The following is a 56,357-nucleotide window of genomic DNA, read 5'->3' as shown; positions in this document are numbered from 1 at the left end:
AACTTTATCTAATCTTTGCTGTTCTGAAATTTAACAGTTTGTGTTCATGTAACTTCTTTTTCCATGCTACCTGATACTTAGGTTTGTATTCTTTATATCTTTCCTGAGCACTGTGATATTCTTGTTTTGTGTGATTGGGGGGATGGCTCAGTTGGTAAAGTGTTTGTCATGGAAGCATGAGGACCTGAGTTCAGATCTGGAGCACCCATGGAGAAAGCCAGGCATTGCAATGTGCCCGTAATCCCCGGGCTGGGAGGGAGAGGTGGGGAGATCTCTGGGGCTTGCCGGCCAGCCAGTCTAGCTGAATCCAAGAGCTCCGGATTGAGTGAGTGACTGTCTCAGAGAGTAAGGTGGTACAAAAAAGTTTTAAAATAATAAAACTAATAAAGGGAAGAGTTGGGGGTTAATAGGATACAAAACATTATTTGAAATTCCCAAAGAATTAATAAACAAAAATCTACTCTGTCAACTGTTCATATATGTACAGTCCATAAACTACAGGAAAATGAGGGTTTTTTTTATTGACCAGAAAACCAGCCTCTTATTTCTCTATAGTTCATAGAGTTTTTGGGGTGTGTGTGTGTATATACCATTTATGTACTTATATATGTATACATGCCATTTATATGTATAGACTATACTATACACACATACACACCTTACACATAGTGTGTATGCATCTGTGTGCACGCACATGTGCATTCGTCTTTGAGACAGGGTCTGATGTATCCCAGGCTGCATTTGGAACTTACTATATAGCCAAGGATGACCTTGAATGTCCAGCTGGATTACAGGTGTATGTCACCATGCCCAGTTTTATGCGGTGCTGGGGATTGAACCCAGGATTCCTTGCATGCTAGACAAGCTATCAACTGAGCTACATCCCCAGCCCCATGCATGTATCTTGCTATATTTTAAGTACTAGTGTGGGAAGAATGGAACGTCTACTTTATTTCTTTTGATCCTTTCTCTCCAGAGTGAGTGTTGTTAAATCTGTCAAGATGCACAGCTGTATTATCTGTTGTTTAGTGCTGTGTATACTTTGCCTGTGTCTTAACAGGTAGATATAATGACATAAAGACCAATTTAAGCTTATCCCTTCCACTATAAAGGGTGACATCAAGTGGTAATCACCAAGGTTCTGTTGCTTACAAAGGTTATTTGTAGTTTAGCTCATGCTGTTAAAACCACATCATTCATCCATCTATGCCATAAATATTTACTGTGTGCTTTGTGCCTGGACTATATGGGTAAAATTGTGACTACACTTTGGTCTTAGCCCTAGAGAATCTCAGTCTGGAGAGGGGGCAACTTTGTTAGTGTGTATGTACATTGTGCTGCAGAGAAGGAAGAACTGAAAAAAACTATTGGTCATGAAATCTTGAGTAGAAATTGCAAACTGGTCATGCCTTGAAATACTGTACATTTCTTTTTATATATTTTTGGTTTCTATTTTAAAGGCATTTTAGATACTTTTATTTTAACTGAGGATTGAATCCAGGGCCTTGTATGTGCTAGATAAGCATTTACCACCAAGCTACACCTCTAGCCCTAATTTCTGCATCTCCCCAGTGAGTGTTCTGTCTGCCCTTGGAAGCCTCTTGCCTACATTTTCATGACTGAATTAAGAATTTCGTCAAATAACAGTACATGCAGAGAAAGGAAATCCGAGTTAAATGAGCAAATGCATTGAGCATGAAGACAGGGATTTACTGAGATTCTCTTCACTACACTTTGTTTTCTTGTAGTGTTCATAGTTGGGATCATGTAACTCAAGGTCTCATAGAACTTGGTTTCATCTTAATGGATTCATATGGGCCCAAGAAGGTTCTTGATGGAAAAGCTGTTGAAATTGGCTCCAGTCTTTCTAAAATGACAAACCAGCATGCATGTAAGCTGGGGGCTAATATCTTGCTGGAAACCTTTAAGGTAAGTGAACTGGCTACTTTTATGTAATCTTGACACAACCTAGAGTCATCAGCGAGAAGGGAGCCCCAGCTGAGAAAATATTTTCATTAGATCTGGCTATAGACAAGCCTGTAATGCATTTTCTTCTTAGTAGTGGGGAAGGGCACAGTCCATTGTGGGTGGTGTCATCCCTGGGCCAGTGGTCCTGGGTTTTTTTGTTTTGGTTGTTTTGGGTTTTTTGAGACAGGGTTTCTTTGTGTAGCTTTGTGCCTTTCCTGGAACTCACTCTATATCCCAGGCTGGCCTTGAACTCACAGAGATCCACCCACCTCTGTCTCCCGAGTGCTGGGATTAAAGGCTTGTGCTGCTGCTGCCACCGACGCTGCCACCACCACCACCACCACCCAGCCTGGATTCTTTTTTTAAAAGATTATTTATTATGTATATAGTATTCTGCCTGCATGTATGCCTGCAGGCCAGAAGAGGGCACCAGATCTCATTCCAGATGGTTGTGAGCCACCACGTGGTTGCTGGGAACTGAACTCAGGACCTCTGGAAAGAACAGCCAATGCTCTTAACTAGTGAGTCATCTCTCCAGCTCCCTGGTCCTGGGTCTTTAAGAAATCAGGCTGAGCAAGCCATAAAGCACAAGCCAGTAAGCAGCACTCCTCCGTGGCCTCTACATCAGCTCCTGCCTCCGGATTTCTGCCCTGTTTGAGTTTCTGTTTTGACTTCCCTGTGATGATGAACTGTGATGTGGAAGCAGAAGCAGAATAAACCCTTTCCTCCCTAACTTGCTTTGGTCATGGTGTTTCATCACAGCAGTGGTAACCCTAACTCAGACAGTCAGAGTCTCACTTGACTACCATTTTCGAATTATATCTAAATAATATAAATAGAGCAAGATGCTGCCTGGGAGTGTGGCAGATGAGGAAGTTTGACAATTGTTAGAGTGTATGTGACAACTTGGGATGGTATTGAAACATTACAGATCCAGGTTGATGAATACACTCTCGTTTTTCTTTTTATTTGTGTTGAGAGAGGGAAAGGTAGATGCATGTGAGTGTGTGTGATTACACTTGACCTTGTGTGCACATGCATGTAGAAGACCAGAGCGTAACATTGGGTATCTTCTTCTGTAGTTCTTCACTTTATTGCCTTGAGACAGGATTTTTCACTAAAACCTTAAGTTTGAATGGAAGGTAGATTTCTCTCCCTCCAGCAAATAGGACGTTAACTTTTTGTCTATGACAAGGACCTGGGAGAAACAAATTTAAAAGAGTTATTTTGACTCTTAACTTCGATGTTGCAGTCTGTGCTTGATTGGCTCAATGCCTTCGGGCCTAGATGGGTCAGCATATCATCCTTCGCAGCAGGAACAGGCCGGAGGAGGCTTCTCACCTGATAGTGGCCGGGAAGTGGAGAGACAGACACACAGATGCAGAGTGCATGAGAGTCAAAGAGACAAACAGAAGGAGAGACAGAGGCTAGGTCTAGCCTGTGGTAGCCTCTAGCTGGCTTGTTCCTCCTTTATCTCTTCTTGCATCTGGCTCATAGCCTACTGAATACTTCTGTCTGCATTTAGGATGGTCTGTCTGTCCTCAGGTGCTGTCCCACATGCTAGCAGTAGATGTGTTCCATACTAGTCTAACAGTCAGGTTGACAACCACGCCTTTAATCCCAGGACTTAGGAGGTAGAGGCAGGCAGATCTCTCTGAGTTCTTGGGGAGTTCAAGGACAGCCAGGGCTACACAGAGAAACCCTGTCTCAAAATAAAACCAAATCAAGGTGACAATCAAGAAGAACCACCATGGTCCTGGAGATGCTCAGCATGTGACCATTTGCTGCTCTTGCAGAAGACTGGTTTCTGTTCCCAGCATCCCATGGGGGCTGCAACCCACTGTAATTCCAGTTCTGGGGTGTCTAGTGCCCTCTTCAGGCCTCCTTGGTAGCTGGGCATGCACATGGTGTACATTTATACATGCAGACAAAACACTCGTACACATCAAAATAAATAAATCTTAAAAAGAAATATGGTTCACAACATCCTAGTTTTTGTTTTAAAACTATATTTTAAAAAAACAAGATGTTTCATTTGATTTCAGAGGTGTTGATTATCAAAATATCTATCTGTAGAGCATATAATTGCTATTAAATTACTATCGAGTCTAAAAAATTAGAGTAATCACATTCAAGTAAGAGTTTTGATAAAGTGCAAGTTACATTTCCTAAGTTTTTTTGATACACCTCTTCTGCTTCTTGGAGCAGAGAAGCCATTGATTAAGATTTTATTGTTATTGTTTCTAAAACTTTCCATGGGCGTTTAAATTTTACGTTTTGGAATAAAAGTTACTGATTCTATCAGAAATGTGGCTGTTGACTGTACTAGACACCAAAGTAGGAGTAGTCCTTGATGCCTGGCCTTGGCATTCGTGAGAATTGTACTTTTAGGTTAATACAATAAGCATTCTCCTTGCCTAACAAATCATCTGGGTGAAGAATGAGGAGAGCGCCATGATTCTGTTTTCCAGATGATTCGTACTGTATCCTGATTTGTCTGTAAAATTGAGTTTCACATATACCCAAATTATTCTTGTTCTGCCTAACGTGTATTGATGCATCTAGCAAGCTGAAAGTCACTCAGGCACGCTTTATTGATTCTGTTCTTTCAGATCCATGAGATGATCAGACAGGAAATTCTGGAGCAAGTCCTCAATAGAGTCATTACTCGGACATCCTCTCCCATCAATCATTTCTTAGGTACTGAACTTCAAAAAGATCGAGTTCTTAAGAATATTACCTTTTAAATGTCGTGATTCAGTCCTAGGGAGAAAAACAAAAAACAAAAACCACCTACAGTGTGTGAGAAATGGCTCGGTGGTTAAATCACTCACCATGTCAGACTGGAGTTGAGCTCAGGTCCTCAGAACCTACATAAATGCCAGATGGGCAGGGTGGCCTATTTGTAATTACAGCCTCAAAAAATGGAGACGGAATCCCAGAGTAAACTGGCTGGCAAAAGTAGCCGTATTGATGGGCTGTGGGTTTGACTAGGAGACCTAGCCTTGATGAATCAGGTGGAAGGGGACCAGTGATTCCCAGTTTCAGCCTTCAGTCTCCACATGCATGCACAACACACACACACACACACACACACACAGAGGCACGCACACAGAGGCACGCACACATGTGCAGCATATACATTCATAGCACACACACCACATACACCATACGCACACAGACAGGAGAAATGGGGGGGGGAAGCAAAACTTAATAATGATATAATAGAGTTTAATGTATTGTCTTTGACTGTGATGCCAGTAAGATAGATGAGTCCACTCGTCTGTGGTGTCAGTAAGTAAGGGAACATTTAACCAATGAGTTGGACGTCCATTGTGCATCAGCATTAACACCTGTTAACACTTCTCAGCTTCTCCCATGAGGCCTGTTGTGCCATTGGGACAGATGCTGGCCTTGAAGGCCTGGGGCTCTGGGCTTGACTTTCCCACACTGTGCTGTCCTTCTCCATGCATTGACCTCTGCCTGGCTGTTTTTATTAGGTGTCTCCTAGTGTCTACATCCATTCCTTTTTCTTACCCACCAATTTCACTAAATGCTCTGTTGTCTGACCTGTTACAGCTTTTCTGAGACTCCAAGAAGGTCCTCAGAACTATAATTGTTTGTTTCTTATCATGCCTAAGACCAGTCCCCCCACTTTTTTTTTTTTTTTTTGGTAACTTTTCTTTAACCTTTAAATTTTGGAGTTCAGTGAAGTTCAGTAATTAATATTTTATTATATCTTACAACTTTATGATGTCTAATTAACATAATCTGCGCATTTAAAAGTGTGACAGTTTAATGACTTTTAATATGTGTATATGGTGTGAAGCTATTACTGTAGTAGTTTAGGCACTGGGAAAATGAAATTGAACAGCGTAACTAGATAGCGTAGTACACCTGATAGGTATTAGAATGCGTAAGTTTAAAAAGAATGGCCATGGCCAGGTGTCGTGGTACACGCCTTTAATCCCAGCACTCAGGAGGCTGAGGCGGGAGGATCTCTCTGAGTTCAAGCACCAGGCTAACTAAAGCTATATAGTTAGACCCTGTCTCCAAAATGAAATCAGAAGAATGACTTCATCGAGTGCTGGCGACAGTGTGAATAACTAGGTACTTTTGGAGGAAGGTAGGTTTATTAAAAAACAATAGTATGTAAAATAGGAAATGTAAAAAAAAAAATCAACGAATTATACTTCATCAAATTATAAAATTTCCTTTCTGTATAACATTACTACCAAATGTGAAGTCAAACCTCAGATTGGATGGAAATGTGTAGGAAGCATACCTTTGGACCTGACCGTGGGCTCTGCATCTGTTAGTGGCTCCTTTCTCATTCCCAAGTCATCGTTTACGGCGTCTCTCTTCCTGATCAAATGAAATTCCAAGCAGCTTTCTGTTTTTAATGTATTGTTTTGTGTCCTCACTTTGCTTTTTTTTTTTTTTTTTGGTTTTTCAAGACAGGGTTTCTCTGCATAGCTTTGTGCCTTTCCTGGAGCTCACTTGGTAGCCCAGGCTGGCCTTGAATTCACAGAGATCCGCCTGGCTCTGCCTCCCGAGTGCTGGGATTAAAGGCGTGCACCACCACCGCCCGGCCTCACTTTGATTTTTGCTTTTGTTTTCTTTCCCATACTTGTTTAGCATGTCGTCTGTTCCTCCTTTGGTTGGATGCTCAGCTTATTAATTTCACACTTTTCTCTCTTTTCTGTTGAAAAATATTAAGCTATAAGTTTTCCCCTAAATGTCATGTTAGATGTACCACATTTCTAGAATTTCCATTTATTCTGAATCTTTTTAAATTTCCCTGTGATTTGTTCTTTAGAAGTGGGTCTTTTAGTGTCCCCGTATCTGAAGATGTTCTTCTTTTTTCTTTAAAGTATCATCTTGTCACTGGTTTCTAACTTGTGACCAGAGAACATACTTTGTATGAGATTAATTCTTACAAGTTTTTGAGTCACAATTTCCCAGTTGGTTTCTGAGGTGACTTTTTCTCCCTGTAGCAATCCCTGCCCATCCCTGCATATTGCCACTAAATTCTTAAAATACCAGTAACTATCACTCTGAAATCAGTATGCTCTTTTCTAAATTATCGCCTCTCACCCGACATGATAATGATGCACATCTGTAATCCCAGTACTCTGGAAGCTAAGGCAGCCTGGCCTCAGGTTTTTATCCTGACCTCTCAAGCGCCTGGCACTTCCGTCCTAACCTACCTTTCCCACACTGACTTGACTATCTGGATCCTTTGCCTCATGCACTGACCTCCCATCCCCCCTGTGTCCTTCTAAGACTTTTGTGCAGTTGGCCATTCTGGGGTTTGTGTTCCTTCAGAACCTTGAAGAGTTCTTTCTCTTGATCTTCTAAAATACCAGTGACATCTTCTTGTGCACTTCCTGTTTAAATTGTCTACTGTTTTTTAGGTAATACATGTTTGGAATTACAAGGTACTTGATATTCTATTTTTCTCTTTTGAGATATTTTTGCTTGTGTTCTGACTAAATTACTAAAATTCTTAAAAGAAGAATATGCCTTATATATTCCTGATAGGACCGTGTGTTTGCCAGTAGATAGATAGATAGATAGATAGATAGATAGATAGATAGATAGATAGACAGATAGACAGATAGACAGACAGATATAGATATTTATTGACTTACTTTTGCTTAGAGACATGAGTACAGTTGACACTTGTGCAATCAGTGTAAATAGGTTGCGTCCTTTCTTCTAGACATTTTAATTTTGCTATTTTTATATTATCACAAAAAAATGATAAAATATCTTGGTGACACTGGGAAAATTTACACACAGTCAATAGAAATTTATATTTTAACCAAGAGACAAAACACTCAACATTTTTTTCCTTGTATAGATTTTAGATGCTTCCTCATCTTTATTTTATAGCAATGTGAAACAACTAATTGAGATTCTGTTTTCAGACTTGCTTTCAGATATCATCATGTTCGCACCTTTAATTCTTCAGAGCTGCTCTAAAGTCACGGAGACGTTTGACTATTTGTCCTTCCTGCCTCTTCAGACGGTGCAGGGGCTGCTCAGGGCAGTGCAGGTAAGTCAGCTGACACGTGGCTGCCTTCCCAGGCCCGAGCTTAACCGTCTAGTCGGGAGAGTCGGGCACACCCTTTCCCTGAGTCCCACACAGTTTCGCTTTGAACTGCTAAATGCACAGAGAAGGGCTGCTTCCCAAGCCCATCCCCTATGGGGGTCTGTTTTCCTGCAGCTCATTTTCAGTAGTACTGTATGGAAAGAACCTTAGGAACTAGTGAGCACAGTGGGTGCATGAAGGCATTCAGACTACTCTTGTTTGTTTGATCGATTGATATTTGAAGCAGGATCTCGCTCTATAGCCCAAGCTAGCCTGGACCCCTCTGGGTAGTCAAGGCTGGCCTCAAATTGGTGCAGTCCACCTGCCCTCGTCTCCTGAGATGCTGGCATTAGAGGCCTGTATCACCATGCCTGACAGTAACAACTTCAAAGAAGTTACTATTTTAGAGTGCACCGTTGTCTTCAGTATAACCAGCATGGACCATATACACAAACAGATCCAAAGCACCAAAATCCTAATGGCAGTCACCGAAAGGGGCTAAGCTAATGTGGGGTGATCTGCTCTGTTCTTCAGCCGCTTCTCAAAGTCAGCATGTCCATGAGAGACTCCCTGATCCTTGTCTTGCGGAAAGCTATGTTCGCCAGGTATGTCGCATTCCTTGAGACCACAGGGGCTGCGCCGCCTTCTAATGTAAGTGATCTGCTGTCTCCTGCCCGCCCCTGCTCACAGCAGTCATGTGGATCACTAACCCACACAGCACTCACAGCAGGGGGAGCATCGTGCCAGGGGCTCTCTGTGCTTTTCATTTGGTCTTCAGGCAACCTCAGGAAGTGCAGATTATTACAGTTCTCATTTTACATGAGGACAGTTAGGCTTAGGGATGACAAGTCACTAAAGGCTAGACAGCATGTGGTCTTGGGAATAGTCTACCGTTGGTGATCTCCAGTACCCTGCTCTCCCACCCCTACAGTAACCTGCATGGAAAGGCTTGGAAACTTGAGCTAACCACCATGCCAAGGGGAAGGGAGTCAAGAAGAATATACTCACGTATCTCACTTCAGTAGGCAGCAGAATTATGGCCCAGTCACTAGTGGACCTTGTAGCTAGAGTTTTCCTGCCTTGCCCACAGTCAGGACAAATCTTTGCCACCCGCCAGTCCCACAGCCGCTCAGACCCAACCAAGTAAACACAGAGACTTATTTTGTTTACAAACTGTATGGCCGTGGCAGGCTTCTTGCTAACTGTTCTTACAGCTTAAATTAATCCATTTCCATAAATCTATACCTTGCCACGTGGCTGGTGGCTTACCGGCGTCTTCACATGCTGCTGGTCATGGTGGCGGCTGGCAATGTCTCTCTGCCTCAGCCCTCCACTTCCCAGAATTCTCCTCTCTCCTTGTCCCACCTACTTCCTGCCTGGCCACTGGCCAACCAGTGTTTTATTTATTGACCAATCAGAGCAATTTGACATACAGACCGTCCCACAGCAGGACCTGGTGATTATTGAGGGGCCTGTGTCCTCCTTGGAGCTCATCCAGTGCCTCCTGACTTCTCTTCCTTTATTGTTGAGTGTATAAATGTAATATAGTGATGTGTGGAAGGCATTTGATACTTTGAGAATAGGATGCCCAGTTATCAAATGGGATATAATGCACTCATACATGTCCAGAGGAATAACTAGCAAGTAGCTATTATCTCTGTTCTAGAACTGACAACTTTGTATTACTCCTCTCCCAAAAGCATGCCTGCTAGACAGGGTTATATGCTCTAATGTCTGTAGCATGCATTGATCACTGAGCTGCAGCCGGAAGCTGTCATGTATCTGGATGGAAGGTTCACATGGCATCAGGTACTGTGCTCCTGTGTAAACAGGAAGCTTGAAGAAGAATACACTCATTCAGACATAGTTAAACCCAGTCATTTCCATTGCTGTTCAGTATGGAGGTTCAAGTTCAGCTCGGTTTATAGCCTCAGGATTCTTCTGATTGCCATGGAGTCTTGCAAACAGGATAAAAAGTTATCCAGATAGTCATGAGGTTAAATAGATAATGAGAGCAATCCGCTGCATTCCTATGCTGATAGTTGCTCTGAACACCTGCTACCTTATTTTGAGCTTGTAAATTCAGTTAGGCTTGGCTTGTGCTTGATTGTCCATACGTAGTCTTCATATTCCTTCTGTGTCGTTTTTTTTTTTTTTCCATTGAATCTCCTGTGCTGCTGACTTCTCTGTGCGTTCCTGAGCTAGCCAGCTGGATGCCCGGAAGTCCGCAGTTGCTGGGTTTCTGCTGCTCTTGAAGAACTTTAGGGTCTTAGGCAGCTTGTCGTCTTCCCAGTGCAGCCAGTCTATCGGTGTCACTCAGGTAAGGCTCGCTCAGATTGACGTCTGTCAGACATGGCTTCAAGACCAGTAACATGGACGCAGGGTCTCAGTAGCTCAGGCTGCCCCTGAGCCTGCAGTGATCCTCATGCCTCTGGCTCCTGAGTGCTGGGATTGTACGTGTGAGGACTGTCTTCATCCCATACTTACTAACAGCGGGTTTGCTCTATGTCAGACTGCTGTATGAGGTGGTAAAGAATAGCCTTCATGTAGCTGCTGAACTAGACACTCGAATGAAATGTGTATGTCTGTGTACACACACACACACACACACACACACACACACACACGTTTCATGCTTATTTAAAGATTTAGAGGGAAATCAAACAAAAAATAATTCAATCATTTTATTGCTATGAATAGACACTATGAGCACAGCAACTCTTACAAAGGAAAGCATTTAATTGGGACTGGCTTATGGTTCAGAGGTTTAGTCCATTATCATCATGGTGGGACATGGAGGCGTGCAGGGGACATGGTGCTGGGGAGGTGATGATAACAATCTTCTTGTCTGGGGCAGTCAGCTGATTCAGCAGCAGCCCCAAGACTCCTTCCTGAGTGGACAAGCACGGTCAACTGGCCCTGAGAGGCCTCTGTTGCAAAGTTAGCCATGGTCCACACAGTTTTCTAGACTCCGAATTCTGCAGTCTTTAGTAGGGCTACCAACAGAGGCATTTGCATATGTTGGGCTAAGTAAGATATCAACACTTCATCTGCTCATTTTGCTTTTTTAAAATTTTACTTTTAAAGATTTTATTTATATGTCAGAGTGTTTTTTCTGCCTGTTTGTATGTGCACAACCAAACAAGACTATCTCTAAAGTTCCCTGGTGTTTGTGGATGTAAGGAGGTAAGCTTTTTTTTTAATGGAAGTCATAAGGTTTTTAATGAAATCACGAATATCGAGGCTGCCGGGTTGTCATGGTGTAACCAGCCACCTTCCTGAGTGGCTGACATTGTTCAACTAAACCCTAAGGAGCAGAAGGGTTAATCTTGCTAGAATGGTTTAAACCTAGCTCATTTCAAACCAGAATGAGTAGGATGGGATGTGTGGTGATGATGACCACATGTGCATGTGTCCCGTGTTTTTAGGACAGGGAGAGCTAGACCTAGTATGCTTCCCTGGCCAAGAGCACATCCGCCATCTTGGAAACCACTTAGAAGGCTGGACACAAGCTGCCCCTCTCCCTTCCAGGTGCACGTGGATGTTCACAGCCGCTACAATTCTGTTGCCAATGAAACGTTTTGCCTTGAGATCATAGACAGTTTGAGAAGATGCTTAGGACAGCAGGCTGATGTTCGACTCATGCTTTATGAGGTAAGTCAGGAAAGTAGAAGAAATGTGTCGCCCCTATCCAGAGAATAATCCTTCTAATGTCAGTCTTTTTCTGGTTCAAGAAGAACAGTAGATGTGTGCCCTTATGCAGTTAGAGTCAGTGGATAGTAATAGTAAGTTATAAAATTATAAATAATTGATATACCGTTCTATTTTAATCTGAAATATTTAGATATGCTGCTAATTTACCAGTCTGAATTTAACACCAAATTTGTCATTTGTAAGTTCTCTGTCATACACAACATACCCTTACTTTATTGCCTCAGATTTCAAATTTTTATGTTCATAAACTAAGCCTAAAAACTTCCCAGAGCTGGGTATGGTGGCACAGGCCTCCACCCTTGGTACTGGCCAGGCAGAGTATCTTAGTTACTTTTCCATTGCACGCTAATACCATGGCTAAGACCACAAGTGTTTAGTTGGGTCTTACAGCTCCCAAGGAACTCCTCACCTTCTGGTGGGGAGCTGGGCAGCAGGCAGGCATGGCACTGGAGCAGCAGACTCCTCACATCAAAATCTATAGGCAAGCTGGGCGGTGGTGGCGCATGCCTTTAATCCCAGCACTGGAGGAGAGGCAGGCGGAGCTCTGATTTTAAGGCCAGCCTGGTCTACAAAGTGAGTTCCAGGACAGCCAGACCTGTTTAACAGAGAAACCCTGTGTCGAAAAAACAAAACAAAACAAATCCACAGGCAAGAGGCGGAACACTTTGAGAAGGTGGGAGGCTTTTGAAACCTCAAAGCCCACCTCTAGACACCTAATCCTTCCCAACAGCCCTACCAACTGGGGGCCAAGTACTCAAACATAAGCCTTTGTGGGTCATTCTCAGACCACCACACAGAGGCAGGCAGAGCTACATTTAAAAAAGAAAAAAACCGTTTAAGCCTACTGGATAGACGTAGTGTAGACACTGCTTAGAGGGTCCGGGTTCTGCTTTCCCCTTTACGATGGTCTTACCTCGGCTTCATCAGAGATTAATTTTAAAATTGCCTGTCTTAAATCTCTAATATACTTAGCTTAGTTTAGTAAGAAGACCTACCTTCCTTCCTTCCTTCCTTCCTTCCTTCCTTCCTTCCTTCCTTCCTTCCTTCCTTCCTTCCTTCCTTCCTTCCTTCCTTCCTTCCTTCCTTATTTTCCTTTTAGGTGCAGACCTGATGCAGTCACATAACATAAAATGACAGAATAGTTAGCAAAAAGCAGAAAACAAAATCATAGTCCAGCCACTAGGAACAAGACCCAGTGACTGTGAAAGGTACACTGCTCTTTCTAGTATTTGAGGTATTCAGGATGTCATGTACTTCAGCATGGATGTTGCGTGGAAGGAATGGAGAATATTAGAAACTTTCAACAGGGAGGGTGGGGGGTTGGAGTGGACAGGTTGGTGGCGGCTGGGGGGAGTGAAGGGACAGGAAGCCAGTCGGGATGTAACGTATGATGGAAGAATAAATACAATTAAATTAAAAAAACAAATGAGGACGAGGGTAAAGCAAGTTATTTCAGAGAACAGTTTTTTTTCCCCCTCCTCCAATAGGATCTCATGTAGCCCAAGCTGGCCTTGAATTCTCTGTGCAGCTGGTGACCTTTCATTCTTGATGTTTCTCGTCTCTACCTCCCCGAGTGCTGGGATTGCGAGGAAGTTCTGTCACACCTGTATTCCTTTGTCACCTTAACAGTATTTGTTGAGTTGGTAGATCCTGGAATTTTCAGGTTTATTGTAGAAAATAGGAAGAATGTTTTTAAAATTGTTTTAGGTAGGTAGGTGGCTGGGAGAGTAAAGTGCTTGTGGCTGAGAAGTGAAAATAGGATTCTGGGGCTGACCGGCCAGCCAGCTGCGAAGTCCAGGTTCCCCGAACGACTCTGCCTCCATAACCAACACAAATCGTGATTATGGAAGACACCCAATTCTAACCTTTAGCCTCCATGTGTACATAGGCACACACACATTTGTTTAGGAGTATATTACCAGTTCTACTGTTCTTATACACATGAGTACCTTTCTCTGTCCTGCCATATTACTTCCTGGGATTAAAGGCGTGTGTGCTTCCCAAGCAAAGACATGGGATCTCAAGTGCTGGGATTAAAGGTGTGTGCCACCACTACCTGACCTCTATGTCTAATCTAGTGGCTGGCTCTGTCCTCTGATCCTCAGGCAAATTTCTTGGGGTACACAATATATCACCACATATAACAGTTCTAGCTGTCCTGAATCTCACTCTGTAGAACAGACTGGCCTGGAACTCACAGAGATCCTCCTGCCTCTGCCTCCTGAGTGCTGGGATTAAAGGCGTGTGCCACCACTGCCCAGCTTAGAATGCTGTTTTTAGCGTGAGTGTGTAAGTAAGAAGATTGTATGGGCTGGAGTGTAGGCACAGCAGTTGAAGAACACTTAGCTCTTCGGAGGACCTGAGGTTCCCGGCCCTATTTTTAGGTGACTCATAACTGCCTATTATTTCAGCTCCAGGGAGTCCAGTACCCTCTTCTGGCCTCCAGAGGCGCGCGCGTGCGTGTGTGTGTGTGTGTGTGTGTGTGTGTGTGTGTGTGCGCGCGCGCGCGCGCGCGCGCGCGCGGCACATCTGCCACCCCCACCCCACACAAACAATCAATTTTAAGAATAATCTTGTCTCTGTGTTGCTCCTAGGGTTTCTATGATGTTCTTCGACGGAACTCTCAGCTGGCTAATTCAATCATGCAGACTCTCTTCTCACAGGTAAAATACGTTTTTATGGCTCACATAGGGGAATCAGATGAGGTTATTAAGATGTGACAATACTTTTTAGACTTTTGTAAATACAAAACTGTTGTACCTAGAGTCCCCCCAAAGACCTCCAAGAGACTGAATCCACTGGGTCGAGGTGGCGCATGCCTTTAATCCCAGCACTTGGGAGGCAGAGCCAGGCGGATCTCTGTGAGTTCGAGGCCAGCCTGGGCTACCAAGTGAGTTCCAGGAAAGGTTCAAAGCTACACAGAGAAATCCTGTCTTGAAAAACAAACCAAAAAAAAGAAAGAAAGAAAGAGACTGAATCCTATGAAAAAGCAAAGAGTCTTTTTACTATTATGAGTTAACTCAGAACTCTCTGTCCGTCTGTCTGTCCGTCCGTCCGTCTGGCGTGGCAGCAGAGCAGGAGAGACCCCCGAGAAGCAATGGGGCAGAGTTTTTAAAGAGGTCTTGGGGTCTATAGACTACATAGGAACAGACTCAGGATTGGTTTATTTGAGTGGCAAACATGTTAGTAACTTTTAATTGGCTAGGGCTAGTTGGGGGTTACAGTTGTCCATTTTTGGGCAGGCCTGGACAAGTCCCAGGCTTTGTCCTTGAGCTGCCATGGAGGCTGGCTGGCCTAGCACATACTGACTGTGGGGGCTGCTCAGTGGCCCAGGCTCTGTCCTTGACCCATGCACGTAGCTCTAAGTTGGTGAGGGGTCCCAGACAGTAAACAACTGGCTGAACCCTGAGCAGTCAGAGTACGTGCAGAAAGGGAGCTACTGCAAGGACTATGTCTTTTTTCATGACCCTCTCAGAAACTGCTTGCGAAAGTCTCAGGAAACTGAAATTGAGGCCTGATCTCTGAGAGAAGACTGAGCAGCCTGTTATGGCATCTGCTTGGTCCTTTCAAAAACAGCTCACAACTGGAATGCTACTAAGTTGTGGGCATGCTCTGTTTGAATGTCACTCACCTGCTGCTCTGTTGCCGTCTCCTAAATCTTCCTTGGATTCTCAGTCTTCTTCAATCAAAAGGACTCTTTTTTGGAACCGTTCAATTTTATTTTATATATTTTGAGACATGGGTGTAGTCCACACTGCACTCAAATGCATTTTGTAGTTGAAGCTGTCTTGAATTTCTGATTTTTAACTCTACTTTCCAAGTGCTGGGGTTTCATATATACACCACCACTTCAGGCTTGGATTTTTTTAGTTTCAAAAAATTGTATGGTTGGTTCTTTCGAAGTAGAGTCTCACTATATATCCCTGGCTATCCCAGAACTTACTATGTGGACCAGGCTGGCCTTGAACTTTCAGACATCCTTCTGCCTCTGCCTCCCAAGTGCTGGCATTAAAAGTGTTTGCTATCACATCTGTCTTAGTGTTCTATTGCTTTGAAGAGCCACTGGCAGCTCTTATAAAGGAAACCATTTAATTGGGGCTGGTTTATAGTTCAGACGTTTAGTCCATTATCGTCATGGCTGGAAGCATGGTGGCACACAGGCAGACATGGTGCTGGAGAAGGAGCTGAGAGTCCTACATCTGGATCCACAGGCAGCAGGGAGAGAACTAGCTTGAGTTTCTGAGACTTCAAAGCCCATCCCCTAGTGACACACTTCCTCCAACAAGGCCACACCTCCTAATAGTGCCACTCCCTATGGGCCTCTGATGGACATGGGGCCATTTTTATTAAACCACAACACCCAGCTCAAAAAAAAATTTAAATTAATGAAATATTTCAAAGGACCATCAAGAAGAGATGAGGTCAGATGGAGACATCGTATATAAATGAATAAATTCTCAAGATTCATTCATTAAGCATTATCACAATCTTTTTTTTTTTTTTTTTTTTTATTTAACCAGCTATATAACATTTATTCTCTGGGAATATTCACTGGGAGAGCTTGGGTAGACCCATAGCCCATCCTTTTCCCGCAATTAGATATGAGCTGATACAGGTCCATGCCCCATTGCTTCATGGTAATTCTGGGGGAAATTTTTTTTTTTTTTTTTTTTTTTTTTTGAAATTAAGGTCTTAGATATGTGTAAGTTTGGAAGGCCTTTGCTATCTGAAAACTTCTCACTGGGTCTTGGCATGCTCCTCTGTAAAATGTGTGCCCTGGTAGCTAAATTATATCTTTTGAGCATCATCACACTGTTAACAAGAATTAAAAATGTGTTTGAGGCATAGAGCAATGCTTTCCAACATGGGTTAATACACAGACTAGTAAAATTCTGCAGACTCCAGGAGTGAAAAGACAGGAGCAAATAACAGCCAGGATTTGTTTTAAAGCTCTTTTGTGTGCAAGTAGTGTTTGAAGTTCTTTTTGAGTGTTGTAATAGTTAACCCTTATATAGCTTCAATTTTACCAGTACACTTAGTTTTCAAGTGAGGGAGTAAAAAAGTAAAGTAAAAACATTCCCTCGATCAGTGCTGTGCCTCCAGCACTTGGAAAGGATGCAGGCAGGCCAAACAGTTTAAATTTGTTACGTCATTCTTCGGACAGTTGGGACACGTGTCTCAGAAGGCTAGGGTGCCATCAGCTGGAACCGTTAAATACTCAGGAAGTGTTCGTGAGTCATGATTTTTTCTCTTTCACGGTACACAGTTAAAGCTGTCCTATGAGCCGGAACCTGACCTGCTACCGCCTCTGAAACTAGGAGCTTGCATTCTGACCCAGGGAAGTCAGATCTTTCTACAAGAACCGCTGGTAAGACCTGCCGCCCCTGCGGCCACTCTCTCACCGTCGGTGGGAAGGCTGGTTTGCACTGGGACCCATTCGCCCTGGACCTTTTCTAGTTTTTTCCATGTCCATTGTTTGTGACCCGTTTTAAGATTTATTTATTGTATTTTATGAATATGAGCATTTGCCTGCCTGGGTGTATGTGCGCCATGTGTGTGCCTGGTGCCTGGAGACCAGAAGAGGGCATTGGATCCCCTGGAACTGGATTGGAGCCAGTTGTGAACCACAGTGTGACTGTTGAACCTCAAACCCAGATCCTCGACAAGAGCCCCAAATGCCAGTGCTGGGCCATCTCCCTATTTTGGTCTCTTGGTCAAAGTCTCCCTTCACTAATCGTGACTTCACTAATCGTGACAACCACCTCTTCCTAAGAGTGTCGTCTCTGTCCCTTACAGACCTTTGGTTACGCACCGGTGGAAGCAGAGATGTGCGCAGGAGTCTGGAGGGGTCTGGCTTCACTTGAGTTGCAGTGTGCACTCTGGTGAACTCTGGAGACTAGCTGTTCTTAGCTAGCTTCAGAAAGGTGGGAAGGGATGGCAAGAAGGGAGACACCCCACGAGTGACTTCGAATACAGGGCAAGGAGAATGGGAAGAGGTTGAGTTGTCCCATCTGGTCGTCACTAATGGAACTTCAGGGCCGTGAGATGATGCTGTGTTGGTGTCCCAAAGATCACCTCAGCATTCCCTGTCTCTAGAATAGCTTTCAGGACTTGGGGACATTTAACTTCATAATCGGCTCTCATGGTGTTGATACCAAACCAGAGAAGCGCATGTGGATTCATTCTGAGGTGTCGGCTCCTTGTGGGCCCATTTTGGGAAAGGCTTAGGAAACACCTCTGTTAGTTCAGCCCCACTTTTCCAGCTTTGTTAATTCAGATGGACCTGCTGTGTGGTGCCAGTGAATAACATGAGCTTTGTATAACATGAGCTTCGTAACAGCATTGTAGGTTCTTGTGGTTTGTTTTCTTCTCCAGGATCATCTGCTGTCTTGCATTCAGCATTGCTTGGCCTGGTATAAGAGCAAAGTGATTCCCCTGCAGCAGGGAGAGGAAAGAGAAGAGGAAGAGGAGGGATTGTACCATGAGCTGGATGATATGTTGGAGTCTATTACTATCAGAATGATTAAGAGTGAGCTAGAAGACTTTGAGCTGGTAATTACTGAGTCCTCAGGCGCGTGGACCAGTGGAGGCTTTCGTAGCGTGTTAATTTGTGTTTGTCTTTTAGGATAAATCAGCAGATTTTTCTCAGAGCTCTAGTGTCGGCATCAAGAATAATATCTGTGCATGTCTCATAATGGGAGTGTGTGAAGTTCTAATAGAATATAATTTCTCCATAAGTAATTTCAGGTAAGGATTGCTATGACCCTTGATACAGTTTTATCATTTGTTCATTTACTCAATCATTACATTAGACATGAAAAGAGCAAAGACTATAATATTATGTCTTTCCCTTTCTTTGGTTTTTTTTTGAGACAGGGTCTCATTACATAGCCGTGGCTGGCTTAGAACTCACTCTATAGACCAGGCTGGCCTCGAACTCACAGAGATCAGCCTACCTCTGCCTCCCAAGTGCTGGGGTTAAAGGCGTGTGTCATCATGCCTTATGTTCTTTCCACCAGGCCTGTGAATTCTGTCTTCCTGCACGTTTTCATTTATTCGCAGTTCCCAGATCCTGAATTCAAGTACTACTGACTCTAATACAAGAATTTTATTAGTGGTAGTACTGGGCTTCCATGGTTGTCTCTGACTGGAACGAATCAGAGGGAAGAGAAAAGGCTCACAGAGATTGCTGTGACTTGGGGTACCAGTGCTAATGCGGGCCCATTCCCTCACAAAGCTATATCTAAGATCGAACATTTGAGGAAGCCTGGTAATCGTATCCTCCAGGAAACCTGACCACAGGTGCTGACGCTGCTGTCTCTCCTCTCGATTTCCTTTTACACAGCAAGAGTAAGTTTGAGGAGATTCTGAGCCTGTTTACGTGTTACAAGAGATTCTCCGACATCCTTAACGAAAAGGCTGGTAAAGGCAAAACTAAAATGACCAGTAAGACACATGACAGCCTTTTGTCCATGAAATTCGTGTCTGATCTTCTCAGTGCTCTCTTCAGGTAAGATTCTCAGGCCAAGAGAACATGGGCCCAGTTTCCCGGGCTGCCCAGTTTGGAGTCATAGTTGGCGCCATGTCATATACAGTAGGAAGTAAGTTAGGAGATTTTAATTTGCTTAACATGAAAACTGCATCACCCAAGGGAGGCATTCTAAAGAGGGAGGGTGTACCTCAAAACTGTTCAAGCACATGAGAAGGATGGGTTCTAGCGGTGTTGTAAGAAGATCTCAAGACCTCTGTACACAACAGCAGATAAAAGGGGGAGAAAGGAGAAACTGAACTGAATAACAGCAGGACAATCCAAAGTCTGAAAGACTGAGACCGATGCTTTGATTTCATTAAAGTGGGAGGGATCAGGGGGGAGCGGCCATGGCAGTGACTTATGGTGTCCATCAGATCATGCTGAGTGCTGCTGTTCTGAAGTCTCCAGAAAGCCTAATCCCAGACCACAGCAACAGGAGGGGAATCTCTTTTTCCCCTTGTATCTAGTACTGGGGACTAAACACAAGCCTTGCGTGTGTTAGGCACACACCACCTGGCTATACCCCAACCCTTTTCTCTTTTTCTTCTGGAAAGGATCATGTTCCGTTGCCCAGTCTGGCCTGGAATTTGCAATCCTCCTGTCTCACCCTCCCAGTTGCTGAGATTACAGGTCCCACCGCCAGGCTCAGCTCCTGCCTTCCTTCCTTCCTTCCTTTTCTCTCTCTAGAGATAGCGTTCAGAGCCATGAAGAGAGCCTGTCTGTCCTGCGGTCCAGCAGCGAGTTTATGCACTATGCGGTGAATGTAGCTCTGCAGAAGGTGCAGCAGCTAATAAGAAGAGGGCACGTGAGTGGTCCTGACGGCCAAAACCCAGACAAGGTCTTTCAGAACCTCTGTGACATAACTCGGTAAGCCACTTCGAACCCTCAAACTGTGTGCTATCTTGTGTGTTGTGAATTCTGCAAGATAGGAAATTAGGGACAGAACAATTGGGCATGTGTTAGGAGTGAAAGTGTAGTAGCTCGTAGTGAGTCTTTTTTCCCTTTTGTTTTGGGTGGATTCTTGGTCTCATATAAAATCTTCCTGCATTCCCAGCATAGAAAAGGGTATTATTACATAGTGATTGAATTGTGCGTAAAGTGAGCATGGCCATCCTAATGTACATGCACCTGCCAACAGATGAAAAGTACTTAAAAGCAAATAAATAAATAGCCTAGAGGGATGACTCAGCAGTTCAGAGTGTGTACTGTGTGCTGTTCTTGACCCTGGCTCAGTCTCTCACACCTATACCAGGTGGTTCACAGTCCCCTCTATCTTAGATCTAGAAGGACCCAGCAGACTCCTGCGCCCACATGTGTATATCCACACACACAATAAACATACACATAATTTAAAATGAAGTAAAATCTTTTTTAAAAAGAAATAAAACTAGCTGGGTAGTGGTGGTGCACACCTTTAATCCCAGCACTCGGGAAGCAAAGGCAGGTGGATCTCAGTGAGTTTGAGGCCAGCCTGGGCTACAAAGTAAATTTCAGGACAGCCAGGACTGTTACACCAAGAAACCCTATCTCAAAAAACAACAACAGCAAAAAAAAAAAAAAAGAAAAAAAAAAGAAAAAGAAAGAAAAGAAAAGAAAGAAAGAAAGAAAAAAGCAGGAAAGAGATGAAGACCTGAACAGCATTATCACCCATCTTTACTGAATTGACATCTGTAGAAGGCTCAGTAATGTTAGGGTCTGAGAGAAGCCCCCGAGAAAGACCATCAGTCATGTATGCAATCAGCAAGAGCATTTATCCCAACATGCACTCCAACATGTTGGGGTGGCAAATAGTGACCCTGAAGGGAGGTCACAAGCTCCTTTTAAGCGGAGTTAGGGGAATTCCAGGGAGGAGGCATTAATCCGGTGCTGGTTGGTGGAGGAAAGATTAGCCTGGGGGCAGATTGGTGGGAGGCTCTAGTGGTTAGGGACCTTCCAGCTACAGGGTAGGAAAAGCTCTCTTTAGCCAGCAGAAGGCTGGGGGGCGCCTGCTGATTGGTTGCCCCTGAGTTTTGGTCCTTCCCGAGGACTGCGTGCTCAGCTCCAGCCAGTTCCAGTAAACCGAAAGTAAGGCCTGGTCCCTGGCAGGGCTTTTAGAAACCTGATGGCTGTGGTCTGACTCCCCAGTCCTCTCAAGTAACAGCTTCTAAAACATTCTTTTCCTGTACATGTAGTGCTTTGATCAGGGTATACCACGGGGGCTGGGGGATGGCTCAGGAGTTAGGAACTGAAGACTGCTACTGTCTGACACTGTATCTGGGGAGGTGTTGTAGGGGTTACGGCTGTGAGGGGACATCCCCTGTACACGTGTGAGAGCTCTGAAGGAAAAGTCTTCCTGGCAGTCGGGAGCCAAGGAGTACCACAAAGTCACATCGCACAACAAACCTCCCAAGAAATGATTGGGAAAGACACAAGAAGGCAGCTGCCTCTGCTTGGGTGGGGGCAGCAGGGAACTGAGGCAGGCTAATACGGGGGTTTCTTGGAGTTTTCCTGGGTGGGGATTGGTGAGATTCAAACCAAGCCCGGGATTGGAGAGGTTTCCTGCTGGTTAGTTTTTTTGCTAACTTGACACACACTAGAGTCATCTGGAGTGAGGGATTGCCTCCATCAGGTCATCTAGGCAGGTCTGCGAGGGCATTTTCTGGGTTAATGACTGATGTGTGTGAGCCCCAGTGCACTGTGGGTGGGGCCACCCCCGGGCAGGTGTCCTGGGTCCTGTAAGACAGCAGGCTGAGCAAAGCCATGGGGAGCAAGCCAGTGAGCAGCACCCCTTCAGAGATAACACTTGCATAGGGAACTTGTACAACGTGGAATTGTGGGAAAAGCAACGAGACTGGTAGTTACTTGTAAATCAAGGAGCGTTGACTATCAAGGAGGTACAGAAACACTTTAATGGCGAGTCAGTTTCACATGTGTGAGCTTCTCAGACTTCACAGAACCTTTGTGTACATGGGACAAGGTTTAGCATGTAGAGGTTGACGTTAATGGTCCATGCTGACACACCACTTACTTTCCCGCACTTTAGGGTCTTGCTGTGGAGGTACATGTCCATCCCTATCTCAGTGGAAGAGTCGGGAAAGAAAGAGAAAGGGAAGAGCCTCTCACTGCTGTGCTTGGAGGGTTTGCAGAAGACCTTCAGCGCCGTGCAGCAGTTCTATCAACACAAGATCCAGCAGTTTCTCAGGGCTCTGGGTAGGCACTGTAGTGTCAGAAATGGCTGGCTTTGGTTTCTCCAAAGCCAGACCCCTTGAATCTGTTTGCGCACCTACCAGAGGACACCTGAGAAGAGGCCTCAGGCTGCTGAGGAGTGACATCCAGTGGGTTCGGGGTTGGCACGTACTGCACTGCCTTCAACCACAAATAGTGACTGAAGATGGAGCAGAGCAGTAAGAAAGAGAAGTTAAAGCCGGGTGGTGGTGGCGCACGCCTTTAATCCCAGCACTCGGGAGGCAGAGGCAGGCAGCTGTCTGTGAGTTCGAGGCCAGCCTGGTCTACAAAGCGAGTTCTAGGACAGGACAGAACTACATAATAAAGAGACCCTGTCTCAATCCTTGTCACCACCACCCCTTTGAAAAAAAGAAAGTGAAATTTAGAAAGACATTTAACTCAGCCTCCAAGCTTTGGTTGTTGATGGTGGCTTTCTAAAATTTTAACTGTCCCCAGGCATGATGACGCAGACCTGTAATCCCAGTACTTGGGAAGCTGAGTCAGGATCACAAGTTTGAGGCCAGACTTGACTCATAGTGAGTTCCCGGGCTATGAGACCCGCAATTTTTTTTTTTTTTTTTTTTTTTTTTTTTTTGGTTTTTCGAGACAGGGTTTCTCTGTAGCTTTGTGCCTTTCCTGGAACTCACTTTGGAGACCAGGCTGGCCTCGAACTCACAGAGATCCGTCTGCCTCTGCCTCCCGAGTGCTGGGATTAAAGGCGTGCGCCACCTCTGCCCGGCAGAATAATGCAATTTTAAGTATTAGTTCCGTCCAAAGTTGGTGTGTGGTGGTACATGCATATAAACTTAGCACTCAAGGGGGAAAGGCAGGAAGAGTACCACAAATTTGAGGCTGCATAATAATTTCTAGATTAGAAAAGGTTACAAGGTGAGGCTCTACCAAAAATGTGTGTGTGTGTGTGTGTGTTTAATAAAAAAAAAAAAAAAAAAGCAAACAAAAAGTGCCTGGGCCTGGAGAGATGGCTCAATAGTTAAGAGCACTGGCTGCTTTTCTAGAGGACGTGGGTTTAATTCCCAGCACCCACATGGCAGCTCACAGCCATCTGTAACTCCAGTTCTAAGGGGATCTGATGCCCTCTCCTAGCCTCTCCAGGTACGTGGGTACTGCACACACATGGTGCACAGATACACATGCAGGCCAAACACCCATACATATAAAACAAAAAGAAAGGGGGTTTCTAAGTAAAAGCAGGGCTGAGGCTACAGCTTAGTTGGTCGAGTGCTGGCCTCGCACAGATGAGGGCCTAGGGTCGATCCCCAGGACCAAAGTGGGGGGTGGTGTGGGGGTCCAAAGAGAACTGGGTATGATGATGGTGCAGGCTGGTTGTCCCTGCATTCAGGACGCTGAGACAGGAGGGTTGCAGGTTCAGGGCTACCTAGATAGGAAGTTCTCGGCTTGGTTGGGTTATTACATTGACCTTGTCTCAAAAAAACAAAACAACAACAACCCAGGTCCGTTTGAAAGAAGACAGGATTGTTTCCATTTCCAGATGTCACAGGCACAGAAGAAGAGGAAGAAGAAGCAGGTATCACTGTCACTCAAAGAGCTGCATTCCAGATCCGGCAGTTTCAGGTGAGACGCCTTGGGAAGCGGCTGTGTTGAACTCTTCCTGGAGGATTCCAACAGGAAGTAACCGAGGGAAAAGTGATGTGTTTGAAAGGCTCCTAGTGAGGGTCCCACAGAACTCTCGGCCTCAGGAATCATTGTTTAAGGGGCCATAAAGTTGTTCTCCTGGAGGCAGGTTTCTTGGTTTGATTATATGATATAATTTGGCCTTGTCTAACAGACACCTGGACTGGAAACAGGAAGCCTGTGCAGTTTCTCAGCAGTAATTGTCAGGGTTATCGGTGTGTTCCGTGTCAAGGATTTCTTTCACAGATAATGGTTGCCATTCCACCTGTGTCTCGGGACTCGTTGCTGGGAACAGAAGAAGTAAAACATTCCTGAAGGGAGCTCCACTGTAGTCAAGCAGACTGCCAAACGGATACTCAAATCCGACTGGTTGTCAGGGCACAGGCGGCATCGGAGCTGAGTTTGGGGCACGGTCCAGCCCTGAGGTCAGAGGCTGAGCTCCAGCTGCAAGCAGATGAGAACCACCAGAAACCGTAGTTTGTTCCTCATGGGTACTGCAGGAGGGAGGCCAGAAACCGCCCTAGTTTGCAAGAGACTTCTTCAGTTTTAGTTGAAACAGAAAACTGCTGTTCAGTTCAGGCCGGAGTTTATCCCCTTGGCTTCTGTTCCAGCCACGAGGCTGTCCAGCTTTGGTCTCTTCTCTGATACAGAATGTCTACCCCATCTGTTTACAGAGGTCCTTGTTGAACTTGCTTAGCGGCGAAGAGGAAGATTTTAACAGTCGAGAGGCCTTGCTGCTCGTCACGATTCTCTCCGCCTTGTCCAGGATGCTGGAGCCCACCTCTCCTCAGGTAACAGCAGTGCTTGTTCCGTCCCATCTAGTCTCCCTCGGAAGACGAGAACTGTGTCATCGGGAAAGCGGAGACCTAGGGCTGAGGATGGGGCTGGTCGGCAGGACCTGTGTTCACCTTGTACTCGGCCATGCGTCTGATCCCCAGCCACATAAATCCAAAGGAAGACCAGACACTCAGGGTCATCCTCGGCTGCATAGCAAGTTTGAGGCCCCCTTACTTGAAGAAAATCAAAAGTACCCCCTGAATAGCCTTTCAGAGGTGCTGTAGGGTGGATCTTTTCCTATAGTTGTTTCTGTCAGAGCACATCACATGCAGCCACGTGAGGTCAGGAACATACTGACTTGGTTTGTCCACTACGAACACTGTTTCTGTCAGACAGGTTTGTCTTTGGTGCCCTCAGCCTTTTTAACACGCTTCTTTCCCGAGCCTTGTGCTTCTGGTGGTTTTGCCTTTTCGGAAATGACAGAGCTTTAATTGTGAAGGCAGCTGAAGTTCAGCGATTGGATTTCATAGGGAAACAACAGTTTGAGGAAAAATTTAACCAATGATAAGTCAGCAAGTGTGGTCACAATCCCACAGGAGAAACACCTGCAGAGATGGAGGGTATGTCCGTATGTGCAGGTATATGTACATAGACTGCCCGTCCATATGAGCATCCACACATAAAGAGAACGAGAGAAGGGCCATTGGTGGGTCTGTTCAGTTCAACAGTAATAGCTCCATAGGACAGGAAAGGATCCATAGGGAGCTGGCAATCCATCCCTATCTACCCCGTCCTGTTGAAGCCCGAGGGACGCAAGGCTCCTCATGTGGGGTCTTGCCTCCAGGAACTGCTGTTCCCTGAGAGACTGTCACCTGTGGTGGGCGGTGTTTGAGCACTGGAGGACAGATGCTAATGTCCTAGATCCGGGTTAGCCTGGGAAGAGCTCCCTTTCCTCTCCACTCCAGCCACAGCTCAGCCATCCTGAAGCAGCTTCATCCCTTCATGCTGCTGCTTAACTGGTAAAGAAACAGAACTGTGTGGTTGGGGAGTTTGAGGAAACAATAAATGAGTTTTGGAAAGACCCCTTCCCATTTAACCTCAGATTATATCTCATTTTCTTATGTTTTTTGTTTGTTTTTGAGACAGGGAGCCACGTAGCCCAGTCTGGCTGTGAACTCACTATGTTCCTAAGGATAACTGCACCGCGGGTTAGCTTTTTGTAAACTTGACACAAATTGAGGGATTGCCTCCACCAGGTCGCCTCTAGGCAGGTCTTGGTTAAGGATTGATGTGTGTGAGCCCCAGTGCACTGTGGGTGGGGCCACCCCTGGGCAGGTGTCCTGGGTCCTGTAAGACAGCAGGCTGAGCAAACCATGGGGAGATAGCCAGTGAGCAGCACCCCTCCATGGTCTTTGCCTCAATTCCTGCCTCCAGAGTTCTGCTTTGAGTTCCTGCGCTGACGTTCCTCGGTGATGGATGGTGAGCTGTTAAACCAAACCTAACCCAAACAAAACCCTTCCATACTCAAGGTGCTTTCAGCCAGAATGTTTCCTACAACAAAACAAACCAAAATAGAATATGTTGAAGGAGACCCTCCCCCAGCACAGCAGGGGCTCCCTCCCCGACCCCAGATTAGGCGCAAGCCACACCCAGACACCTGTTTTCACAGAGATCCTTTGTTAAACAGGAAAGAAAAGTTAAAGTGGCTGCTCTCTGACTCAGAAAAACAGCAGCAGCAAATGACCGTCAGGTGTCATTTTTAAGAGGAGAAAAAGGGGAGGTCTGTGTTAGAACGGGCCAGGATGTGGTGGTGAGAGAGAGAGGGGACGAGGGAGAGGGGAAGGGGACCAGGGAAGGGCCCAGGGGTGTTTGTCCAGAAGGGACAAAGTCTGCCTCTGGACAGAGGAGACAGGCATGACACATAGGAAAACGGCGGTCTAGAAAGGTAAGGGGGAAAACCTCAGGTTAGGATGGGGTATTTCATTTTGATTGGGCGTGTTAATTAGGTGATAATGAAGGGTTTCTGATTGCTGGACTTTTATACTGATACCTGGACTTCAGTAGCCAGCCTCAGGAGGTGGCCAAATAAGGGAACAGACCTTGGTGGCTAGCTTCAGGAATGGAATCTAACAGCTTTAGCAAGGTGAGGGGATGGGGGGAAGGGCAAGGCCTGCCAGAGCCACGTGCTCCAGCGGGCGGTGCCCTTCACGCAGAACCTAAAGCTTCTCGGCTTTCTGCCCCCACCCTCCCAGGGGCCAGTATTACAGGCATGCGGCACAAGCGCTCTTCACAACTGACCTACGTCCCTAGTTCCCATCCAACATTTGTTATTGATAATTTTAGTTGAGCTTTGAGCGGGTAATAAAGTTCTGTCGTTTGAAAGTGAGGAACTGTAACAGTGTTTACCGACTCTCGTCTGCCCTTTTCATCCCTTCCATGTCTTCTTCTTAAATAAGCAAACACTTAATCTTGTCTGAGTCTTTCAAGAGTTTCCTATGGAAGCAAATACAAATATCGATTCTTACCCTAGACCCTGGCATCTCACCGCAGGAGAGGGCTTCTGCATCCTAGTTACTCCATTGGCATGGGTTCTGGAAGTCTTTTACTATCAATTCAGAGACCTTTAGTTATTGATGGATTGACCTTTTAGTTACCGACCTCATAATTGACCTTTTCCCCTCAACAAACCAAAATCTTCAGTGTCTGTACTTAACTGCCTGCATATCAGTTCAGTGCCTTCGTGCCTGCAAGCCTGTTTGAGATTCCTGCAACCCCAAAACCTCGTCCCCTCTGCCTAAGAAAAGTCTGGGTGTGTTTGTATGTATATATTTCTTCTTCCGCCCCCCCTCCTCCTTCTCTTGTGTTTTTATAGCCAAGATCTTCTCCCACCTCTCTGTTAGCCAGGTGACCTGTAAAGTATCTGAAGTATCAGGACATAGGATGTTTAGCCCCGGACTTCATGGTAGCAGCAGAGGAAGCTGAGATGAGAACTCAGATCCAGATCTCGGGACACTTAGCCCTTAATGACAGAGACATTGAGTGTCCAGCCGTGTGCTGTGAGATGTGCGGCTCCTTCTCATCACTTCACCCTCATTTTTATGCTGTTCTTATGTAACCAATTACATCCAGGCACAGTTTGGTAGGTGATTTGCTAGGCCTGGAAAGGTCTAAGGATCTTCTGACCAAAAAAAAAAAAAAAGTTTCATTTTGTTTTGTTTTTCTTTCTTATTTATTTATTTTTATAGAAAAAAAGACAAGGTCTGACTTTGTAGCCCTGGCTGGCCTGGAACCCAGTATGTAGATTGGGCTGGCCTCTAACTCACAGAGATCTGCCTGCTTCTCCCTCCCAAGTACCCCCACACCCAGCACCTTTTCTTTAACCACTGAAGGTCTTTTGTTTAGTTCACGCAGATGTTATCCTGGACGGCTAAGATTTGCAAGGAACACAGCCAGGGTGAGTTTCCTGCTTCCCTTCCCCGGCTTTATACAGAATCGCCATCACCAAAACCTGTTAGAGAGGGGTTCCCTCTACGCCCTCACCCGCCGGTCTAGTCTGCCACAGCCGTAACAGTGATCAAACTTTCCTTCCTTACTGCTCCTAGAGGATGCCTCCTTTTGCAAGAGTCTGATGAACCTGTTCTTCAGCCTGCACGTCTTGTATAAGAGTCCTGTCACCCTGCTTCGTGACTTGTCCCAGGATATCCATGGGCAGCTGGGAGACATAGACCAGGTAGCCACCGCAAATCTAGTGTGGCATCCCGTATGGGGAGTGGTCAAGGCCTACTGGTCTCAGGGCTGGCCTCTCTTCCTTTCCAGGACGTAGAGATAGAGAAAACAAACCACTTTGCGATGGTGAATGTGAGAACAGCTGCCCCCACTGTCTGTGTAAGTGTTGATGGGATCCATGGGAAACAGCCCTGGCCGCCCCTCCCACCGCGCTCCAGCTGGGTCCTTACAATGCCTCCTGTCCTCGGGCCTGTAAGGTCCCTGCGGAAGCGATGCTTGGTACTGCCCCAGCAATGTGAACCCTGCCACACAGTCTTTCCTTTTCTTTTCACAGTTACTTGTTCTGAGTCAGGCTGAGAAAGTCCTGGAAGAAGTGGACTGGTTGATCACCAAGATTAAGGGTTCCGTGAACCAAGAAACTGTATCAGACGCAATGACTGCAGATGGGGATCGTAATGCTGGCCAAGTCCACCCAAGTATAAATGCCATGAACCCATTTCCCCGGGGTGGTTTAATTCTCCTCCGCTGTGGTCTAGAAAATAAGACTGAACGGCATCACTCTCGTCTCTCTCCAGAAGATGCCTCCTCTCAAGCCCTTCCACCGAACCTTCTCATTGAGAAAGCCATCATCATGCAGCTGGGGACACTGGTTACCGTCTTCCATGAACTCGTACAGACAGCCCTGCCCTCAGGCAGCTGCGTGGACACGTTATTAAAGGACCTGTCCAAAATATACAGCACCCTAACAGCGTTTGTCAAATATGTGAGTGTTTGGAAGATAATCAGGTCCCCCGTCTTGTCCCCACTGGCCAGGTGCAGAGTGCCTCCGGACACGGCTCTCCCACACTGTCCTCACAGTTTCGTTCTCGTGTGATCCATAGTTAGCTGGGTTCTCCACAGGTCAGGGGAGAAATCCTGGGCGTAAGCGAAATCAGCTTTGCTGGGCATAGTGGATTTCACCTCCGACGGAGAAGGAACATACAGGAACCTCTCTGGTCCTCGGGGAATTCAGAAGGTGATGGGAACTAGGTAGTTTATATTCTGTAAGTGATCTAGACTAAGTCCTTAGGTATAGACAGCACAGGCAGCGTGTGCTCATCCCTGGAACATGCGTCTCCAGTCGCCTGCTGTGGCTGCTAAGCTACTGTGGTGGAGACACCGGGAACCTGTCTTCTTTACTAGCAATGTAAGAGGAGAGATTTATCTCCCAGATGGAGGGACTCTGCCTGAGGAGTCTTAAAGCATTGAGCTGCTCAAGCCGGAAGCACACCCATTGCTGCCTGTTTGGGAAGCTTTGTGTCTGGCTTTGCTGTGAATGTTCCCTTTCCTCTGTAGTCGGGGCAGGGAGACACACTCCATGGCTGATGGCTAACCTAGGAATTCTTGGTTAGTATCTCCAGGTGTGTCAGAGCTCCAGAGGAATCCCAAACACTGTGGAAAAGTTGGTGAGTTGAGGACGGCTTTCCTAAGGACTGGGGACATTTTACTGCTACGGTTACATTCCCGTCTCTCCTTGCCACAGGTGAAGCTGACCGGCTCTCATCTGACCCCCGTGTGTTACTCCTTCATTTCTTACGTACAAGTAAGTGATTGGAGGGTGTACCAAAATAATCTCCAAGAAAGGGCGTCATGGAGGGCTAGAGCCATGAGCCAGTGACTAGGAGTTTGGAGAACTCTTGGAAGATCCAGGTTAGGTTTCCAGCACGCACATCAGGTGGTTCATAACTGCCTGGAACTCAAGCTCCAGGAGATCCGAGACATCTGATTCTGACTTCTTTGGGAGAGAGAATATGAGAATATTTAAAATAATAAAAATAAATCTTTAAAAAAAGAAAAGGAGCTACTTTGCTTTGTCCCAGGAGCTGCTTGGCCACCTGGGCTGAGTGTACGAAGCCTCTCCCGCATGTCAGTCAGAGATCCCCATGGGAACAAAGCAAGACCAGAGAGAGCTTTACAGGCCTTGACATACCAAGGAGACCACCTTTCGAGATAGGAAGCATTTGCTCTGCTTGTGTGGAATGACCAAAGGCAGCCTGGGTCCATTCTGGGTGACTACAAGTCCAGGCATCAGGATTCTTCTCAGTAACAGCAGCCGACACCTGGGTGACTGGGATCGGGTGGCAGGGTTGTATGCATAGCCACACTTGAGAGAGGTGGAGGAGAGCGACTTGTTGGATCCTGTGTCCAGACTCCTTTTCTAATGTATAGATTCAGGGATTGGAGACCTTTTTATTTTATGTGTATTTATTTTCTGTTTGCCTGCGTGTATGGTACAGCCCAGGCTGGCTTTGAACTCATCTTCCTGCTTCTATCTCTCAGGAATCACAGGGGTGCACTGTCACACCCAGCTTTTCTACTCTGAGCAAGCTAGTTACTCCTGATCTTTTCTCTCTGAAATGCTTGCAGGCATGCCCTCTCAAACTTCAGACTTGGTATATTTTAATGTGGATGCCATTCTTTCAAATCTGTTGTCTCTGTAGGATATATCCATCCATTCCTAAACTGAGGTTTTGAATCCCCCCATCTTTTCAGGTTTGCCTTTGAGACAGTCCTCGAGTGTAGTGCAGACTAGCCTTGGACTTGAGATCCACCTGCTCAGCTCAAGTTCTGGGATTATAAGCATGCTGTCATACCCAGCTTCGTTGTCTCCCTCTTTTGAGGCAGGGTCTCACTTTGCAGCCCTGGCTAGCCTGGCTAGATGAGGTTTTGAACTCAAGAGCTCCTCCTGCCTCTGCCTCCCCAGTGTTGGGGTTAAAGTTACCATGCCCAGCTTTTTTGTTGTTTATTTTTTGAGACAGGGTTTCTCTGTGTAGCCCTGGCTGTCCTGGAACTCACTCTGTAGACCAGGCTGGCCTGGAACTCAGGGATCCACCTGCCTCTGCCTCCCAAGTGCTAGGATTAAAGGTGTGAACCACCATGCCTTGTATATCATTCTTAATGTTTATATAGCCACACAGATTTCATGAAGCATCCTTAGAGACTGAGACAGCCTCTAAAAGGAGATCCTAGGCAAACGACTTATATGTTCCCTGTCTTAGAGAACGTATGTCATGTTGGTTTACCAGCATTTTAAGGTTCTGAGAGTCCCAACTGTGTGTTCAGGAGTGCTCTTCAAACCTACCAAACCACTTGTAAGTACCATTACCGGGCAGAAGAGCTGTAGCTCCGATCACCCTCCTTTACTGTAGCCAAGTCTTATTTTTATTAGGATAGCTGCCACAAAGCCCTTACCCGTTAGTTACCATTCTTTTTAGACATCCATCAGCTTTTGTCTCCAATGCACTTTATATTGGGGGTTGGCTGAATGGTTGAGGACAGCTTGTAAAAGCCCGAGTGAGACTTGACCCCAGCTAGTGTGATTCTTCTACAATGGGGCCAGCAAATTTCCCATAGCAGAGGACCAGCTAGTGAATGTTGCAGGCTTGTGAGTCCCGCCATGCCCACGCAGCGCGTCTGTTGTGAAAACAGCTAGAGCACACAAATAAACGTATATGGCTACGTTCCCATTTTAAATGTTACTCCCAACAGGTAGTGGACCAGATCTGTCCCATGGTTTGGGCGTGGTTTGTCAGCCCCCTGCTCTAGAATCATTTGCTATTGGTTGACCTGGGTACCTTCTGATACTTTCCTAAAATTATACAAAGGTGCGTTTTGTCGTGTACACCGGCTGCCTTAGACCTTGATGGGAACCGTGAAAAGCAGCGTTGCAAACCCCTTGGCATTCTGCTCAGAACTGCGCGCACCTAAGGATGCTTCTGCCTCTGATTTGTTTCCTTTTTCCTGGCTCTAAGTCTGGCTCTTGTTTTAGTCGGTAGTTATGGACAGTGTACAGGGTTTACTTTAGTCTCAAGAGTGCCACTTTGGCTACAAGCCTGAGAAGATGGCGGCTCACTTCCCATGTGCTCAGAAGTCTATCCATGACTGCTTTCCTTCTCTACTCGACCTGTTTTCCAGGATTTTAACTTCCTCATACCAGTGCCTCCGGAATCTTTCAGATCAGAGTGAGATCTACCAACCTGCCCATTTCTCTCTAGTTTCCTGTGCCTTTAGGGCACTCTTCCTGCTCCTTTGCTGGGAGGCAAGGCCTCCCTTTGAGATGAAGGCTTCCTGTTTCACAGACACTGGGTGGTTTTTCCATCTCCCCCCACTTAGGTCTTGATTTTCTTTTGTCCTGTTAGTATTTTGTTGTTGACTGTTGTTTTGGGCAGGGTTTTACTATGTAGATCTGACTGTCCTGGAAGACTGGCCCCAATTCAAGATCCACCTGCCTCTGCCTCTTGAGAACTGGGATTAAAGGTGTACATCATTACCAGATTCCTCCTTTCTGTCCAGGAGCCTTACACACTAATCTTCAACTCAGGAAGTATCCCTATGACCCCTTTATACACTCCCAAGCATGGTAACTATATTGTGCATAAGATTACATCTAAGAAGGCTGACTGTATCTGCAGAGCCTTTTAGTCAGCCACCCAGCAGGAAAATGCCTGTTCTTGCTACCACCCTCACAGTGTCCATTTAACTGTTTATCTGTGTCTAACTAGCTTAATACAATAGTGGTTCTCCTGCCCTCAAATTCTATATGGTACCTCCAAGAGGATACCCTAGAGGCAGGCATCCAAGGGGCTATGCTGTATCCGTTTTTCTGCTTCCCCAATAGCTTGCAGTCTGCAGAGGAATCTTGAGGACTGAGAAAGTGTTTCTGTTTCTTTAGAATAAGAGGAGTAGCACCCCAAAGTGCACCGAGAAGGAGAAGGCCGCAGTGGGCACCATCATGGTAAGCCGCTTACCTGGCTGTTCAGAGCCAAGGGGCCTCAGTTCTTGGACATTAAAATTGTTTTTAGGAAAAGCAAGAATGTGAAAGGTGTTCTGTAAAGGATCTAAGAATTAGCCAGGTGGTGCTGCTGCTGCCGCCAGATCTCGAGTTCGAGGACAGCCAGGGAGGGCCACACAGAGAAACCCTGTATTGAAAAACCAAAACTAAAAAAAAAATCTAAGAATTGGTGAATGCAGCAAAGCTACTATATTTTAGGAAATACGGCTGTAACAATTCCTTTTAAGATAGAGAAAGGCCCAGGTACATGCTCGTTCTCACCACTGTTCATTAAAGGGAAATACTGGAAATACCTGATGTCAAAAGGACCAGCTAAGTCACAGTATATATCACAGGAGAACACTGGGCAGAAGGTCTCAATGTGCAGCTAGAGAGCTGTCTCCGAGGTATTTTACAAGTGGGATGCTGTCATCAGGATCGGGCGCACAAGCCTGTAACCCCAGGATTCAGGAAGAGGCCAGCCTGAGTGACAGGCTCATTCGGGAATAATCCCAGCAATGCAAGTGCGTTCACCACTCAGAAAGAAACAAGAGCAAGTGCCACAGTGGGTTCTTCTTTAAGACACTACAGGAAAACTTCAGAAGCTTTGAACTTGAAATAGAAGTCTTAACGTCCTTTTGCCCATAGGCCAAAGTTCTTCGTGAAACCAAGCCAATCCCTAACCTCGTCTTCGCCATTGAACAGTATGAAAAGTTCCTAATCCAGCTATCCAAGAAGTCCAAGGTAAACACAGCACCACTCCCCTTTCCTGTGAGGGGCCTGGCAAGCCAAGGCCGGCAAAACAGCAGGGGCTGCCGTTTCTGACCCCACGGACTCAAGTGTGTTAGGCTGTCCCCGAGTAAGTGCCTGTCTGTCCCAGGTAAACCTGATGCAGCACATGAAGCTAAGTACTTCCCGGGACTTCAAGATCAAAGGCAACATCCTAGACATGGTTCTTCGAGAGGACGGGGAAGAAGACGAAGAGGTCGGTGCCTACTTCCGTGTGTTTGGTACATGTGTCCAGGAAAGGGGCAAACTGCCCTCCCCTAGGGTCCTGTTTCTACCGCATTCTGGCTGGTTTTTACACTCTCCCTCATGGTAGACCCATCCTGAATCTTAGGTGAGATTCTCCATTTCATTATCTGAACCCAGTTTCCTTGCCTTTTGGAAGCCAGAAGAAGTAACATCAGTAGCCTAGGCCCATTCAAAATTAGAAGTTTATGTGAAATAACCTGATATCAGAAAATTCAATCCTGAATTCTTTAGATCATCAAACTCCTGTTTCTGTGGAAAGGTCATATGGAACACTGTGTTCAGGACGGAGGGTTCTAAATGGCCACGTGGGAGGCGGAGAGGAAAAGCATGACTGGGACAGGAGTTGTTTGGTGTTTGTCTTTATTCCCATCACCTCAGCACTCTATTCTCCCCTCTAGGGCACCGCACCAGCACACACGGAGCAGGACAGAGAACCAGCCAAGAAGAAAAGGAAGATATGCCTGAGTTAATGTGACCTTTGGGGGATCGGCTTCACTTGTGCCCACAGAACCCCTTGTCATACAGCCTGCACCGACGTTGGCGTCCTGGTCTGAACCCACTGGACTGTGCCTTCAGTTAGAAGGAGTCTTCCTTCGGGGCAGGTCCTGCTACAGAAAAATGGCTGCCTGGGCACGCCCTTTCCAAAGCACAGCTGAAAGCCTGAGTTAGGAGCCTGCACCGCTCGGACGAAGCTCCACGGGAGCAAATACAGAGCCTGCAGATGGAGCTAGGGCCCAGGCTGGCTTCGTTTCTCTAAGGAGCCTTTGGTGAGTTCAATGATCTGGTAAATGTCCAGCGCTTCACCTGCAAGACAGTGGAACTGGTTAGGATGCCTCCAGAACTGTGACTGTGACTGAGCTCTGAAATGAGAAGATGAATGTTGGGGTCAAAAAGACAGGGGGTGGGACCATCAAGAGTGACTGCCACCAAAGGCAGTTTGTCCTAAGTTTTCTGACTCACTCTGGCATTTTCAGCACACATATTTTTTCTATCTCAGAATGCACTTTGACTTATATAATAAATCTTTAAAATTTCCTGGTGTAGTTTTGAAAATGAGTCATTATAGATGGAATATTTGAAATTCTAGCATCTTCTTCATTTACTACGAACCACTTTCTGCAACAGCTCCCTTTGTGATTTGAATATCACATCCACTTTAGAATATGGCGCACGTTACAAGTGGATTTCTTCCCCAGAGTCCCAAAGTTCTAAGCCACCTCCCATTCTATGCATATGAGGAACAAAGTTTGTACTCACCCTGGGGAATCCCGTATCTCCTTTCCATCCCAGTTGGGTTAGAAGGCGTTTTACAGTCCATGGTCACTTCCTTCCTGAGGCACTGGTCAATGTCTACTGCACTGAAGAAGGCCACTGACTGGGGCAGATCCTTCAGACCCAGCTTGTAGGCAAACATGCACCTGAAAACGACCAGTCTGCTCACAGCCATGCCCGCTGTGAATACAGGCTCCTTGCTCCAGGAGGCGTGACCAGAGCTCCCACAGAGCAGGACTTCTCCTGTTTCAGTCACCCACACTTAGCAGAACCATGAGAGTGGAGGCAGGCTTAGTACTCCATGTTCGGCTTAGTAACTCTTGAGATTGAGATAATGAAATACAATTAGGGACTCAACATACTTGTCCAGTTTGGAATACTTCATTGATACTAAAAATTGATTTCAATTACTGGACCCAAATATGAAAAATAAATGCTGACTTTAAAATATAAACACTAATCAAGCCCAGAAGAGAGCATGGATAACAATGCTGAACTGTAAATTTGTTATTTACCCATTTTTCAAGATAGATCACCGTTTCCAGATTGGTTCTGGGTGGTAGATCAGTATGAAATAGTATTTAACTCATCCACATGAACTAGGATTTTTAGTATAAGAAAATAAAATTCAACAGGCATGGTGGCACACAACTTTAATCCCACCACTTGGGAGACAGAGGCAGGCAGATCTCTGAGTTCAAGGCCAGCCTGGTCTATATTAGAGTTCCAGGACAGCAAGGACTACATAAAGACCCTGTCTTTAAAAACAAAAACAAAAAAAAAAAAAAAAAAAAAAAAAAACAAAGAAAATACAACTCAATATACATAAAACATGTTTTCTAAGTTGTATTTGAGTCTCATTAAAGAGGTTTCCTGTTAGCAGAATAACACCTTAGGCACTTTAAATATTTAGGGGAGAAAAAGATGAACATCTCACTTCTGAGTTGAAATGTCTTCTGTCATTGATTCCAGGCATATTACTAGGGGAGCAATTGTCGGCAGCACTAAGTTTGCTGCCTTATTAATCTTAAATGCCCTTTTTTGTCCTGTCCCAGTTAAGTTGTTGGTGTGAAATGTGCAGTTGGGTTCGGAGGGTGCTGGGAATCAGTTCCCCTGTGGTTTTTCCTGTTTGGAAAACAGTGTCCGGCTGGCCTCCGGATACAGAGTAACCATTCCTTGACCCTGCTGTTGGAGGGGTATATAAGCCCATCTTGGTAGGAATAGAGAGCTGCTTCCCTGACAAACTGAGACTGGGTGTCTAGAGTGCTGTTTAACCTCGGCGTCCCTCGCCAGATTTCGTGCTCCAGCTGCACGGGTCGCAGCAAGCAATAACAACTCCCTTGACCTTGCCACCACCTGAATGGTGGTTACTGACACATGCCACTTTCAGACCCAACGAATCCTTTTGAAAAGTTGAGGTCCTTTTTAGGAGTTCCACAAACTTGAAAATAGGGAAGTTGACAACCAGACCTGCTCCGCGGGCCCCAGGCCCACCCACCTGGTCAGGAGGTTGGTGATCTGCAGCGCCAGGGCAGCGCGGTAGCGGTCCTCCTCCCGCACCAGGTAGCGAACCTCATCGTGGATGCTGATGCAGAAGCGTCCGTCAATGGCAAATTCCTCAAACAGCCACTTCATGGCCACAAGCATGAGGTGTAAGTAGTCCACAGCAGAGCTCTGTACCACCCAGTTCACACGACTGGTCATAAACTAAGGCAGACAGGCGGACATCAGTGGGAAGAGGCACTTACCAGTTTGCTCTAGTCCAGGAACCCTGCCTCTCCCCGTCCCTTCTCTCCATGCTCTAAGGATGGCGAGATCCCTCACCTCTCCCTGGACAACCGAGGGCTCCAGGGCTCTGCTGATGCAGCAGCCTAGCACTGGGGTCCGCGGTGTGTCAGACATGGCAATGCTCTCCAGCTTGTTGAACATTTCCGACTCTGTGCCCCCTGACCACGACCGTTCAGCAGCCACCTCCCACTTCTTCCAGCGTGACCTAGGGGAACAGACACCATGAGGTCAGGCTTTGTCTGTTAGCGTCTCAGTGCTAAAATTTGAAGTGTGTCAGCCTTTGGGGGCCAGCCCACACTAGTCCCTGCAACGTGAACACAGAAAGAAGGTTCTCACTTCCTTGAAGCTTCTCTCCGGATCTTTCGAAGATCCTGCAGGGAAACGCGGCCATCCTCTGTCCTGTCCACAGGGAGGTCCAACTGTCTCACCAGCCATTCACCGTCATCTGAGAGCCGATACCTGGGGGCAGCAGTTCCCTGTCATTCTCATTAAATGGCCACCTCTGTGGCACACCCACACTCAATTTCCCAAACAGCTCCTGGTCATGCTTCTCCCCAGGGCTAACTTCAGCAGGGAAAACAGGCCCAAAGAGGCTGAACGGCTTGCTGGGGTCGGCAGTCAGGAAGGGCCATAGCCTAGAAACTCGGGCTTTTGTGTTCCCAGAGGCCTGGGCTGTATGTGTTAGCCCAGTAAAGGGCAAACTCCAACACAAGCCAATCCTGGTCACACTGTCACAGTGCGTGCTTGACATGAACTGCCCAGTGACCAACAACATCCTTCTGTTAGTTCAGGAGACAGTGAGGAGCGAAAGTACAGTAACCCCTAAAGGAGAGAAGGAACCCGGAGAAGCCAGGAACAAGCCAGCCAAGCCCAGCTTCTTAACCCCTACTGCCCCTGGCTCCTAAGGGTTCCAGAACCTATGGGAAGGAGCACCAGGGCTTCCCCACAATGTAGGGCTGCAGTTCAAATTCTTATGACGTCTTCCCTTCTACGAGTGAGGGCCAACTCCCTTCTCACTGTCCTCCTTCCAGGACATGGTCCAGCTGCTCTCAACATCAGATCCTCATTCCAATAGTCACCACTGCACCCTACGCCAGTTACTCAGCTGTCAGTCTTTCTCAAAGTGAGTGTGCTGACTGACTGACTTGTAGCAAGTTTATAAAAAACTGGAGTCATCCAGGAAGAGGGAACCTCAACTGAGAAAAATGCCTTCATTGCATTGGCCTACCTGCAGTCCGTGGTGCCTTTTTTTTTTGATTATTGACTTGTGGGAGGAGACAGGCCACTGTGGGAGGTCCCACCCCAGGCAGGAAATCCCAGAGTATACAAGAAAGCAGGCTTAGCAAATCAGTAAACAGTATTCCTCCACGGCCTCTGCGCGTCAGTTCCTGCCTCAATTTCCCTCAGTGATGGAGTGGAACCTGAGAGCTGAGTTGTAAGATGAAATAAACCCATTCCTCCCCAAATTGCTTTTGGTCATTGTGTTAATCAGAAATAGAAACCTAACTATGACAGTTTCCAGTTAATAAGCTATCTAAAAAAACCTAACTAGACAGTTTCTAGTTAATAAACTATCTAAAAAAAACCTAAGACAGTTTCCAGTTAATAAACTATCTAAAAAAACCTAACTAAGATAGTTTCCAGTTAATAAGCTATCTAAAAAACCTAACTAAGACAGTTTCCAGTTAAGCTATCTAAATGGGGACACTACACAGTGTACCCTAAAAAACTGCCACTGTCCTGCTACTCTCCTGCCTGCACCTGAGCCTACCAAAAGGCCCAAGGGCCTAAGCACACAGCATGTAGTAGCATCGCTGGAGGAAACAGGTCTGAGTAAACTGGAAGGCTTTCTCCTGTCAGGACTAGCCTGCACTCTGGCTTTGCAGACTTCTATTCCCTCAGCTCCTACCTTCTCTCTGTGCTCACTCTTGTTCCTACAGCGATGAGCATAGGACCCTGTCCTGGCCGGTTTGTGTGCCAACTTGACAGAAGCTGGAGTCATCAGAGAGAAAGGAGTCTCCGTTGAGGAAATGCCTCCATGAGATCCAGCTGGAAGGCATTTTCTCAAGTAGCGACTGATGGAGGGCCCAGCATATGGTGGGTGGTGCCATCCCTGGGCCAATCGTCCAGGGTTCTGTAAGAAAGCAGGCTGAGCAAGCCATGGGAAAGAAGCTAATAAGCAGCACCCCTCCATGGTCTCTGCACCAGCTCCTGCCTCCAGGTTCCTGCCCTGTTTTGAGTTCCTGTCCTGACTTCCTTCAGTGATGAATAGCAATGTGGAAGTGTAAGCCAAATAAACTCCCCAACTCACTTTCTGGTCATGGTGTTTCATCGCAGCAAGAGAAACCCTAAGACATAAGACACACCCCTAAGATGTGACCTAATTATAGCCATGGATGACCACTTGATGACAATATGCTCTAAGTACAGCTTTGCCCTGGGAGGGAAAAACTAACGCTATAAAGACAACGTTACAACTTCAACGATAAACCATCCTGAAGCTAGGTCTAGAGGGAGAGCGCTTGAGCGATGGGCACGAGATGGAGAGGAAGAGCTGTAAAGCAGGCCTCCGATCCGGACGCTAACGTGGTGGGAGAGGGGCCCTCACCGGCGGAGGCCCTTTGTGACAGCGTACATCTGCTGGGCCTTCTCAGCTGCCTCCTGTCTTGTGAGCCTGTGGTTGAACTGCATCAGCAGGCGCTCGGCAAAGGACTGCCCCGCCCCATAGATGCGGCCGTAGTTGAAGACTTTGGCATGCTCTCGGCTGATGCCGACAGTGGTGGCTGTCTTACTGTGCAGATCGGTGCCCCTGCTCTTCCTGCCCTGCAGAGTCATCCAGCCGAAGGCCGTGCAGCCTGGAGAACAGACAAGGAGCAGCAGCTCAGCAATGTCTGGCCCTGCCACCTCACCCCTGCCCAAGCCACAGGTCCTGCTTACCATGCATCCCAGCAAAGTGAGCATCTCCAAGAACAGCTGCAATCCACAGTTCCTGTGAGTCCACATCAGCACCCACGAGGACATAGCCAGGTGGAGCCTGAACCATGGCTTTCAATTCACTGCCTACTCGGTCAGGCTGCAGGAAGAGTGGGGTCAGGCCCACCTAGAAGCCCAAGGCAACTGCTACCCTGGATTCCTAGGCCCAGGGCTGACAAAGTACTGGCTCTTTCCCGGGGGAAGACTGGAGAATGCCACACAGAACTACTCCAGACTTGGTGCCGAGAGGGCCCTTGCCAGCAGCAGGCTAGAAAATGAAGAAACCCTACGAAACTGTATGCCAGCACCCCAACTTGGCTCATCTAAATTCCAGGATAGCTGTGGCACCATGCCTGGCACTGCCTGGCCAGCAGCAGGCACCTGAAACACATTTGCCAAAGGGAATGAATGACATGAAGTCAGATTTAAACCAGAGCCCTCTGCAACCAAGACTTGGTTTCCTCCCCATGTCCCTTCCTAGACCTCCAAAGGCTCTGAGACCCAAGAGAGGAAACAGAAGCCAGGGACAGAGAGGACACGTACCCGAGCATTGCTGGCAGTAAGCCACGTGGGCTCCACAGCTCGGCGGGTGATGGTGCCAGCAGTCACCACCTGGGGCAGGATGGCACCATAGCGGCCTTCCTCATCGAAGTTAGGGTGCCTGGGATGGAGATGCAGGCAAGTGTCAGCAGTGTGCCCTGGCCCTAAGACCCCACCACTCAGTTCTCTCTCCACAAGCACTCAGCAGGCGTACCTGGTCACCGCACGCGGCAGGGCTGACCTGGGGAGCCACACCACCATCTGGGAGCTGTAGGACAAGAAGGCTGAAGCTCAGCAGAGCCACACAAGCAGGACCCACCTCAGCGTGCTGTCACCAGCAGGTGTCCCTGACCACCTCCTGAGACCGTGTCCCCGGAGGCCTGGCATCAACTCTCTTCTCTCTTTACTTACTCTTCTGAGTAAGTAAACGTCCTCAGCTGGGCTCTGGCTCAGCCAAAGTCTGGACCGACAGGAGGCTCTGGGCCTCACAGAAGAATCTAGGAAGTGGTCAGGCTTCCAAGGCAGCTTTCTGACTCTCTTGGTACCACGACCTCTCTGCAATCAGGGCAGACTACCAACCCCCTCACAAAGGGCTGTGACCACAACCATCTGGAAACGACCTTTGGGATGAATTCATTTGCCACTGCAGAAGGATTCCGCTCTCAATCCCTAACACAGGCTACAGATAACCAGCCCTCCAAGGCCTCTATTGACAGCCCATGGCTCCAGCAGTTAAGTTAGGGGATTTCGTGGGAGTTGGGACGAGCCATCAAAGTCCTACCATGCCACTCTACCTAAACAAAGAAACTCAAGTTGGAGCAGGAGAAACATGCCCAAGATCCACGTCACCCGGACAAACAGCTAAGCCTCTAAACTAGAGCTAGGCTGCCCCTCTGGAGCAGCCCCGGCAAGGTCAGGACACCAGAGTAGAATGGGAGGAAAGGAGGCTGGGGGCTGCAAGACACCTGACCGGCCACACAGACACACAGGCCTCTAGCTACCCTCCTTGGGCCCACCTGATACGTTTATGAGCATTCCTCCAGAAAGAGATCATCTTATTGATTTCCAGGGCACGGGGTCCACTGGCACCTCCTGGGCCAGCCTGCAGGGTGCCATCCTCCATCTTGGGCAGGAAGTCTTTGGCAAAGGGACTGCCCACATTGTAGTTGTTACCATCCTGCAGAGGACAGAGACAGCAGGGGCTGGAGATAGGTGGCAGACCACCAGGCAGGGAGCCGACAGACGCCAGGCCTTCTCCAGCAGAGAGAGGAAAATGCCACATTGGTACCTTGCACATGTGTAAGTGCATACCCACATGCTAACGATAATCAAAGGCAGTATCAACAGCCAATAGAAGCTACCAGACGACAGATAAATGATGTCCGTGTCAATTCATCCCACCAGGAGGCCTCTGACCACTCAATTTTCAAAGAACAAAAGCACTAGAGACGGAACTCATCCCAAATCAGAATCAGCCCCACTACTACGGTCAACCTCACGAAGAGCAGCCTCCTGGCCTGAGCAACCACTCACTACCTCCTACTGTGGGCCTCAGCCAGAGAGAGAACACGAGGCAGGCACAAACCAGAGCACACACCTTGTGAGGCAGCTTGAAAAACCAGCAACCAGGGATATCCACATCATTGTAAGGTCCGTTGCCATGGTGGTAAGTGGGCTGGCTGGTTTTGGGGTCACAAGCAGCAGGCTGTGGGGGCCACACACCCAGATCAGGCCCTGCTCCAGCACCTGCATTCAGCAAGGGCCAGGAGGTAGGGGGATGGGAAAAGGGCCTGAAACTGAGCAAGCAAACTGCAAAGTGACAGGAAGGCATGAGGTCATAGGTTTCCTCCTCGGTCTCCCTACACCCACCAGACCAGAGGGGATAAGGGCAGCATCTCCAAACCCCCAAGACCTAGTGAACTCTGGTGGGAAAGAACTTGGTGAGCAAGAGGAAGTCCCAGCCACCCACTACCCACCCGGGTAGAACCAAGCAGGTGTCTTGCTCACCAGAGTTAAGGGTTGACCCAGCAATGAATTCTCCATCTTGGCCTCGGCCTCCACATCTAAGCAGCCCAGCTCTTCTGCCTGAATGGGCCCAGGAACCAGGGGTGAGAGAGGCTGGCAGCTGTAGGCCTGAAGCTACCAGCCCTTCCCTCAAGAGAACTCAGACCAGTCTAGTTTAAGATGAGCAAACAGAGGCTCCCACACAAAGGTGCCCCACTTTCCTAGGAAAACCGACCCCTCGCCCAGCAGGCTCAGGCTCGGAGCACCCTCACCGTCTGCCACATGGCACTATTGTCAGTGACTAAGAACTCCTCAGGCAGCGCTGTCTCCTGGGTCTTCAGCTGCTGCTTCCCCTGTTCAAGACAGTGCTGCTTGTACAAGGATTCGATGGCCCTGGACAGAGAAAGTAACTGCGGATTACTGGGTGCCTGCTCAGGCCACGCAGCTTGCTGGGGTGTTCTATGGGCCCCTCGTTCAGATCTCACACCAGCTCTGAGGGAGGCGACAGCAGTTTCCCTGGATTTTAAACAAGAGAATGGCCGGCCCAAATGACTTAGCACGCTGGTGACGGCCGGGGTGCGACACTGGTCTGACTCAAACCCAAGCTCCTCTGTGCTCGAGAGTTCTGGGGGCAAGCAGCGAGGAAATCAAGACTGAAGGCCGGCCTGCAGAGCTGGCTCCCGTTCACCGCTCACCTTGTGTGGGCTCGGCAGAGCAAGACCGTCTCAGCCCCTTCCATCTGAAAGCCTGACAAGTTGACTCCAGCTGCCCTGGGGAACCAGGACCCTGGGCCACTTCAAATACCCTGACCTCTCCGTAACACCTGCCTGTCCAAAGTTCAGGGTGTGTGGCCTCCAGCACGTCAAGCAGCCTCTCTAGGCCCTTGTCAATTATAAATGTGGATACCAGGCCTGGTAAGACACTTGCCTCCTGTGCATGAGGTCAAAGTTCAATCTCTAGCACCGTAAAATTTGAAAAAAAAAAAACAAAAAAAAATTAAAATTAAAAATAAATAAATAAAGCCAGGTGTGGTAACTCACACCTTTAATTCCAGTAGTTGAAAAGCTGAGGCAAGGGGCTAGAGAGCTGGCTCAGTGGTTAAGAGCACTCTAACCTGCTGCTCTTCCAGAGGACACAGGTTCAGTTCCTAGCACCCGCATGGTGGGGTAACACCCTTTTCTGACCTCTGCCGTGTACATGGAGCACCTTTGTGTGGGAGCCTCTGGCTGCTCATGTGGTACACATCCACGCAGACAAACAGTTATGTAAATAAAAATAAAAATAGTGATGATAATTTAAAAAGAAAAAAAGAAAAGCTGAGGCAAGATTATTGCCTTGAGACTGAGGCCAGCCTAGGCTACATAGTGAATTCCAGGCTGGCTTAGGCTTCAGAGTGAAACCATGTCTCAAAAACAAACATTAATAAAAGTCAGAATTGTTTCTCATGGAGCTGCTCAGATGCCAAGTGAGATTCGCACTGGCTGGTAACACTGTGTCCAGCACCTGACGAGCACTCAGATTCTACTCAGAAAAGCAGCAAACCTACCCTTCCCAGGCCACACCCCAAACCTCCCTGTCCGTTACTGTGAAAGCAGCCAGGCTGCTGGGCCTCGACAGCAAGGCTCTGAGGTCCAGGGGGTCGGAGAACCCACGGGAAAAGAACTAACAGCTCGAGCGGACCTGGCTTACTCCAGTCCCTTCCTCCCTGGAGACAGAACGTGAATCTTACCTGTAGGGGCAGGCTAGCCCAGCTGACTCGGCAGTGGGGCTGGCGGGCAGCTCAGCCAGATTATCCCGCCGCCCGGGCACCAGGTAGCCCCAACCATGAGCGTCTGAGTAGTGTAGAGGAAAACCATCCCAGGTCAGTGCCATGAGCTTGGGAGTGACCCGCATCTGCAGGCTGAGGAGGCTGGGGCCTGGAGTCCATGCAGGGTCATCTAGCCGAGGGCAGAGCTTCCGGTACCACCTATTGCCCCGAGGGGGGGGGGGAGTGTCACACTAAGGAGTAAGGAAGGGTCTCTTCGTGATGTACCCAACCCACCTTCCAAGGCCTCCAGACTTTCTGACAACTCAGATCAAGAATTATCAGTCCTCTCCTTTGGGGGGTTTTGAACCTATCTGGTGTCTCCTAGACTTATGCAAGTTATCTCAGAAGGTGAACCCCACATGTCAAAGCTCCTTTCCAGCCCCCATGCAGCCTCTAAGAGGAAGAAACAGATCTTCCTTCCTACCCACGAGAACCCCGCTGTTGTGGAGACACACAACTCTGTCTGAGACAAGGGGAGGCTGGCAGCACCCAAGTCTAGCAGCATTTACATCCGGGGTCATATGAGTACCGTGAGGCTACACCACTGTTCACTACAGCTGCCCTGTTTCTCACCTCTGCCTCCTCAAGGAAACTGGCTTATTTCCACAGGCACGACAGAACTGCCTCTAAACTAGAGGCTCTTAAGTCTTACTACGGGTCAGCTGCACTGGCTGGTCTGTACCCCCGCCGCCCCTCGAAGGGAGATGAGTGCCATGTGTGCCCCCGCAGCTGCCACAGACAACATACAGAGCAGGGGCTCAGTGCTCTGTGCTCAATGTGTCAGGGTAGACACAAGGGAGCAGAAATGCAAAGTGCAACAAACGCACACCAACCAAGGTCCAAGACCGCGCTGAGGCCCAGACCAAGAGTGCCGAGGAGCATGCAAGACAGTCTCTGTATGCCAGACACAGTCAGTCTCTCTCACCCAGGGTGTCCAGGAAGGTGCTGGGGTCGCTTAGGCAGGAGGTCTATGGTGCTCTTCAGCTGCTGTAAACGGGTGCGGGCTACCACATCTTGCTGAAGCTCCTCCTCCTCGCTGGGTGGTCCGGGATCTGTGCCAGGGTCAGGAGGTTAGGACCAGGAGGGACTCATAGGTCTGAAAGACTATAGCAACCCCTTCCTAGGGCCCCTGGGTCCTAGGACTGTCCCAGCGATCACCCTGTCCCATCTCCCACCTAAGCTTCCCACCTTCCTGCTCCGTGGGTTCCCCAAAGGGCCCAGCTCCCTCGATGGGCAACTTGTTGGCTGAGGCAGACTTCTTCACCTTCCTTGCCTTTTTCTGCTTAAATTCCTGCAAATCCCACTCCAGGTCCCAGAGCCAAGGGTCTTCTTTGTACCTGCAGAGCCAGAGTCCACCAGGCAAGGGTTAAGGCTGAGCTAAAATCCAGGCCTCCTAGCTGCCTGTCCCCTGCCTTGACCCAGGACCTGACTACCTCTCTCCTGAGAGCAACTGGCAGGCATCATTAGCCAGATCCATCAGCGACTTCTTCATCTCCCGCTGGAGCTCCTCGTATGTGCTCTGTGCCTCTTCCAGGTAGCGCTCCCAGTTCTGGTTGACGGGCAGGTAGGAGACGCCCATCTCGAGCATGCCAGCCAGGGTCACTGGGTGGGGGCACCTTAGGGACAGAACTGCCATAAACGACCACAGGAGACAAGGCTTGGGCCCAAGTCCTAAGACAATCTGACCATCTCAACCCATCCCGCTTTGTGGCACAGCTCTAACATGGGACAGGCTTGAACCCAGCTTTACTGCTGCCCAGCCCCGCGCTGGTCACCTGACTTCTCTGGGCCTCAGTTCCTTTACCTGAAACATGGAACTAACACCCCCTCTTCGGGGGTGATATGAAAATGATGGGGGCGGAGAGAATGAGGGCCACCGAGTGACAGGTCGGCGTCAGGCACCATGCTAACAATCCCACACATGCCCATGACTGCTATGGCCCTCACAACCAGGAGGGAAGTAGATCTGGGTGTACGTCTTGATGAAAACACCGAGGCTCACAGAAACCTTAGACAAGTTACTTGTCTAAGGTCAATGAGGATGCGGCACCCACACTTTGAGCCTTGGGTGCATGACAATCATCACTGACTGTATCATCAGACTCACTAAAAAGCAAAGACAGAAAATTGGGACCACACATGAGACGAGCCCCTGGGACTCCAGGGCCCACATGGCCTCCACTGAACAGAGGGGCTCCATTCTTTCAGCCTACAGAAGCTAAGTGACCAGCCTGAGAAACAATCAGCCCCACCTGATTACAAGGGATCGGGTCCCAGGACCTACCCATCCCCGGGGTTTCACTTGGCTCCCCCTCACCTCTCCAAGAAGAGCGGCAGCTGCTGCTGGAAAACCTCATAGGTGGCCCACACATCACCGGCACAGTACTGCATCAGATCCTAGCACAAGGTGACAGGAACTTGGTGGGGTGGGGTGGACAGGGACAACCACCTACTACCACTGCCGGGTCTCAGGGGCAGATCCAACAGCTGTACCTCCCCAAATCCAGCTGCCGGTCAGTCACAGCCCATGTATCTGGAGCTCTGTGCCAACACCATACCTGGAAGTTCTCCCGGATATCTCTCATGCTGCCCTTGACGAACAGTTCCCGAGGCTCCTTGTCTAAGGGAGGCCCCCCCACATAAAGGCTGTGCACGTCTGCAAGATTATTAGCACTGCTGATGCTCATCCAGTCCCAAGATGAAACCTGAGAAACCGAAGGGAGGTCAGCTTGGTAATCTCAAGCCCAACAAGTAGCCCAGTGACCGGACCCTAAGCATCCCTTTGGGGGCGGTCCCAAGTGCACGCTCACCTCTAGACCACTGGCCTGTTTCCTCTGGGACTTCTGCCCTCGTGTGGGGTGCCCGGTCTTCCGCTTGCCCTGCTTGGCTGCCATCCACAGGCTGCGTTGGAAGCTGCTCAGCCCTGAGATGGCCATGTGCATGCTCATGGTGTCCAGAAAGCGCATGCGGGAGCCCTGGGAAGGAAGGCAGGAGAGGAGAGGCTGCAGCAGAGGGGGGGCCAGCCGGCCGCTGCAGCAGAGGTGTTGACTCCAGCCCCACGTTAGCCCCTCACATACCCTCTACCCCCAGCACACAGCCTCCAACACAACACAGAAGTCCCACGCTTGTCCCAGCACCCGGGAGCGACCTGCCCAATTCCTGAATGTGCAGAACTGGCCCAGTCCCAATGCACAAGTCCTTCCCAGCTTCCAGCAACACCTCTGGGCACCTCTGGGCAGATGAGCTAAACAAGACCTTCAGAGCTATGGGCCAGACACCCAGCTCTGGTCCTGGTGCTAGCCCTCACAAGCTGTGGTCCCTGACAAGTTAATAAGGCTGTCCATGCCTAGTGCCCTAAGTGCCAGGCTAAGGGTGCTGCCTGGGGTACTTCCTTGCCCTGCCCTTCACCTCAGCCTGTTACGAAGATTCAAAGAAAAAGCGGTTTCTACCATCTAAGAACCACCACTCCACACCAGCAGTTCTGATGGCCTTGACCCATGTGCTATTCAAACGCTCCTAAAAGTACACTGAGGGAGCTTCTGTCAGCTCTCTTCACAGAAAGAGAGACTGGGGCTTAGAGGTGTTAAGATGAACACTGCCCATCAATGGACGAGGCGGGATGTGGCCCAGGCTGTAAGTCAGAGCCCTCAAAAGCTCTAAAATGCCACAAAAAAGAGAAGAGCCATCTTGTTCTGGAACAACTCCCAGATCCACGCCAACACAGCTGTGATGGCGCTCCTTGCAACAACCTTCCGGGAAGAGAGGGGTCCTCTGCCTCAACAGTTCCAAACACCACACTAAATTGTCTCAAGTCTGTTCTGGAGATCGGACAGCTGGTCAACTAAAGTCCCTGGGAACAGTGGTCAGGAAAGCAGTGCCGGGCTGGAGAGACGGCTCAGGGGTTAAGAGCAGCGACTGCTTTTCCAGAGGACCCGGAGACCGAGCTCTTGGCCCAGATTGTGCCAAAGCCCGCCATTCCCACGAACCTTACCTGAATCAGGTACTGCTCCCTGATATAGGCTCGGTCAAAGGAGACATTGTGCCCCACCACTAACTGCTCCTGCCAGTCCTGCTGCGGGGAGCTGCCGGCACCAGCGGAGACATCCAAGGGGATTAGGTCAGCCGGCGATAGCTGGCTGGTCCAAGAGTACCGCTCTTCCACCAGCCGCCGGCTGCACCAGGAATACCTGAAGGAGATGAGAAGGGGGCAGTTGACCACAAAGGAGCCGACTTCCGTTCCACTCCACCCACCGCATGCCACGTCCCCAGGGGGTGCTACGCACTCATACAAGTCGGGGGATCACTGGGGAAGGAAATGATGATAAAGCTTCCTTACTATCCAACTCCCACAGATCAACAAGGAGCTAAATGCTGTGGTAGTGGGTGCCATGTGCAGGAAGGCGGGCAGGCCAGGTGCCGAGTCTGCAGCCAGCTCTGAGGCCTCTATGGATATGACCAACCCCTTTGTCTTTAAGCACAAAACAGCTAGTGTTCCAAGTACTAATAAAGGAGAGAGTTGGTAATACAACCCAAAGTGGAGAATTTTTTCATTGAAAATGGCAAAAAAGAAAAAAAAAATGATAAATGCCGCATACACATACAGGGTGAATCGCCTGAAGATTCTGAAGGAAAAAATAAATCATGCACCTTCCAGGAGCAACCACCCTCAGTGAGATGCCACAGAGCACACCATGATGAGAGAATGTATGTCCATGTGCAGAGTGGGTGTGGCGGAGGCAGAATGGGCGCTGATCGCAGGGTCCTGACACTCACTCAGGAAAAGATTAGTCTGCTCAAGGTCCCAGGGCAAAGTTGGGGGGGGGGGATGGCCACTGACAGAGAACAAGCCCCACACCGTTCCAAAGGCCTGAGGCCATCCAGTAGACAATACCGCTCTGATGGTGCTCCCTGCAACCTTTCGGGAGGACATGCATGACCTGCCTCAAGTTCCAACCGCAAAACTAGCTGCTTTAAAGCTGGCCAACTCTACTGCACACTCCACAGTGGGACTGCATATGGTACTCAAGCTGGACTCCTTCCTCCTTTACCCCAGCTGGCCAAGCGAGGGCTCAAGAATGCTAAATACTCAAAGCTATGAAGATGATAAGGACTTCAGTTAACAAAAGCCATACTGGTGTCTAGACACAGGCCTGCAGCTGTTCGAAAAGCCATCTTTTTATTAACTTGTGATTTTACCAAAAAAAAAGGGGGGGGCAGGGGGCAAAATTAGGATGAGCTGGAACCCATGCTATCAATACCAGAGTTCTCCTTGGAACTCTCCAACGCCAAGAGCCTGGGTGATATCCCTTCAGGCAGATGACTGACCAAAGCCTTTAGGAAGACTTATGGGAGACTCAGCGGTCCCGGCTTCCATCCAACTCCTACAAGCTGCGAGCTGGTCGGGTTATACGACCGACCGTGTGACAGAGCATGCCAGGTTAAACGGGGACCACTCCGAGGCACACCCACAACCACGCTAGTCAAGACTACTAGGAGAAAGGTCTTTGCATAAACTCAGGCCTCGGCACTGGCTTCTGCCATCAGGTCAGGCAGACTAAGCAACGCCCCCCCAGTACCACTGGCTAAATGGGATGAGAATGGAGACGGAATGGGAAGGAAAAGAGAGAGGTGAAGCGAGGAAGGCGGGAGAAGAGAAGGGGGGCCTGACTTGTCCAACATGACCAAGGGTCCAAAAGCCTCATTGTCACTGGTTTCCTTGGAGCCACCAGAGCCTACTTTATCTTTCAACTGGTGGCCAGTATCCCCCTTGACTCTGGCCATCAATGCACAAGCACTGTGGTCCTTATCGGAACTTCGGCTAAATCAATGCAGAGTCATCAGCAGCTAGAGTTGCTCTTTTTAGCCAGTGATGCCTACCTTATCTATTTAGCCATGCTTTCACCATTTTCAACTGCATATATAACATTTCGCAGCTTTCTGTACAAAGATGTAGCTTCCAATAGGAATAAAGAAACTGCCAACTTTTTTGCTGGCCATGCCTGAAAGCATTAAGGCTGTAAATAGTATTTTAATCCTGGAATGAAGAATAAGAAAAGGGAGAAACAGTACTGCCATCATTGCTTGAGAAAGAAACTTGGGTCGCACTTAGAAAAGTTATTTCAAAAGAAAAGAGAGAGACTGGATATACCTGTTTGGGGACCAAAAATGTCTAACTTGTAAGGAAGTAACATTTCTCAGCTGGGGGCGGTCAAGACTTGGGCCACCTCCAGGGTCATTTGGAAAGGCTGAGCAGGATTTGGCCTGGCGTTTATGGAAGACACTGGGGGCGCTGAGCATTTTAAACTGCCTAGAACAATCCCACCAAAAACATCTTCCTGTCCAAAATAACCATCGGCATTCCCAAAACCAAACACTTTTCAGACTGACTTCTCACGGACGCTCCTAGGGGCTGGGGGTTGAGGCGCCAACTCGTGGTCATCTTGCACGGTCTCTCAGTCTGTCTCAAACACCACATTGATTCTCTGCATGGCCCCTGCCCTTCGCTTGGGCGCTGCCTAGAGCCTGTCTTTCCACCAGAGTGAGCCCCACAAAAGCGGGATTAAGCGGGTCGAGTTCACCACACCAGCCGTCCTTAAATGAGCACACAGCAGGGCTTCAGAAACTGTTCACCGAATCAAACCACTTAGCTGGGCCCCCCTACAAACGGTAGCTCCCTGTTCCGAACCCCCACTTACCAGGCCGAGGGGGATATGGCCAGCGCCAAAGTGGGGCACGTTCCCTCTGAGAGGCAGACCTCCACGTCGAACACCAGGGCCCGCTCCTCGGGGATGGCCACGGGTTCGGCCTCCCCCTCGGGGCCGTACCGGGTCCAGCCCTCCGCCCAGGCCCACCTCGCGGGCTGGGGCGGCAACTGGGCCTCCAATAACGAGGCGGCCGCCTCCAAGTAAGGCAGGCTCTGCTTCTGGGCCAGGAGGCGGAAGTGCTGGTCCAGGTTGCCCCCCAGGAGCCGGGGCAGGCTCAGCTGCACGTCTGGCATGGGCGTGGCCGGCTGCCCCCAGAGCCCGTGCCTCTGCAGGTGCTGGATGCTGCGCCGCACCGCGGCCTCGTCGGGGGGCTCCCCTCCGCACCCGGAGAAGATTTGCTCGTGCAGCCCCCTCGACAGCATCTGGATGTGCAGCGGGTTGAGCCGCAGCTGCTGCCCGTCCTCCTCCGAAGAGGGCGCTGGCGACGGCCGCTGCCCGTCGCCGGGGACGGGGGCGGAGGCGGCGCCGGAGCTGGACACCCTCCGTCCTGTTGCTGGAACCGGCCTGGGGCCGATCTTGCCGCTGGCCACCTTCTTCCAGAGCAGGCGGCTCATGATGGTGGGTGCAGGGAGCCCCCCGCTGTGAGTCGGGACACCTGGCCTTGGGCTCCAGCTTGACTGCTTTTTTTTTACTGGCCGAACGACTCAGAGAGTGACCCGTCCCCTCTCTGTGTTCCTGTCTGTGAAATAGGTCTCACCATGCCTGCCTTCCTCACACAAACCCTAAAGGAGATAGATGAGAAAGTGTTACTCCAAGTTGGCGTTGTCTTGTGACAAACGGCTTATCACTCGTTGGACATTGGCTGCGTGCGTGCGTGCCAAGCATCTTAGCCGAAAAGGCCAGAGGGGTGTACGGACGTTTTCTGAGATGCCGCCAACCACCTTAGGCACTGGCACTGCACCTCCTGCGGACGGAGCCACCCAACACAGGCTCCTCCGTGAACTTGGAGAAGGCGCTGGAGAGGCTGGACTTTAAGGGAGACGCAGAGCAAGAGTTCTGGCTCTCCAACTGCGTGACCTTGGGCGAGCTCCTTAGGCCCCAACCTCCTCCTCTGTAAAAGCAGGGTTCAGGTCTCTCCGAGTCTCGGGGCGATGCAGTCTGAGTGGCAGAGGGCGCGCTCCTCGCGCGGCCCTAACCCCAAGCCGGCGCTCGGCAGGCAGCAAGCTGCCAGGAGCAAACCGCCGGCGGCCCGAGGGCCTAGCGCCGGGCTTCGAACCCGCCACGAGGGCGGCCACAGCCCCGGGCTCCCCACCCACCCCCGGGCCGGCCCAGGGCGCCCTGCTCGGCGGCCACCCCGCGCGCCGGGACAGACACCCGGTAGTCGTTGCAGCCGCCGCCGCCAGCGCCAGCGCCAGCGCGGCGCGCCCTGGGACCGACCGCCGCCCTGCTCCGGGCCGCCGCGTTCCCCCTAACTGGAGAGGGAGCAGCCGCGCCGCCGCGCCCGGCCTCCCCCTGCCTGCCGAGCCCGCTGGAAACCTCGATCTGCTCCGCGCTGCCCGTCCTGCCGCAGCCCACAGCCCCTAGTGACGCCGTGGCGTCCGCTCCGAGCGGCCCACGCAGCCTCCGGGTGCCGTGCGGCCTCGCTCGCAGCCGCAACTTCCCGTGTGCGCGAGCTGGGTCCCGCGGCTACCCCGAGGCGGGCGGGCGGGCGGGAGACTCCCCGAGGGCCCAATAGGAGCGCCGCCAATGGAGCCGCCCGCCCGCGGGGGTGGGACAGCGACTTCCGGGTGGGCTCTCCAAGACCCCCCCCCTCCGCCTGGGGAAGATGGATCGGTCCGGAGCCAGCCTGCAGGCTCCTTGATGCTTTAAGCAAAGTAAAGGCAGCTGCCAGGCGGCGGCCGCGTGGCCTAATGGATAAGGCGTCTGACTTCGGATCAGAAGATTGCAGGTTCGAGTCCTGCCGCGGTCGAGGGGGTTGCTTACTGTTTTTATAAATTCTTCCATCTTCCCATCATTCCCTCTGGAAATGAAGCCAACCAAGCACGCACGGTGGTGGGCATGACTAACTTCTACTCTAAATACTGGAGACTCTGGCTCTGAACTAACCACTCTGAGGGCGGGGCGCACTTCTCAAAATGTATCCCCACATTTTTAAAGTGCGGGCACATATTGCTAAACTGTGGCAGCGGTGGAGAAGCCTGCCCCGGCAGAGAGTGGGACTTAGCACGTGCCTTTCTTCCGAAGTCCAGACTCGTCACCTACCGAGGGCGATGACCCGGCTCCAAGTGGAGCCCTGCTGTTCCCGGCGATGAGGATGACGCTGAGCCCGGCGGATGGTGCCCACCGGGAGCTGTGGTCCCACCCCGGGCACAGCCGACGGGCATCCTCCTCCGGATCTGCCGGTCTCCGCGTCCGGTGCCTGTTGCTCTAGGTGTTTCTGCTCCCAGCTCTCAGCGGGCCTGGGTGAATAAGGGCAGAGCCTGGGCATTAAGTCCAGAGCCCCGTACCAGGAAAGGATCAGACGGTACAGACAGACTAGGGGTCACGCACAGCTGGCTGGGGAAGAATTCCGGCCTCGCTGAAAGGCAGCCCCACCTTCCGGCCGCTGCAGCGGCCAGCACGCTGAGGAAAGGGTCTTTTTCAGAAGTCGGGGCTGCTGCGGCTACTCGGCCTTGGCCGACACTCTTACATAGACCCTTTCTCTTTTCTCCTTTTCTGTTTCTCTTCTCTCCTTTCTTTTTTCTCCTTTATTATTGTTATTATTATTATTAATTGTTGTTGTTGTTGTTGTTGTTGTTATTTTGTAAACGATGAGGCCTCACCCTGTATGCAGCCTAAGCTGCCTTGGAGCTCACTTGGTCGCCCTGGCTGAGCTCCTGACTCAGTTCTGGGACGGCAAGTGTCCACTACCTGGCTTCCTCTTTCTTTCCAGTTGAGATATTCTTACACGTTTTTCTAGATGTACTTAATAGACACCAAGTGGTTTTTGTTTGTTTCTTATCCGTTCCAGAGACACACACAAATGCAACCAACCAGAAAGTCTTTATTTTTGTTTCTTCCTGTTTTTACATAGCTTTGCACAATTGACGTTCCTATAAAGTGACGAAGGAGAGGCTCTTAAACCAGGGAGTCCCCGAGCGGGGTAGGGGTACGGGGTGGGGAGGGGATGGGGATTGGGGTGAAACAACTTCATTTTTCATTTCATAGTCTCCTGCGGAAATTATGTTGCTTCGTCTGTGAGCTGAGGCAAGCAGCTGCTTTGTCCTCAGCCCTACCTGCGGCTTGTCCTCCATGGTGATCACAGACTTTTCAGAGCGTTACACTTACTGCAGGTGTTTCAAAACTCTGCTTGCTGTCTCAGCAGTGATTGCAAGGAGGCAGCTAAAGCCTGTGAGTTAATGGATCAACAAAACACACATAAGGGTCAGGGTTAGGCAGGAAGTGGTGGCACACATCTTCAATCCCAGCAGAGGCAGACAAGTGGCTGAGGGAATGGCTGGGAGTGGAGAGCAGCATGCCTTGCAAGCATAAGTATCTATCTCCAAGACCCACATTAAAAAGCCTGGTGGTGCCAGATGCGGGGACCCAGAGAGCCGCAGATCCCTGCCACCCTGATCTAATCAGCAAGCTCTGGGTCCCAGAGAAAGGCCTGCTTTCAAAAAGCAAGATAAACAAGTCCTGAAAAATAACATCCAAGGTTGACCTCTGCCCCCACATTCGCATACCTGTGTATGGTTGACATCTGACCCATAGCCACAAAAAAAAAAAAACCTGAACACCTTATCAACTGATCGCTCTCTCCAGCCCCAGGCATGCATCAGGTGATCTGGTCTCTCCAGCCTGCAGCTCCCCTGCTGTGCATATCTGGTGGGGTGCCTGGGGAATTTTCTGTTTGGTTGTTTGGTTTGGAGACAGGATCTCACTAAGCAGCCCTGGCTGGCCTGGAGCTTGCTTAGCAGAACAACCAGTTGGGCTCTCTTCACAGAGATCTGCCGACTTGGGGCTTTGAGCCGCTGTAAAATCCAGAATAGTGCCAACCTCTCAGAGTTAGTAAAAGGATTATGTGGTTACACGACATAATGTTGTAAAGTGTTTAGCCCGGTTCCTTTGGAAATGGTTCTCTTCTCTTCTCTTCTCTTCTCTTCTCTTCTCTTCTCTTCTCTTCTCTTCTCTTCTCTTCTCTTCTCTTCTCTTCTCTTCTCTTCTCTCTCTCTCTCTCTCTCTCTCTCTCTCTCTCTCTCTCTCTCCCCCCCCCACCCAACCCCCTCTCTCTCATCCTCTTGCCTCCACCTCCAGAGGGCTGGGATAACAGCCTGCGCTACCACACCTGCTTTATGAAGAAGAAACCCAGGACTTGGTGCATGTTAGGTAAACACTACCAACCGAGCCACATGCTCAGCACCATGGGTAAACCGAGAGTAGCCATGATTTAACGGATTTTCTCCCTTGGCAGAAGGCTCAGGAAACAGGCACCAATACAGTCACCAGAAGTCAGCAGAGGTGACAGATGCAGGAAGAGCAGGTTGGGACATGAAGGCTCCTTGGTCAGTGTGGGATGATGCAAAGATTGCCTGGAGGCCTACTCCGTTCCAGCTCACGCTTGGGAGCAGGTCTGGGGATTCCGGGGTCAGTCAGTCAGTACTGCACAGTGACTTAGTGAGGTACTGTTCTCTCTGGGTTCAAGTCCCAGACAGGCTTTGTCGCTGAACCCTTTAGGCGAGCCAGCTAGGCTGACTGGCCAATGATATCCCCAG

General features: G+C 48.8%; 2 protein-coding genes and 1 non-coding gene across 3 annotated transcripts; 2 read left to right on the top strand and 1 right to left on the bottom strand.

Annotated features, from left to right (window-relative positions):
- The first annotated feature begins 1,731 nt into the window (after positions 1-1,731).
- LOC114696134 (Fanconi anemia group I protein homolog) lies at positions 1,732-35,550 on the top strand. Its single transcript, XM_037198160.1, has 26 exons — positions 1,732-1,929; positions 4,581-4,668; positions 7,902-8,029; positions 8,600-8,670; positions 10,271-10,385; positions 11,597-11,719; positions 14,374-14,442; positions 17,046-17,147; positions 18,155-18,331; positions 18,405-18,526; positions 19,125-19,289; positions 19,998-20,177; positions 22,333-22,499; positions 24,025-24,107; positions 24,842-24,958; positions 28,347-28,398; positions 28,547-28,674; positions 28,761-28,829; positions 29,005-29,146; positions 29,249-29,433; positions 30,062-30,115; positions 30,193-30,252; positions 33,382-33,444; positions 34,129-34,224; positions 34,361-34,465; positions 34,914-35,550. The coding sequence occupies exons 1-26, from the start codon at positions 1,804-1,806 to the stop codon at positions 34,983-34,985; spliced, it is 2,859 nt and encodes a 952-aa protein (XP_037054055.1). The 5' UTR covers positions 1,732-1,803; the 3' UTR covers positions 34,986-35,550.
- Polg (DNA polymerase gamma, catalytic subunit) lies at positions 34,858-53,351 on the bottom strand. Its single transcript, XM_028873720.1, has 23 exons — positions 53,140-53,351; positions 51,595-52,385; positions 48,891-49,086; positions 47,710-47,874; positions 47,458-47,604; positions 47,217-47,296; positions 46,333-46,515; positions 46,088-46,236; positions 45,825-45,951; positions 44,822-45,058; positions 43,365-43,485; positions 43,096-43,173; positions 42,686-42,793; positions 42,105-42,265; positions 41,303-41,356; positions 41,092-41,209; positions 40,513-40,648; positions 40,184-40,430; positions 37,912-38,034; positions 37,612-37,780; positions 37,286-37,494; positions 35,773-35,933; positions 34,858-35,319 (listed from the first exon to the last, which is right to left on the bottom strand). Exons 2-23 carry the CDS (start codon positions 52,215-52,217, stop codon positions 35,243-35,245), a joined length of 3,669 nt encoding a protein of 1,222 aa, XP_028729553.1. The 5' UTR covers positions 52,218-52,385; positions 53,140-53,351; the 3' UTR covers positions 34,858-35,242.
- Positions 53,352-53,499: 148 nt separating this feature from the next.
- Positions 53,500-53,572, top strand: Trnar-ucg. Its single transcript has one exon. It is a non-coding gene; the product is annotated as a tRNA-Arg (tRNA).
- Positions 53,573-56,357: the final 2,785 nt, after the last annotated feature.

This window comes from Peromyscus leucopus, chromosome 1 (genome assembly GCF_004664715.2).
Source record: "Peromyscus leucopus breed LL Stock chromosome 1, UCI_PerLeu_2.1, whole genome shotgun sequence".
Lineage (NCBI taxonomy): Eukaryota > Metazoa > Chordata > Mammalia > Rodentia > Cricetidae > Peromyscus > Peromyscus leucopus.
This window is presented reverse-complemented; position numbering and strand designations above follow the sequence as displayed.

Excerpts from the sequence above, each read along its gene's own strand:
- LOC114696134 (XM_037198160.1), top strand. The coding sequence starts at position 1,804 with ATGGATTCATATGGGCCCAAGAAGGTTCTTGATGGAAAAGCTGTTGAA. Across the intron at positions 8,671-10,270 it reads CGGAAAGCTATGTTCGCCAG|CCAGCTGGATGCCCGGAAGT; the intron begins GTATGTCGCATT and ends TTCCTGAGCTAG. Across the intron at positions 29,147-29,248 it reads TGCTGGCCAAGTCCACCCAA|ATGCCTCCTCTCAAGCCCTT; the intron begins GTATAAATGCCA and ends TCTCTCCAGAAG.
- Polg (XM_028873720.1), bottom strand. The coding sequence starts at position 52,217 with ATGAGCCGCCTGCTCTGGAAGAAGGTGGCCAGCGGCAAGATCGGCCCC. Across the intron at positions 47,875-48,890 it reads GGGAGCAGTACCTGATTCAG|GGCTCCCGCATGCGCTTTCT; the intron begins GTAAGGTTCGTG and ends CTTCCTTCCCAG. Across the intron at positions 35,934-37,285 it reads ATCACCAACCTCCTGACCAG|GTGCATGTTTGCCTACAAGC; the intron begins GTGGGTGGGCCT and ends GGTCGTTTTCAG.